This window comes from Mus musculus, chromosome 11, assembly GCF_000001635.26.
Source record: "Mus musculus strain C57BL/6J chromosome 11, GRCm38.p6 C57BL/6J".
NCBI lineage: Eukaryota > Metazoa > Chordata > Mammalia > Rodentia > Muridae > Mus > Mus musculus.
Window position 1 is genome coordinate 6,682,192 of NC_000077.6, and position 72,089 is coordinate 6,754,280.

A 72,089-nucleotide genomic window follows, 5' to 3' on the forward strand; every position below is an offset into this window, starting at 1 on the left:
ATACTTGCCATATTTTGGGGAAAAAATGTGGCTGCTTTCTGCCCTTGTTCAAAAGCCTTGCCTGAGGCTAAACTATGGAGTTTTAGATTACTATTACTGGCAGAGGAGATTTCAAGACAGCCTAGTCTTGGCTGGTGGTTTGGATGAGAATGGCCCCCATAGACTCGTGTGTTTGAGTGGTTGGTTCACAGGGAGTTGCACTATTAAGGGGTGTGGCCTGGCTGTAGTAGGTGTGGCTTTGTGTCACTAGGGGATGGGTTTTGAGTTCTCAGAAATTCAAAACCAGGCCTTGTAGCTTAAAGTTTCTCTTCTTGCTGCCTAGAACTCTTCTCCAGCACCATGTCTACATGTGTTCCATATGATAATAATGAACTAAACTTCTGAAACTGTAAGCCAGCCCCAGTGAAATTGTTTCCTTTATAAGAGTTGCTGTGGTCATGGTGTCTCTTCACAGCAATAGAACCCTCCAACTATGACACATGGTTATTAGTGATCTTATCACTATGATCTTATGGGCGATCTTATGATCTTTCTTATGAGTGATCTACAGTCTTATGAATGATCTACAGTGAAAACTTGGGGCAAAAAGAAATACGAAATGCACACCTTGAGAAGAAAAGGGACACTGGGAAATGTAATGCTGGATCCAAATTTATGCTCAAAGGGATGAGAAGGTTAAAGAAAAACCTGATGTTAAATGGAATAAAGGGAGTGGTGGCCTCAGGGTAGGAACCAGGTAATCCTGAAATCTGTGAAAGGAAAATCCTGGAGGGATTTCCCTCCACCTAAGCACCACCACGTGTCTAAAGATCATGGAGAAGGGGCTTGCTTGTGCACCAGTCTGCTTGCAGGTTTCTTGAAGTGTGTCCAGCACTCTCACAGAGACTTCTGTTCTTGCTGTGAGTGGCTGGGTTTAAGTCCTTGTTCATCGAGTTTTTGAAAAAGTCCTGTTTGGGTTATTGTGTTTACCACTTTTCCTCCTGCTCTGACACAGTTCCTGGTAGGTAGGAAGGCTGTGGTGGTTTGGATGAGAAATGTCCCCTAAAGGTTTGGGTATTTGAACACCTGGTCTCCAGTTGGTGGCACTGTTTGGGGAGATGGTGTGGTCTTGCTGGAGGCGGTGGATCCCTTGGACGTGCTTTGAGCTTATGCGGGCTTGCTTTGCCCATTAACTCCCAACGCTTTTGCTTGAGGCTGGCGATGTGATTTCTTGGCTCCCCGCTTCTGTTACCGCCTGCTGCTTGCTGCAATGGTTCTCTGCCATCCTGGATTCTTATCCCCCTGGAACTGTAGGCCCCTCAACACTCCCCCTTCCTCAAGGTTTTTTTTTTTTTTTTTGGTCACAGTGTTTTATCACAGCAACAGAAAAATAACCAGTACAGATGGCTTATTTGGATTTACAGTTTGTGAAGGAACAGTCCATCATAGTGGGAAGGCATAGTGATTGGAGCATGGGACACATGTGGTCACATTGTGTCCACAGGCAGGAAGCATCAGCAGACAGTAAGATCAGGCTAAAAAACCCCAAGGCCTGCTCTCCATGTAGCTACATCTTGTTCTGGTGTCTAAAGGTCTGACAACCTTTTAAAACAGCACCTCCTGCTGGAGACCAAGTGTTCCAACACTTAACCCATGGGGAACACTTTGCATGTGAACTATAACAGTTGTTATTCATATCTTGCTTTGTGGTTTGTTATAAAAGGCATGAGGTCAATCTAATTTCTTTCCTATAAATTTGTTTGCTTTTTGTGACTGGAGGCCATAAAGATTTTATCTTCATTCTTAATAGTGATATTTAGTTAAGTGTTTATGAATACTACTAAATAATTTATTAAAATGTCTTGCCTTTGCTTGGAGGCCATCAGGCTCCAATGATAGCTCTAAACCCAGGGTCAGAGCTGGCCTGGGTTAATCTTGGAGCATCACAGAAGACAACAAGCAGACCTGAACCCGAGAGAGATGTTTGTGGGGAGGGTAGCAGACGGAGGGTGTGGTTGGGAGGTGGAGGGAGCAGTCAGCGTACAAGGTGCACACACATAAAAATTTTTAAAAATGCAATTTAAAAAGAGATATGTCTTGAATCTGGGTTGTTTTGGGTTGATCTTATTTCTCACAAACGTTCATATCTTCTCTGATTTATAGACTTTGTTTTAGAGTATGGTTTTGGACACTGGTTAGCTTCTTCAGGGACTTCTGCAGTACGGGTATTATTCCTCCTTTGTTTGGCTTCTATCTCTTCTTCTTCCTGTCTGGTCGCTTTCATTTCTTTCATCATGTTATTCTATTTTTTTTAAGTCCTTCTGGCTCCCTCACTGCCTTTCTCTGAAAGCCTTTATTAAAATTTCATTTGAGCTTATTCTGCTCTGGCTGCTTTCTGATTTATTTTTCAGCTATAAGGTAATTTTGTGTTTTCCTTCCATTTCTTTTCTGAGTCCCATGAATTCTTTCCCTGTTTGGTCCAGCTTTGCTCTTGATATTTAAATCTCAGGCCCGGTGGTTTTATTTATTTTTTCTCTTTTAAGATGGCTTTCTAGAAGACTTGGTTTATGTATCTGCAGCGCAGCAATGTATTTGTCAGAAAGGTTTTAAACTATGTCTACCCATATAGAAAAGACTCTTGTCATTTAAGGAATGATGTTTGTGGAAAGAAACTATACAATTGCCATTGTGGACATTTTGCTACTAGACTGCCCCAGGGGGTGGTTGGGGTTTCTGTTGTTCCTGTGTTTCACTAATAAGACTCCCCAGGGATGGCTTCCTGTTTTCTTGCATTGTAAGGCAAAAAGGTATCAGTCTTTTCACCTTGCACGGCTGGCCTCCTTTGGTCTCATAGTCACAGGATAGGTTCTCAGTGAGCAGCTGGTGGGATTGAGGGAAGGAATAGCTTTCCTTTTATAAAGGGCACTTTCAAATAACTGCTTACTAGAGATTACTCCCGTGTGTATTTCAGAAAAACAAAACAAAACAAAACAAAACAACCCCACAAAACAACAAACCCACAAAACCCCAGAGGGGATTCATGTGCAAGATCTGTTTTTTGAAGAGAGGATTTCACTATGTCACCCCTACTGCAGTAAAACCTCACAGGCCTTCTGCCTCAGCCTCTGAAATTCTGTACACTTATCACCCAGATCAGACTTTTAAAAAACTATATTGAATTGTTTTTGGGGTGTAGACGTACAGCTATTCTGATTCATTTTGTTTTCAAAGAAGGGAGTGTGAGTTTCTTCACTTGATTTGTACAACATTTCTCCCTCGTGCTTTTTTGTTTTTTGCCTCAGTTTTCTGTGGGTTTATTTTTCCTGATTTGTTTTTGTAATACTGGAATATTCTGTAGGATTTTAAATTAACGATGAAGCTTCCTGTCAACCTATCATCCTACAGAGCTTGGATCAGGACGCATGTGGTTTGGACGTGGGCGGTGCTGTGGTCCAGATTTTCTGGTTTCCTTTGTCATGCGGGGTCTCACATCTCCGCTTCTCACTTTCCCTTCCATCGCTCAATATAATTTCTTTTTTAAAAAATAATAAAAACAACTACCAGTGCTGGAGTCACTGTCACTGAGCCCAGACCATGCTGCTACCCTCTTGTCGCCCCCAAGACCAGCGGACCCAAAAGATTCAAAGTCCAAGATGGCAACCCCCAAGGACCAGCTGATTGTGAATCCTCTTAAAAGAACAGATGCCCCAGAGCAAGATTAGAGTTGTTGGGGTTGGTGCTGTTGGCATAGCTTGTGCCATCAGTGTCTTAAAGAAGGACTTGACAGATGACTTGCCTTGCTGATGTCATGGAAGACAAGTTAAAGGGAGTGATGATGGATCTCCAACATGGCAGCCTTATCCTTAGAATGCTAAAAGTTGTCTCCAGCAAAGACTGTAGTGTGACTGCAAACTCCAAGCTGGTCATTATCACAGCGGGGACCTGTCAACAAGAGGGAGAGAGCCTGTCAGCAAGAGGGAGAGAACCAACTCAATTTGGTCCTTTGACATGTAAACATCTTCAAGTTCATCTTTTCTGACATTTCGTAGTACAGTCCATGCTGCAAATTGCTTACTGTCTCAAATCCAGTGGATATCTGACCTACATGGCTTGGAAAGTCAGTGGCTTTCCCAAAAGCCAACTTATTGGAAGTGGTTGCTATCTGGATTCAGCTCAGTTCCATTATCTGATGGGAGGAAGGCTGGGGGTTCACCCACTGAGGTGTCACGGGTGGGTCCTGGGGGAACATGGTGACTCCAATGTGCCTGTGTGGCATGGTGTGAACGTTGCTGGCATCTCCCTGAGTCTCTGAACCGGGAACTGGGCACTGAGGTAGACAAGGAGCAGTGGAAATTCATAAGCAGGTGGTTGACAGTGCGTATGAGGTGATCGAGCTGAGAGGTTACACATCCTGGGCTATTGGCCTCTCCATGGCAGACTTGGCTGAGAGCATAATGAAGAACCTTAGGAGCACGCATTTCCACCATGACTAAGGGTCTCTATGGGATCAGTGATGATCTCTTCCTCAGTGTTCCTTGTATCCTGGGACAAAATGGAACCTCAGATGTTGGAAAGGTGGCTCTGAGTCCTCAAGAGAAGGCCCGCCCTCTGGGGAATCCAGAAGGAGCTGCAGTTCTAAAGTCTTCCTGGTGTCCTAGAACTTCACTGTCCAGGCTGCAGCAGGGTTTCTATGGAGACCACACACTGTCTCCTTCCTATCTGAGCTGTGCCAGTGCAGTTGTGTTGAGGTGGTCTGGGAGAAAGCCTCAGGTCCCACAGCTCTACCCTGCTGCTGCTAAGTGGTACTTGTGTAGTAGTAAGTACTTGTGTAGTAGTAACTTGGTTAGCGCGACAGTCCCGCTGTTTCCGAGACACACTGCCAACTGTGTGCAGGCTTCGGTTATCCTGTGAGCCTGCTGCATTGCTGAGCTGCACACCCACACCAAACAGGCCTAGGCCAACAAGTTCCCAGCTAGTCATAACCTGGCTCCAGTGTGTAAGTCCATTGTGCATATCTTGTGCATAGCTGCTCTACAGGATACTTTGTGTACTATATGTGTCAGTGGAGTACATTGCACTATTATGTGAAATGTAAGATCTGCCTGTGGATGGAACCACCCAAGTGTCATGCCAAGGAAAACACCAAATAAACCTTGAACAACGAAAAATAAAACCCAATTACCTTCACTTACTTATTCTTGTATGGGTGGAGGTGCATCACAGTACTGGGGAGGTTATGGGTGTCGCTTTTCTCCGTCCACCACAAGAGCTCCAGGGACCTAGCTCAGGTCATGAGACTCGGTACTAGCTGCCTTTTCTTGCTGGGCCATCTCTCCAGTCTACTTACTCATCACTTAATTTTCTGTGTTTTTTTTTTTTTTTTCAAGACAGGGTTTCTCTGTGTACCTCTGACTGTTCGGCACTCACTATGTAGAGCAGGCTAACCTCAAACTCAGAGATCTGCCTGCCTCTGCCTTCCGAGTGCAGGGATTAGTGGTATGTACCACTATGCTTAGCTTAATCTTCAAAGACTTTCTTTCTTATTGCAGTTTCCTTCCTCAGAGGCCACGTGTTTACAGTATACTCCCTTGTGTCCTGGTTGCATCGATTCTTAGTCCCAGCCAGTGGGGCCACACAATGAAATTCTGCTTCAAAACCAAAAACAAGACCAAAAACAGCCCCCCAAATCCTCTGACTGATTGTTGTTATAAGTTTCCTCTGGGGTCAAAACCTTTAGGAAAGAAAACAACTCAAAATAGCTCCAGGAAGTGTCTGAAACTAAGTAGAATCAGGAGGCCCCTCCCTGCTAGAGTAAGCTATAAAAGCTCAAGAGTTCCCCTTGAAAGATCAGAGCCACGCTTCAAGGAAGATGCTCAGATCAGACCAACTGCCTTGAAGAAGCAGAAACCGGCTGAGCTGCCTGCAGGCTGTGCAGTGTGCTCCAGGGCTGTCACCAGTGCTGGGGTGGGCCTTGGTGCTGTAGCTGTCATCTCTGCTCTCATAACTAACCCCCCACTCAAACACATGTAAGTAACCGCAACAGAACTCATTAGTTCACCCACTTGGGCTTTGGTGGTCTGCCATGGGTTCCCTATCGGGGGCGAGTAGATGTGTGCGTGCATCTCCCTAGGAAAACCTTTGTTAAGTGATGCTAATTGAAAAAGGAACAGAACTAAAAAGCAATTGATGTCAAGAAAATACGGAACTCATCTCCATAACCAGGAAACAAATCACCCAAGCAAGAACTGGGCAAAGAAGCTGGGCACAAGGGCACAAGTTTAATCTCAGCACCTGAGAGACTGAGGCAGGAAGGTCATGTGTTTGAGCCCAGCATAGGTTACCTAAGATGCTAAAACAGAGAGAGAGAGAGAGAGAGAGAGAGAGAGAGAGAGAGAGAGAGAATAAAGAACTGAATATTTCATAAACAGCATACAAATGGCCAACAGGTATATGAAAAAATTCTCAGCATCACTAATGAAGAGGGAAAAAAATTCAAACCAACAGGAGGTATAACCTCACGCCTGTTACAATGCTAGTATCAAAAAGACAAGAGGGGTTGGAGAGATGGCTCAAAGGTTAGGAGCACTGGCTACTCTTCCTGAGAGGACTTGGGTTCGATTCCCAGCATCCATGTCGTGGCTCACAACCATCTGTAACTTCAGTCTCAGGCTGTCTGACGCCCTCCTCTGCCTGGCAGGATCTTGTGGAAAAGGTCCTGGCATAAAGGAGAGTGGACAGACTTTGGTTTTTGCTTTCAGGCCAGGTTGGCTGCTTCCATTACCTGAGGTGAGGCAGAAAGTTACAGTGGTGGGAAGGTGTGACTGATCTCTGGTTGTAAAGAACCTGAGGGCTGAAGGCATACTGCCCCCAAGGATGCACCTCTCCCATCTTACCTCCTCCGTCTGTGCTCCAACCCCCAACGTTTCTAGTGTCTCCCCAAAAGCACTCCTGAGAACCAAGCCTTTATTACTCCAGCCCGTGGGGAATACTTTATATTCAAACCATTATTAGCACAATGGATTAATTCCTTGAAAGCCATTTACCAAATGGATACAAGAAGCAGCAATGGATCAGAATAGTTATATAGCTATTTGCATGCCTGAGTGCAAGGGTCTGAGCTCGTGCAGTGGGTCTGTCTTTACCTCTTCAGCAGGGCTATGTGCAGAGTCTCACACATGTAAATGACCATTATTTTGCTAAATAAGGCTAAAGGAGAGAGTTCATGTATGTGTGAAAAATAAAATGCGAAGAGCTGCTCACAATGAAGAGAGAGAGAGAGAGAGAGAGAGAGAGAGAGAGAAAGAGAGAGAGAGAGAGAGAGAGAGAAGCAGGCTACAGCTCCCTTGAGGTAGAAGGCAGCAGTCTTCACCATGTTCTAGGGCCAGAGGCCTCTGTGAGCCAGCCTGTTGGCTGCAGACCCTGTCCACTCAGCAGGCCATAACTTGGCTGTTGCACATTTTGTCTACATCCATGGCCCAGAGACCCATCTGAAAGTCCATTCTTCCTGACTGGGGTGTGGGAAATGGCTTGTGACTTTGTCAGGAGGAAAAGGCCACAGCGCTCAGGGGCTGCTTCTTCAGGGTCACCTGGTCCTTATCCTTCATTCTCTAAACCGACCCCTAAGCTTTCTGAGAAGGTGGTTGACAAGGTGACCGTTCTTTTCCGAGTTTAAAGAACTGGACATTGTTGGAGCTGGAAGGTTCTGACTCATTGACTCAGTCACCCCACAAGCCATGGATGGGGAGGTCGAACTAGGTCCTGGGAAGTCAGAGATCAGCCACGCCTTTAAATCTTACATAGTTTAGAAAAAGCAGCCAGTTCCTGGGATGGGAAAGCGTGGTCTGAACTAGCTGCTGGTGAAAGCCATTTTCTGACATTTTGTTGCTCAAGGACACTGACTCATGGTGATCAGTGCTGGGGTCATAGAAGGAGAGTGGTGGAGGAAGATCTGTATCCCCACAGGACTGTGCTGGGCTCTTGCTTGCATCTTGCAATGAACTGGGTGATATCCCTGTCTGGGTCAGGGTTTTACTGCTGTGAGCAGACACCATGACCAAGGCAACTCTTACAAGGACAACATTTAACTGGGGCTGGCTTACAGGTTCAGAGGCTCAGTCCATTATCATCAAAGCAGGAACATGGCAGCGTCCAGGCAGGCATGGTGCAGGAGGAGCTGAGAGTTCTACATCTTCATCTGAAGGCTGCTAGAATACTGATCTTCAGATAGCTAGGATGAGGGTCTTAAAGCCCAGGCCCACAGTGACACACCTACTCCAATAGGGCCACACCTTCTAATAGTGCCACTCCTGAGCCAAGCATATTCAAGCCATAACAGACCCCAAGGCCAGCATCCACCCTACAGCTTGCTAATGGGTGGTTGGTTGGGTGCTCCCTGCTTAGATGCCCTGAGCTTCTGGCACTTTTTTTTTTTAGCTCTTCTTTTGACCCCCCCCACCCCCCCGGAGGGTCCAAAGCCCCAGCTCTTTTCTTCCTTAGGCCTTTTTATGTTATCATCATCATCATCAACATCACCACCATCATCATCAGCATTATTATTATCATCATAATCATTATTGCGTGTGTACAAGATATACCCGTTTGGGCTGGTGAGATGGCTCAGTGGGTAAGAGCACCCGACTGCTCTTGCGAAGGTCCAGAGTTCAAATCCCAGCAACCACATGGTGGCTCACAACCATCCGTAAGAAAATCTGACTCCCTCTTCTGGTGTGTCTGAGGACAGCTACAGTGTACTTACATATAATAATAAATAAATCTTAAAAAAAAAGATATACCCGTTTATCATGGCATGCATATGGAGGTCAGGGACAATTTGTAGGGATTGATTCTCTCATCCTCCATGTATGTGGGTTCTAAGCACTGAACTCAGGGCATCAGGCTTGCCTTAAGGCCCTGTACCCTCGGAACCACTTTGCAGCCCCTCAAGCTTTCTTTACTCAGACTATTGCTCTCTCCAGCAGCCCCTCTGGGAAATCACCTACCATAGTGACACTTTCTTTGAAGTCAGCAGGCACCCCTATCATGAGCTGCCTGCAAGGGACAGAGCTGGGGTCGGGGGTTGTTTTTTTTCTGTACTTTGAGGACCTGGCACATGCCTGGAATGAGGACACTCAAAGTCAGGAAAGTGACTTTCAGAGGCCAGCGTAGATGGCTACCCCATCTCATCTCTTCTTTTTAAAGCACACTATTCTTAGAGTATAAGGCAATATATAGACACAAAAAACCAAGGACACGGTATTTCTTCCTAACAGAGCAGAAGTTTGACCCTTTCCATCACCAAATCTGTCCTCTGGAGATGAGCAAGCAGCAATCAGCTTCTTGTGATGGGTGTCAGCAGGAAATAGCCTTTCAGATGTGAGCGGTCAGGGTCAGACTGAGAGGGGAATCAGACAGTTGCAAATAAAAGCAGTCAGTTGTCTGCAGGCCATAGGGAGGGAGTGAAACACACACACACACACACACACACACACACACACACACACACACACACACACACACATGAACCACCAAGTCAGAAGAGCTCTGGGCGTGGCAGGGGACACATGCTGTCCTGTGGCTACGCCTGGCTTGGTGCTTGGTGTTTTGGTACCATTGGTTGATGAGAACTCTCATTCCAAGCATCTCATGGCTTTTGAGTATAATCCTGCCTTTCTGCTGTGTGGCAGTCTATGTGTGGAGCTTGGATCACTGCATGCATTTGTTGTTTTCACAGAAGCCAAGCCATGGGCCTCTTCCACGGTGTCTGGGACACATGTAGGATGGGGGATGGGTCATAGGGGGTGGGCAGAAAGAAGAGGGGGAGAGAGAGAGAGAGAGAGAGAGAGAGAGAGAGAGAGAGAGAGAGAATGAGAGAGGTGATTATGTACTCTCCCCCTCCCCAGAAGACCCCGAGTTTCAGAGCAGTCTGGGCTACATAGCAAGATCTTCCACTCTATACTCCAATATTTAGCTTGATCAAGAAAGAAGATTAGAAAATTAAGGGACATGCTACGTGCAAAGGATGTAGTGAAATTCAAGCCCTGGATATGTTTTTTAAAAATTGGGCAACAGATTCTGTGTTTCTGAAAGTTGTCAGGAAAGCTGGCTTTCAGGACACAGGAGGTGGATTGCCTGCAGAACTTAAGTCTTGGATGAGCAGGGTCTCATGGATCTGTATACGTCACAGGTATCAAACACGGAGGTCAGAGTACTGAGAAGAAGGGACATAGCAGCAATGACTGATTAGATATGCCCTCAGAAACACTTTCCCAGTGAGAGGCGGAGACGTCAATGTTAGGTTTTCTCAGTTTCTCTGAACATGAAGGCATAAAAAGCTGGTTTATATGCAGAAGGCGGTTGCTTAGCACCAGTTTGTGTGCTCTGGGCACTGAGCTCTTGCTACATGAGACTCTTCTTCAGGCTGCTGAGAGCTGCAGGGGTTTAGGACAGACTGAAGCAGGCACAGAAAGAAAGGAAAGCCTTGGGAGGGTCTGGAAGGAGACTCTACCAAAGAGAAGTTAAGACCCACTAATTAAGTCCAAGGAGAGCAATGAGCTGCTCAAACGGTAAAGACCTGGGTGAGCAGGGAGCCTCAGGACCTGCCAAGGGAATCCCAGATAATCCCAGTCCCGCCCAGCCCAGGCCGGGCAAGCCTCCATCCCTTCCTGGTCACCCTCCATCCCTTCCTGTTGATGTGGTCTGCTTCACCCTGGATTTCAGCTAGGAGATTAATGAGACCACACTCAGCTACAGTCTTGCAGATTCTAGTAGACACCTTGCTGGAACTATGCCTGAGTCTGTGAGAGGTTCCCAGGGTGAACCTGACTCAGAGATGGGATAGCTCTCTATTTCTCAGTCTTGGGTGGGCACTTGCCTCTCAGAGTTGACAGTCTGAGTCTGCAGCCTTCCTCCGTGTCTGGATCCAAGGAAAATGAGTGACAGGTGCAAGAATGAACTTAGGGACCTCAGACATAAAAGGCTGAGGGATGTCCCCCCCACATCCAGCAGAGACACCTAAGATGCTTTCCCACGTAGCTCTCTCATGTCTTCTGAATTCATTCTTCATTTCACACAGTGCAATTTTACCCATGCCTTAAAGTAGATGTCTTTGCTTTTCCCCCTCTCCCTCCAGACCAGCCACATTCTCTGGCTTAAAGGAATCTTGTAGTCTCAAGGAACAATTACTGTGTCAAGGTCCTCTCATGACTCAGACCTTGTATTTTAAATTTGCATTTTTGTTTTCAAAATCTTTCAAGACTGAAGGGCTTCTCCTTTCTTGCCCAGGACCCATTTTTTTTTTTTTGCCTTAAATAGGTATTTTATATATATATATATATATATATATATATATATATATATATATATAAATTAATAGGGGGTGGGGGGAAGGCAGGGTGGAAGGGGAGGGGAATTACTCCCAGGAGCCATCTTTTTCCTTCCATTTTGGGTTCCATAGCTTGAACTCAGGTCACCAGGCAAGTGCTTTTATTCAATGAGCTATCTTGGTGGCCCAACTATTTATTTATTTTATTTTTTTTTTTAAAGATTTATTTATTATATGTAAGTACACTGTAGCTGTCTTCAGACACTCCAGAAGAGGGCATCAGATTTCGTTATGGATGGTTGTGAGCCACCATGTGGTTGCTGGGATTTGAACTCGGGACCTTCAGAAGAGCAGTCGGCGCTCTTAACCACTGAGCCATCTCGCCAGCCCCCCAACTATTTATTTTTAAAGTATATTTTAGAATTTTCTTTGTGTTTTTTTTCTGAGGCTTATATATGCACCTTAACATGAAAGTACTTCAGATTTATGTTGACTGAATTCCAATAAGATACAGAACTGTAGCCCTGTGTTGCTCCCTTCCTGGTCTCTATATGTGTGCGCTGATCATTATACGTATTGCAGACACACATGGTACAAACCCTACGTGCTGCCGTCCTATGTGGATGAACTGGCTCCGCATCTCCACTCCCACGTCTCCAGTCCCATCTCTCTTCGTAAGGCTCCAGCCTCTCCACTTCTCTTTCTCACCCACCTGTCACCACAGACACACACATTGTGACGGCTCCCACAGCAGGCTGGCCCTGTGGCTGGTGGGCCCCTGGGTGGCATCCTCCATCCACACCGCACGGCGTGGCAGCAAGTGGGTGCCTATGGCTGGCCTGTGCTGTGTGCTGGAGGGCAGGGCTGGGGGTGGCACAGTGGTCTGCGGGTCTCTGTGTCTTCCTCCTCCTGAGCTGTTCTTCCTGGACTTGATTTGATTTAAGTTCTGGTCATCGAGGCAGGCCTCCAGTTCATCAGGCTAGGCTGAACAAAGGGCCGTCCTTCTCTGCACCCTCTCCCACAACTGATTGATATGAGAGCAACACCAACCACAGGATTTCTTTTTGCCCATTGCCCAAGGGTGAAGGACGGGGAGGGGTGGGGTGGGAGTGGGTGGGTGCGTGCAAGGCGGCATTGGGTGGCTTGCTGGAGCAGTGCTAGAGAGCTGGCCCTGGTGGTTCAGATAAGGGAGAACTGTTGGGCTAGCCATGAGCAGCTCAGCTACTACCCAGGTCCAGATCCAAGGCTCTGAGTTGATACCCCAAAATCTCTATCATCTACAAATGGTTGGGACTCGCGAAAGGACCAGTCTTGTTGTCCTAAAGCTGCAGAATCGCCATGACACAGGACAGTCCTGATGAGGATCCAGTATTGGTGGTGTCAAAGAACCCAGAGATCTCAAACCAGACCAATGACTCTTGTGAAGATGTGTGGACAGAGGGGTGCTCTGTGGGACACACTGTGCCACACTGTAGCTTCCAAGGTGAGTTGCATTCTATGCTGTTTTGTTCTTTATTTGTTTGGGTGTGTTTTATTTGTGTGTGGGGGATAGAGGTTGAAAAGGTGGATACAGGGGACGGAGATGATGAGCGGGGCTGGGTGCGTGATGTGAAACTCACAGAGAATCAAAGAGTTAAAAAGTCACTTTATTTGACTTCATGACTTTCAAAGAAGTTAGGAGGCAGGGTGGGAACACAGAGTTTTTTTTTTTTTTCTCTGACTGTCATTGTTATTTGTGGTTTGTTCCTGACGTTGACTGAGCCTCCCCCGCTCTCATTTCCTCATGCTTCAGTTCCACCCGCTCTGCGTTGTTAGTGTCAGATATTTTACCTCAGTCTTCCTTCATCATGATGTGAGTTGCGGTGGTCAGCCTCGGCTTTAAACAGTGCACGCATGGGAAGTTCCAGGAGAACAAGTCATAGGTTCCCAAATGGGCACCGCTCCAAGCAGTGTGACGAAGTTCTGTGCTGCCCTGTCACGTCCTGCGTAGGATGTGAGTCACCCCTCACCCACCATGTCCACACTGTACTCCTCTGGCTCCCGTAGGAGTCCCCAAGGTTTTCAGAGCCACTGTCATAGTGAGAGTAGTGACACGGACAGTGTAGACACACCAAAGTGAAACTATGGAGTACTTACCTAAGTGCCACCCTTCATCACCCCAGGAGGAAAAGAAGTACAGGCTAATGAGAAGGGGTTGAGAGAGGGGGGGGGGTGGGGGGAGGGGAAGGGGAAGGGGGAGGGAGAGGGAGGGATATGATATACACACACGTTTCATAGTATAGTCTTATAGTGGTTCTTAGTTTATTATTAGCTAGTGTTATTCTGTTACTGTGCTTAATTTATACATTTTACTTACGTTATCCTAGGACTATGTGTAGGGAAGAAGCCGTGACACACATGCTGGCACTGTTTCCAGTTTCTTGTACCCTCCATGGATCAGAGGAGGAAGTCAATTGTACATCCATTCTCTACAGGGATAACAGTGTGATTTCACAGATGCTATCTTTTGCATCTTTTCATTAGCCAAAAAAAAAAAAAAAAAAAAAAGAAGGCACTTAATTGCACCGTACTTGCTATTTCCCAGGCGAGTAGCTTTCGTGGAGTGCTTTGATTCTTTCTGAGTGTTTAAATTACTTCCCAGTCAAGAACATCTATGAGTCTCTGCAGAAGACCTGATAGCAGCTTCTACCATCCATGTTGGGCAGCTCGCAGCTGCCTGTAACTCCAGCTCCAGGGGATGAAATCCACCACCTGGCATCTGCAGGCACTTGCATGAACTTGCGTAAACCCTGCCCCTTGTATACATCATTAAAAAAATAGCATGAATATTTAAGCTACTCCTGGTGCTAATTCTTTTCAGTTTAAAGAATATTCTTTGCCCAGGTTGACCTTCAACTCCCTCTCTTTAAGATGTATGTATTTTGCTTTATGTGCACGGGTGTTTTGCCTGCGTATACGCATGGGCACCACATGCGTGGGCGCCCATTGGATTCCTTGGAATTACAGATGGTTGTGAGCCACCACCGGTGCCGGAACTGAACTAGTTTCTCAGCAGGAACAGTAAGTACTCTTGGTTGCTGAGCCGTCTCTTCAGCTCCGGGCATTGGGCTCTTGTTTTTCCACCTTGGGCTCATGAGCACTTGACCTGACTCACAGATGTGCACCTCTGCCTCAGCTTCATTTTAAAAAATAGCTTTGCTCCACGAGAGAGTCTTAGTCAGCAGTCTCTCCCTGGGCTTTGAACATATCATTCCGCTGCCTTCTGACCTCGACTGCGTCTGAAGCAAACGAAGCACTGTTGATCTTGTTGGAGGTTTCTTTGTCTGTGAGCGTCATTTTAAAGCCTGTTTTCTCACTTTCACTTGTCATTGTCTCTCTTCTTTCACCAGTTTGCTTATGCAAATGGTCTCAGCTTTGTTTTGGTTGGAGTCTTGGTTTTGTTTGTTTGTTTGTTTGTTTATTTACTTATTTATTTATTTGACACAGTGTCTCAATGAGCAGCTGTACCTGGTCTGGAACTTGCTACACAGACCAGGGTAGTTTTGAACTCACAGAGATTCACCTGCCTCTGCCTCTTCAGTGCAGTCAAAGATGTGCACTAGCATACTTGACTGAAGTCTTAGTTTTTAAAAAATGTGTATAGATTAATACGTTCATTAAACTCAGAAAGCTTAGCTATTAGTTCTTCAAATAACTTTTTGTTTTATAACCTTTCAATTATATTTATTATAGTGTTATTGCAGGATTATACACACAGAATCAATTTTCTAATTTGGAAATGGAAAGTAAACAATATAAAGAACATCTGTATGAGAAATTGGCATATATAAAGATACCAAATTTCTATATTCTTGTGGTCTTAACATGGGGCTGGGAGCTTGACCATGCTCCAGTGAGTATATGGGCAATGAGAACTTGGCATCGGGGCTGGTGAGATGGCTCAGTGGGTAAGAGCACCCGACTGCTCTTCCGAAGGTTCGAAGTTCAAATCCCAGCAACCACATGGTGGCTTACAATCACCCATAATGAGATCTGACTCCCTCTTCTGGTGTGTCTGAAGACAGCTACAGTGTACTTACATATAATAAATAAATAAATAAATCTAAAAAAAAAAAGAACTTGGCATCTATCTCTATATCCATCTCTCTCTCTATATATATCTTATTGTTCTTTTTTTTTGGGAGGGGGATGCCACAGGGTAGAGGGTAGGCCAAACCTGGGAGGACTGGGAAGTAAGTATAACTGGTGTGCCTTATAGGAACTCCCAGTCAATAAAAATACTATGTTGGAAAAAGATTATACATGGGGGAAGTTTCTGTTCCTCTTGTTTTAGGCACAACATCCAAGCACAATTCAGGCCACGATAAAGAAAGGCGTTGCCGGCTTTTGTCCTTGGAGCACACAGTGCTTGCGCTGCAGGGTGTGGGAAGGCAAGCAGCCAACGGGTAAGCCTTACCATAAGGTTCTGCTTATGTGAGAAGTAAGTTTTAACTGTACAGAGCGATCAAGAATTCAGATCTTGCTAATACTGCAGGAATCTACTTTGTGTGAACAATCCTCATGTGCTTTATCACAACAGATGCCGGAGGCGGTTACTAGAGGCGGGCAGGCTCCTGTAAAAGATGGCCAAAGGCGTTTGTAGATTTTGGGAATACTATGAGCAACTTCTGGTGTCAGTTCTTTTCAGCTTAAAAACCATTCTTTGACTGGGCTAGCCTCGAACTCTCTCTTTTAAGATTTACTTCTATTACTTTATGTATATGAAAGTATACATATTCTGCATACATTCTGAGGCAGCTCTCAAAACAAGATTTTGGGAAGAGCATACTTCTGCCTTAGCTAACGCCAATCTGTTTTCTTCTCAAGTCACCTTTTACAATCCTGAGCTATGACACAAACACAGGAAAGGTTTACCGAACATAAACACTGTTAGTGACACATCACTGAGTGAATAGACCTGCCAAACTCTCACTGAGTCAGGAGAACATTGCCAACACCGGAGTGAGTCACACCCTCAAGGTTCCCTGAGCGCTGCTCAGCTTTGCCTTAGGATGGTCCATTAGAAGCAACTGAAACAATGAGTCCCTGCTGGGGACGCTGAGGCACAGAAGACGGGAAAGCAAGGGAGAGCTGAAGAGCACAGCCACAGACGAGGGGTGCTCCGTCTGATGGACGTCCACGGAACAAAAGCGAACCCGAGTCTGTCCTCCCTTGAAGCACAAGGGGCAGGCTTTTGTGTGCCCACCAGGCACCAGTCAGGGTCTTGTTTGAGAACAGGAGCATAGCTTCCCAAGCAAGATGCTCCCATTTGGCAAAGGACTGGGGCAAAAACTGTGACGCACACAGGTGGCCGGCCACCTTATGCAGAAAGCCGGTTAGTTTTGTTTGGTTGTTTCTTCCACCTCCTCTTCTTCCTCTTTCTCTTCTTCTTCCCTTTCCTCTTCCTCCTTCCTCTCCCCCTCCTTCCTCCTTCCTCTTGTTTCCTCCTCCTCTTCCTTCTCCTCCTTTCTTCTTCTGTCGACTGTCAAGCCAGGGTCACCTGGGCAGAGGGATCTTTAATTGAGAAAGTACCCCCTGCAGGCAAGTGTGCAGGAGAGTCTAGCTCGTTGTGGGCAGCGCCACCCTTGTACAGGTGGCCCTGGTTTTTATAAGAAAGCAGGCAGAGCAAGCCACAGACACAAGCCAGTAAGCAGCATCCTCCATGGGCTCAGCTTCAGTTCCTGCCTCCAGGTTCCTGCCTTGAGTTTCTGCCTTGTCTTGCTCTGGTGATGGGTGGTAGCCTGGAAGCTGAATAAACTCCTCCCCACTCCCAGATGCTTTGCACTGTGGTGTTTATCACAACAGTAGAAAGCAGGAGGAGCAGAGGGATGCCCATGTGCTAAAGAGGCTCGGAGGTGTACGCCAGCAGCAGCTACCATTCAGCTTGTTTCCCGAAGACACCCACTGCGCTGGACTACTGACACCTTTGGCTGTGCTTACCAACTCTGAAACTAAATTGAACCAGGCACATATTTTCTTAGATGTAAACTTCAAGCTTTTGCATTTCATCCACCATTGATGGGCTTTGGTTGTTCTCCTATGTGGGGTTTTATAAATAGTACCTACCCCACGGAGTCACTTTCCTGGATTACATGACCAGGATGCGTTGCTCAAATGTAAAGCTTTCCAATGTGTGAGTGTGTGCGTGTATGTGTGCATCTGTGTGTGTGATGTGTATCTGTGTGTGATGTATATGATGTGTGTGTGTGATGTGTGTATGTCTGTGTGTGTGATGTGTGTATGTCTGTGTTTGTGTGTGATGTGTGTGTAATGTGTGTGATGTGTGTGATGTGTCTGTGTTTGTATGTGATGTGTGTGTCTGTGTGTGTGTGATGTGTGTGTGATATGTGTGATGTGTGTGTGATATGTGTGATGTGTGTGTCTGTGTTTGTGTGTGATGTGTGTGTGCATCTGTGTGTGTGTGATGTGTGTCTGTGTGTGATGTGTGTATGTCTGTGTTTGTGTGTGATGTATGTGTCTGTGTGATATGTGTGTCTGTATTTGTTTGTGATGTGTGTGTGTCTGTGTGTGTGTGATATGTGTGTCTGTGTTTGTGTGTGTGATGTGTGTGTGTCTGTGTGTGATATGTGTGTGACATGTGCATGTGTGTGCATCTGTGTGTGTGATGTATGTGTGTGTGATGTGTGTGTGATGTGTTTGTGTGATGTGTGCATCCATGTGTGTGACATGTGTGTGTGTGTGCTTGTTCGTGTGTGTGTGTGTGTGTGTGTTTACTTATTTTTTTGGGCAGATTTGTATTCAGTCTTATCTGTCTTTCATCCAGTCTAGAGTGGGGTGACAGGCTCTGGGCAGATCTGAACTGGCTTTTGCCAGGCCTATGCAATATGCTTCTTGCTTCCAGGTCTAATGTTCATATCCGTGTGATTTTTCTCTTCCAGAAAACTTGCAGTCTGGTTGCTCCATGTTGGGGTATAGGCAAACAGAGTGGTAGGGGTGCTCACAGGGATCCCCATGATCCTGGGTTCAACCCCTAACATGTTTTTTAGAGACTAGGAAGCCAAGAAGATGCTGGCCCTGACTAGGTCCTTCTTGGAGAATGAATTATTTGTTCACAGAGAACAATGAGATGATTTTTTTGGCCTGGAAGTTACTAAAAAACATGAGGTATCTTTATGTTAAAATCCAGATCTTTGTCATCAGATGGAAAGAATCAAGGAGATAAAGTCTGAGAATAGTAACCTCAGTGCCCAGTGGGCAGCTGTGCACACTTCCTCTGTCTAGAGAGCATCCAAGAAGCCGATTCTCCCATCTCAGCAGAACACACCTGCTCCCTCGAAATGAGTTTCTGCAGTATTCTAATTTCATGATTGCTGTGGTTTATTTTAATTCTAAAATACATTTTTAAAATGAAAATTTAATCACATCACTTCTTCCTTTCCTATCTTCCTTCCTATTCCTTCCACATCTCCTTCCCACTTCTGAAAATGATGCTCTCTTTTCTTTGTTTATTATTGTTACACACACACACACACACACACACCACACACACACATGCAAACACATTCACAAACACAAGTGCTCACACATGCACACACATGTACACACATGTACACACACATACTCTCTCTCTCTCTCTCTCTCTCTCTCTCACACACACACACACACACACACACACACACACACACGCACATGCACACACTGTTGAGGTCTGTTTTAGGTGCTCACAAAGGGGAAGACATGGAGATAGAAGGTTAGATGGTGGCAGAAGTTGTACTCATGGACCCTGACCTCACATCGTGGTGGAGCAGAAAGTAAAGCTCTTCAACTAATTTTTGGGCAAGTTGACCTCTTTCTTCCCCTCTGACTCCCCATGTTTGTGTTTATAGATGTGCACAATTCGTGCCACACTTCCTGAGGCAGTTGGTTTGTTTTTCTTCTGTTCTTTAGATTGTGTGTAAACTGTATTGACCTGTTTTTAACTTCCCTGATCTTTATCTTCATCAGCTCACAGCACTGAACTGTCACTCACACTGTTGAGCTGTCATTCATACTGTTGAGCTGTCACTCACACTGTTGAGCTGTCATTCACACTGTTGAGCTGTCACTCATACTGTTGAGCTGTCACTCACACTGCTGAGCTGTCATTCACACTGTTGAGCTGTCACTCACATTGCTGAGCTGTAACACTGCTGAGCTGTCACTTACACTGTTGAGCTGTCACTTACACTGTTGAGCTGTCACTCACACTGCTGAGCTGTCATTCACACTGTTGAGCTGTCATTTATACTGTTGAGCTGTCATTCACACTGTTGAGGTGTTACTCACACTGTTGAGCTGTCACTTATACTGTTGAGCTGTCACTCACACTGTTGAGCTGTCATTCATACTGTTGAGCTGTCACTTATACTGTTGAGCTGTCACTCACACTGTTGAGCTGTCATTCATACTGTTGAGCTGTCACTCACACTGTTGAGCTGTCATTCATACTGTTGAGCTGTCACTCACTGATTTCATTTTGGTTACTCTAGAGTTCCATTTTGTTTTGCTCTCAGACTTATGTATACTCTCTGTCTCTTTGTTGGTAGTCCATGCTCATTCTATTAATTATGAAATCCTCTCTTAGTTCTTGAGAAGTAGATCCCTTTGAATTCATGTGTTTGTGTGTATGCATGTTGCATGCATGTGTATGTATTTGTGTGTGCAGCAGGGTGGCAGCCAGAAGTTGTCAGGTGTCTTCCTTGGTCATCTAGCTGTCTTTTTTGTTGTTGTTTTTTGAAACAAGTTTTCTGATAGAGCCTGGAGCTTACTGCTTCAGCTAGATGGGATGGCCAGTGAGCCCCAGGGATCCTCCTGCTTCCTCCACATCCCCAGCCTGTGGGTTACAAGCATGCAGTCCAGTGGGTTCTCACGTGAATGCTAAGGATTGAACTCAACCTCTCATGCTTGCAGGGCTGGCTCAAGCTCTACCAACTGAGTCGTCTCCTCAGCCTGCCGATCTGATTTATAGTAGCCACTTGAAGTTTTGCCAAGTCCAACATTTGGGGCCTCCCAAAGGCAAAGCAGGTTTGCTTGTCTCTCCCCTCCCCCAGTGTGTGCTTTTCTGTTTCCTTACATGTTTAGTGTTTGTTTTGTGAAAAAACTGGAAATTTTAGATAAGGTTCTAACACTAAATAGTGATCTGCATTGTTTGATAGATCCCTGTTTGAGTTCATTGTGCAGTGACTTAGCTTATGAGTTCAAAGTCGCATCGGTACCCTGTGAAAAGTGAGGTCTCTGGTTTTACTGCTCATAAGGCACAGCCTAGGGTACCCCTGACCTCTCTCCTCTAGGCTGATGATGGTTTTATGAGGGCTCTCTCTGACCATTTCCCTGATGTCAAAGTTACTTGGCAAAACTTCAAGTGGCTAAAAACCAAAACAAAACAAAAAAAGAAACAAAAAAACCAAAAAACCCCCGAAGTCACCCACACTTGGTACTTGTTTAGTCTTTTTGTTTGGATCTTTTAAAAAGAACACAATTCATGCCACACAGCCTAAGCACTTGTTTCAAATTCAACTTCTTCCTTCTACTTGCAAACGGAGTCTTTCTAATTAAAAAGCTGCAGAAGACCCAAGTCCGTTGTTTGTTTTCTTCCTGAAGTCAGCAGGATGGCTACATCCTCAGGGCTTTTCTATGTTGAGTCTGACATGAAGGAAAAGAAAGGCAGTCTTCGCATCCTAAACCATGGAGGTTGAAAGACATCTGCATCTCCCTGGGGAAAGTCATGGGATGGAAGGACCAGGGCGCCTCACTGAGCAGGCCACAGGAGAACTCTTGACAAGTCCTGAGTTCAAAATGTTGAGCTGAACCTAAAGGTCAGGAAAATATTCATCTTGTGTGATCGGGTTCCTCACGGTCCAGCACAAGTACTCGCTTTTCTTGGGAGGCGCCCGAGGCATGCCTCACTCGCCATCTTCACTCCTTCTCCTCACCCAGAGTATTCTTGCTTGACTGTTTTCATGAGTGAGGATCCTTGAGTTGCCCACAGTTCCCTGCTCTGCAGTGAACCCTGTGATGAGCACCCTCCAGAGACCTTTCCTGGTGGTCTCAGAGGGCGTCTCTTGGATTCATTCCTAGGATCAGGATTCCTGGATTGCGTACTGGCCGTTTGTATCCTTAATTAGATGGATGCTAACCTGCTGCTTTCAGAGATTGAGAGGGAGGTTCCAGCTTAGCCACAGCTTGGTGGTACACAGCTTTCTATATTTGTGTTGATCCTATTGGGTATAAGTGACATTTCACTTTAAAATTTACGCTTTAGCAGTAATGGCTGTCAGTGTGTCTTCAGAGCTGCTACCAGGCTGGCTTTTTCTGTCTGTGGTAGTCTGTTTATAAACCTCCATCTGTTGGCATTTCTTGTTCTCCCTGGATGTGACCTGCAGAGCTTTGGGATTGGTCTGATGGGTTGGGGGTGGGGAATGGAGAAACAGCCCCCCCCCCCCCCCCCCCGCAAAGGCTGGGATCCTGTGCACCATGCACTCTGATGGAGACACACCAGCAAGCAGTGCAAAAACTCAGCGCATCTATTATATGCAGCATAGTGAGGAGGTGGGCTAGCTGATCTCTGTAGGGGAGAAGTCTCAGGCTGCAGTCACTTCCTGGAGGAGGAAGTCCCTGAGCCTGACCTAGGGAAGGCCTCGCCATTCCCATAGATCCTCGACATAGCTGTGCCTTCGTCAACTATACACATTCACTCGGGACTTTGTCCTCTTCCCATCCCTACTCAGCACAGGAATTCCTAATATGGTCCAGGTGTTCTGGATTCTATTTTCTTGTCCATTTCATGTGGTGGTTTAAAGGCAGACTCTACCCTGGAGATCAGGTGTTCAAGCACTGGGCCTGCAGATGGTGCTGCTGTTTGCGGAGTTGGTAGGATCTGGAGCCTTACTTGGAGGAAGTACATCACTGGTGGTGGGATTTGAGAGTTTTTAGTCGTACCCTACTTCCGGTTTGCTTTCTCTGCTTCCCACGTGCCACTGAGATGTGATTTTCAGCTTCCTGCTTCTGTTGCCATACCTTTCCCGCAGTGTCGGACATCCGGCCCTTGGGAACTGTGGCAAAAACTCTTCCAAACGCTTTTGGTCATGATGGTTTGTTACTGCAACATAGAAGCTGTCACAAAGAAGACTCATGCACACAAATGGCCTCCCAATGGGAACCACAGAAGAAAGTATCTGCTTTGTGTGGGCAAGCATGTCTACGACAGTCCGGGCCTCTGGAATGTCTTCTGTCCTATTTTTGTGGATTCTTTGAAAAAGTTCACAGACAATCAAAGACCCTTCAGGAATAAATCAGGGACTTAAATCCACTTAAGGATCTTGGGAATTACATTTAAGTTGACCTTGAGAGCCACATCCTTGCTGCTGACACCACAGCTGTTAGAGAAGTGGCTCTGGGCCTCCCCTGTCGGCAGCAACATGACATCTACAAGAAGCGATGAAAGCCAAACAAAGCCGTTAGGTATAATTCACCCTAGCTCAAAATGTAACTATACTCTCATAACCCTAAACATCAAACAGCTCTTAAAATGATAGTGGTTCATAGACCACAGGAACATAGAACAGGAAGTTTGAGACGTTCAAAGTGGATGAGATTAATAGACGATAAACACACACTTTGTGTATTATACTGCACACTGTGCTACATTAAAGGGGTGGCAATTTTTAAAATATCAAACAAAAAATCAAATAAGTTATGAGCCGTGATGTATAATACTGAACTGATTAGTTTTTGTAATCTTTGTACAATCATTTGTGTTTTAGGAATCTTAGTAACATCCTTTGAATCATGTCTAAGATCTTCAAGCTTTTCTCTTTTAATTCAAGACTGCATGAAATTGCATCTCCTGACTTCTTATTTGGTAGCTTAGCAACAGCCTCTAAATTTGCAGTTGGCTGGAGGTGGGTCCCATTCTGTTTGTTCCCATCTGAGATGGAGTTGACCCTGCTGGCAGAACTCACAAGCTTTGAAAGAGTGGCATATTTGAACCTGGAGCTTTAGAACGCCCCTCCTCACCTTCCTTCCCTAGGGTTTGTGTGTAAGTACCCTCTAGGCCCTGTTAATCAATAAAACCAGGAAAACCTTTTAAATGAAGAGCTGTATCACTCCTGAGGGAGGTAGATTGTATTTCTTAATAGACATGTCCCCTGACTGGCTGGCAGCTAAGCGCCACACTGAAAGGTGATAATTTCCACTCACGGTTGAAAAGGAAGTGATTTCTGAGTTGTGGCATGGATCTGCAAAGACACCAGGATGCATGTGTTTCTACAAACACCCCTTGCATGGAACTCACGGGGAGGGGGGGGTCAGTCCCCAGCTGAGTGAGCTGTGACCTGGGAGGGCTGTGGATGCCTCATGAACTGACGTGGGTCATTGATCATTAGGTCCACCTCCAGCACATGGCATTTCTTCTGCAAACCCAGCAGCCAGCTGCTCCTAGCCCAGAGACATGCCCTCCTTCTGGGTCTGGACCTGTTGGAGCAAGGGCTGACTGGCACTCATCCCATGTCATGGACTCTCTTAAGAGTCTCAGTTCCTTAGAATCCCTGGTGATCAGGCAGCTGACATTCTGTTGAACTCGTATGTGAGTAGGAAAGATGACAAGACAGTCAGATATTTCTGATAAGAAGACACAGTGGTGATACAAGCCTTTAATCCCAGCACCTGGGAGGCAGAGTCAGGCAGATCTCTGAGGTCGAGGCCAGCCTGGTCTACAGAGTGAGTTCCAGAAGGGCCAACGATACACAGAGAGGCCCTGTCTTGAAAAATGAGAGAGAGAGAGAGAGAGAGAGAGAGAGAGAGAGAGAGAGAGAGAGAGAGAGTCAATCCTTGGTAAAATTCCCAGGGTATGGGGCACCGTGACAGCCTTTTTTGTCACTCTGAAGGAAACGAACATTTCCTAAGGAAGGTGGTGTGACTTGGGTTGGCAGCAACGCTCCCACTTGCCACCCAAACCCTCACGTTCTTTTTTCCATGCGTTCCCTAAGCTCTGGTCTGGACGCTACAAGCTGGCATTTCTACACAAAGAGCGCCAGCCCTCCAAGCCCGAGTCTTGCCAGTCATGTATCCTTCTCCTTCCCTTACGGAAAACTCGGTCCTAAACCCACGCGCCCTCCCGTGGCCCTGCACTCAGGACCCCCTTCACCCAGCGCCACTGGACAGGACGTGTGTTTAGGTTTCCCTAGAACTCTTGGAGTCCTGCTTGCCGTCTTGCTTTCTCTCAGCACCACCCTTTCATCGAAGGTGTTTGGCTCTATCTTCAAAAACATTCCCAGAATCCAACCGTAGTCAGGCACCTCCGCGCGGGCGTAGAGTTCAGGCTGCTCGCCCCTCTTCTGAGCTTTCCTGTTTTGCCAGGTTGCCTTTCAGTGGCCGCCCAACTCATTCTGAATGGATGCCCTGCTAGCTAGCGCCTGTATTCCAGCCACACAGGCCTGCCCCTGGTGTTTGAACACCCCACGCCTTTGCCACTTCCTCTTACTGTAGAACAAACCTGGGTTACTGTTCTGATAGTACGCGTGGGAGGGGCCTTTCTCATGTATCTCTTGTCACAACATCCATCCCATCGAGAGACTCTGTCTGCTAATTCTGTCCAGTTTTTTATTAGAACATTTAACGATATTGAGAAATACTGGTTTTAAGGCATTTATTATAGAAAGGAAGAGAGAGGGAGAAAGTAGGGAGTAGAGGCTGGCCATGGCCACGTGGTGGAGGGGAGGGAGTGTGGAGAGAGGGGGAGCAAGGGAGCGAGAGGCAATATGATTTATTTTTATTTTATATGCATTAGTGTTTTGCTTGCATATTTATCTGCGTGAGGATATCAGATCCTGTGGAAATGGAGTTACAGCTGTGAGCGGCCATGTGGGTGCTGGGAATTGAACCTGGGGGTTCTGGAAGAGCAGCCAATGAATGCTCTTAACTGCTGAGCCATTTCTCCAGCCCCAATATTGATATTTTAATGTACATTGGAAAGTAATTTCTGGGAGTGTAGAGACTTTTTTTTTTCTAAATATAATCCCAGCATCCAGCACAGGTCCTGCCTCCTGCCCAGCATCCCTCGAAGGGCCTGCTTCCTGTCCCAGTATCTAGCAAAGGGCCCATCTCCTGGCAGGTGCTCATTAATTAGTATCACAATGGATTTCCTCAGTGCTGTAGCAGAGCCTCAAACACTGGCTGGGAGCTGGTGTCCTGCTGGCCCTGAATATTGAATATTGGTGTTTGATTTACTTAGAAGACAAAATACCCAGATAGCAAAAAGTTCTTGTGAGAGTGGACTCTGCTTATGTTGCCCCAGCAAGCCCATTTCCTTGGATGATTCTGCTGTTGCCCCACCTGGAGGGTTGGTGCGAGTGTTTCCTAGTCAGCCTGTGAGCTGCTCAGGAGGGATTCCGGGCCTTGCTGTAAGGAGGTCCTTCCACAGTGGCTGGGAGTCCTGGTTGTGCATAGGGCTGGGAAGGACACTGGCGTGGAGCTTGCCCACTGTATGACAGCCTATGTCCCTGGAAGCCAGGAGAGGCAGCTGCCCAGGTTAGTTACTTTTCTGTTTGCTGTGACAGCTTAAAGAAAGACAGGTTTATTTTGTTCAGAGTGGTTTTCAGAGAAGGGGGAATGATTTGCCTGCTAATTATAGAGATCAGAGGAGGAAAAAGGCCAGTACTGAAGGGGGGCCATAAGTATGTAAAGGCATTGCGGTGGTTGAGTCTGGTCCCTCTGGGCTCTGAGCTCACCGGCTTTGGGTTCTAGCAGCTGATCTCTCTGCTGCGTCTCTAGCAGCACCCTGTTGAGAGATCTAGGAGGGGATCGGTTGGGGATATGGGGGTGGGGTGTTACGCCATTCTGGAGGTTCTTCTATCTCTGGATAGATCTCGGGAGGAGCCGAGGGTTGAGGTTCAGCCCCCACCGTTTTTATTTTAGTTTTTTTTCTCTGAGTCGCAGAGAGCTAGGACTCGGAAACCCAGGTTGTTCTTCTGAACCCAACGCTTCAACCAGGATGGGGGGTCCTGCGCTAAGTTTTCCCAGATGAGAATGTAGGGTGCTTGATCTGGTTGAGACCCTGGTCTCTTCTGGAAAACAATATCTTTTATGGCAGAAATCACAATCAAATCAAGAGTGCCCTCTGGTGGCCAACCAACATCAAAAGCTGGCCATTCTGTAGAGCAGAAAGTTCTCCAAAATCTCTTTCTGACATCCACAGACAGATTGTAAGCCCTAGTCTTAATTTCAGTCTAATGCTCGAGAGTCAGTCCAAAGGGAGCGCTAGCAGTCTGTCCCATCGTCAGAGACACATACAGGGAAACAAACAATATATACACACAAAGAGATTACAAAAACCTAGACCAGGATCCAATCAGACGGCTGAGTGAGCACACTCTCACTTGGCACCCCGATGGGAGATCTCCAGGAGTTCCTGGAGCTCTGTCAGACCTCCTGGGACGTCTCCCAGGGTGGCAGCCCGGTTACTCCTCACACGTCTGTCAGTAACCCTCCCCTCCATCCCGGACAGGGAGTTCATTGCTCTCACGAGCGTGGATGACTACAAACTGAGAATACCGAATTCAAACTCATCTGGCAGACAAAGACATGGACAGACAGGATCCTACCTCCAAGCGGGGGTCTCTGAGAATTGGGGTAGGCCACAAATCCCAGTGGACGAACCCCCACATGTAAGACCCCCGAAGCTGGGCCTCCGCTCAAGTCCCAGGATGAGCTGGTCAGCACCCCAAAGACTAGAGAGAAAACCACACCTGATGCAAACTGCAAGAGGCTTTATTATCAGCTAGCTGAGGACAAACTCCTTCCACTGTGCAGGGCAGGGGCATTCAACTCCGAGCGGTAACAGTAGGGGGCTTTTAACAGCTAGCTGAGGAGTTGGGAGGAGATGGGAGGAGAGTTGGCTATAGCTCCTTTCTGGCGAGGGGTGGGGGGAGTGAGCTGCAGCTCCTCTCTAACTCCATGTCCTTATAGATCTTCCTACAATTATTGCATCTCTGGCTGTAAGGCACTGAAACAAAAAGGCTTTTTGCTGGCTATAGAGAACAAAGAGCTTCTTTCTGGCTGTATTTTTAGAGATCAGGAAAAACAAGCTTGGGGGACGTCCAGGAGCTTTACCTTCCAGGAGAAACACTCTAAGTCGGGGTCTCACAGTATCAGGAGCAGTGGTGTCAGGAACACATGGTGAAGAATCACTGTTGTCAGGAGCACAAGGCAGAAGGAGCACAGGTGGCAGAAGCACTGTGGCAGGAAAATTGGTGGCAGGTGTACTGTGGCAGGATCAATGTGGCAGGAGCACTGTGGGTGGAGCATTGGAGTCAGGAGCATTGGAGTCAGGATCACACGGTGGAAGGAGCCCTGTTGTCAGGATCATATGGTGGCAGGAGCAGGAGGTTACAGGAGCACTGGTGCAGGAGCATTGCAGCAGCAGGAGGATGGAGCAGGAGCAGGTCATAGCAGGAGCACTGTGGCAGGAGCACTGTGGGGGGAACACTGGTGTCAGGAGTATTGGAGTCAGGAGCATTGGAGTTAGGAGCACTGAGGTCAGGAACACTGGTGTCAGGATCACATGGTGGAAGGAGCAGTGGTGTCTGGATAACTGTTGTCAGGAGACCTGCTGGCAGCAGCACTGGTAGCAGGACTACATTGTTGCAGGAGCATTTGGTGGCAGGAGGACTGGTGTCAGGAGCACAGGGTGTCAGGAGCACATGGTGGAAGGAACACAGGTCTCAGGAGCACTGGTTGCAGGAGCAGGAGGTAGAAGGAGCACTTGTCGGGAGCACTGGAGTCAGGAACACTGGGGTAAGGAGCACTGTGTCAGGAACACATGGAAGAAGGAGCACTGGTGGCAGGAGCACATGGTGTCAGAGCACATGATGGCAGGAGCACATGATGGCAGGAGCACATGATGGCAGGAGCCACATGATGGAAGGAGCACATGATGGCAGGAGCACTGGTGTCAGGAGCACATGGTGTCAGAGCACATGGTGTCAGAGCACATGGGGGCAGGAGCACATGGTGGCAGGAGCACATGGTGGCAGGAGCACATGATGGCAGGAGCACATGGTGGCAGAAGCACATGATGGCAGGAGCACATGGTGGCAGGAACACTGGTGTAAGGATTACTGGTGGTAGGAGCACATGGTGGCAGGAGCACATGGTGGCAGGAACACTGTTGTCAGGATCATGTGTTGGCAGGAGTATTGGTGTCAGGAGCATTGGAGTCAGGATCACGTGGTAGGAGCAGCCCTGTTGTCGGGATCATATGGTGGCAGGAGCAGGAGGTTACAGGAGCACTGGTGCAGGAGCATTGCTGCAGCAGGAGGAGGGAGCAGGAGTGCTGTGTCTTGGTGTCAGGAGCACATGGTGTCAGGAGCACTGGTGTTATGGTCACATGGTTGAAGGAGCACTGTTGGCAGGAACACATGGTGGAAGCATCACTGTTGTCACGAGCACATGGCAGAAGGAGCACGAGTAGCAGGATCACTGCAGCAGGAATATTGGTGGCAGGTGCACTGTGGCAGAGCTCTGAAGTCAGGAGCACTGATGTCAGAAGCAGGAGGTAGCAGGAGCACTGTTGCAGGAGCACTGGTATTTAAGTAGCCCAGATGTTACTTAATACTCCTGGGAACTTTAAAACATTGCCTCTGCTACCTCCTGCTCCTTTTGTCAGTGCTCCTTCCATCATGTGCTCCTGACTACAGTGCTCCTGACTACAATACTGGAGTCAGGAGCACTGGCGTCAGGAGCACTGGTGGCAGGAGCACAAGGTGTTAGGAGCACGTTTTGGAAGGAGCACTGGTGTCAGGGCCATGGGTGGCAGGAGCAGGAGGTAGAAGGAGCACTGTGTCCAGAGCACATGGAAGAAGGAGCAGTGGTGTGAGGAGTACATGGTGGAAAGAGAACTGGTATCATAACATGGTGGAAGGAGTACTGGTGTCAGGAGCACAGGTGGTAGGAGCACTGTGGCAGGAATATTGGTGCCAGGTGTACTGTGGCAGGAGCACTGTGGCAGGAACACTGTGGCAGGAGCACTGTGGGTAGAACATTGGAATCAGGAGCATTGGAGTCAGGATCACTGGTGGCAGGAGGACTGGTGTCAGGAGCACAGGGTGTCAGGAGCACATGGTGGAAGGAACACAGGTCTCAGGAGCACTGGTTGCAGGAGCAGGAGGTAGAAGGAGCTCTTGTCGGGAGCACTGGAGTCAGGAACACTGGGGTAAGGAGCACTATGTCAGGAACACATGGAAGAAGGAGCACTGGTGTTAGGAGCACGTGGTGGCAGGAGCATTGGTGACAGGGGGACTCTGACAGAAGCATTGGAGTCAGGATCACATGGTGGAAGGAGCCCTGTTGTTGGGATCATATGGTGGCAGGAGCAGGAGGTTACAGGAGCACTGGTACAGCAGCATTGCTGCAGGAGGAGGGAGGGAGCAGGAGCACTGTGGCAGGAGCAGGTCATAGCAGGAGCACTGTGGGTGGAGCACTGTGGGTGGAGCATTGGAGTCAGGAGCATTGGTGTCAGGGACACTGTGGCAGGAGCACTGTGGTAGGAGCAGGTGTAGGAGGAGCACTGTGTTTCAGGCGCACTGTTGTCCGGAGCCTTATAACCTGAGCACTGTGGCAGGAGCACTAGTTTTAGGAGCTTGATGTCAGGAACACTAGTGTTAGGTGCACTGGTGTCAGGAGCACTTTGGCTGGAGCTAGGAACTTGGTGGCAGGAGCACTGTGGTATGAGTCCTGATGTTAAGAGCAGGAGGTGCCAGAAACTAGATGGCAGGAGCAGGAGATAGCAGAAGCACTGGTTTTAGGAGCACTGAATATAGGAGCACTGGAGTCAGGTGCACAAGGTGACAGGAGCATCTGTTTGCAGGAGCACAGTGTGCCAGGAACACTCATGTCAGGAGCTGGCCGTGGCTGATCTTATTGTCTGCAGTGAGGAAAGGGAGGCAGAGAAACAATGGTGACCTGCATGCTTTCCTTTCCCAGCCTCTGGCATGGTGCTACCCAATTCAGCATTGGTCTTCCTCTTCAATTAAACCCCTGTAGAAATACCCTCCCAGGCACAGCAAGATGCCCTTTAGATGACTCCAATTCCCATTAAGGTCACTATCAAGATTCACCACAACACAGGCTCTCTGGGAACCCAGGATGGGCATCTCAGCTCTGGCTGATGGTCCAGACCTACTGCTCTTTGTCTCCTGTCTTAGAAGGGAGGTTCCAGAAGCTCTCTGACTGCATGGGCCTCGAAGGGCTCTACAATACGCTGGCCCGTCTTTCTCTCTGTTGGTTTCTTAGTTAGGTGTTTCATTGCTGTGAAGAGACACCATGACCAAGGCAACTCTTATAAATGAAAATATGTAATTGGGGCTGGCTTACAGTTTCAGAGATTCAGTCTATTATCATCATGGTGGGAAGCCTGCCAATGCCTAGGTAGACATGGTACTGGAGAAGTAGCCCAGAGTTCTACATCTTGATCTACAGGCAGCAGGCGGAGCCTGGCTTCCACAGGCAGCTGGGAAGAGGCTCTCTTCTGCTCTGAGCAGAGGGGGCTTGAGCATAGGAGGAGACCTCAAAACCCACCCTTACAGTGACACACTTCCTCCAACAAGGCCACACCTCCTAAGAGTGTCACTTCTTATAGGCCAACCATGTTCAAACCACCATAGATGAGCTCTCGCATCAAGTTTAGCCTTTGTCCCTCCAGGGCTGGCGTGTATGCCTGAGGGGGCTGAGAGGAAAGCCAGGGCGTCTGCTGCCTTGCAAGGGAGAGCCTGGGGCCTCTCTTCTGTGTAACTTCTTTGAGCCCCACTTCCCCATCAGCCAAGTGTAGTGGAGCCTGGGCCATAGGAGTTGGGAGAGCTTCTGCCCCCTCCCCCCCAAAGCTGTCTAGCTGAACCTACTCTCTCTGGTCTGACTGAAGGGCTCTGCCTGCTCTTCTCTGTAGCTCCCTGCAGCTTCCAGGGTCAGCTGGTGTCCTCCAAAGGATTCCTTCCTTCTAGAGCATGGTTCCCTGTTTTTCTGGATCTGGTCAAGATTAGGGTTCTGGGTGAGAGGAGAGACCCATCTGACCTTTCAAGGTCACCGAGCACTCCGAGTCATCTGGGCTCCTGGGATGCTTTGTGTCCTAAGTGGCGTGGCTGCTTTCCCCCTGCTTGCTCCCCTTGCCTGCTAAGCTTGCAGCTCTCCAGCCTCTTGTGCTCGAGAGCAAGACTCATCAATGGTCGGGCTTGGCCCTGGCCCACTGCTCGTGGTCCCACTTGGCATTCACACTCCTTGCCTGCCTCTGTCATGTTGTGGCAATCTTCAAAGCTTGCCAGCAGCAGTTGCAACAGAGAGGGGGTGGGTGGGTACATGGATGAGTGGTCCTAGGGTGTTAGGGGGTGTCCTTTCTTTCCAGGGACAGTGAGGCCATGCAAGGGAGAATCTATGGGGCACGGTGGCAGGGGGATGATGGGGGGGGGGAGGGTAGCGTAGGAAAGGTATCTGAGGAGGCGTGATTCTCTAGATAAAAGGTAAAATGGGAACTGAACTGGGGATAGGCCAGCAGTGGAGGCCTTGGGGGTTATGGTTGATCATCATTGCCTGGTCAGCAGGGCGGGCACAGGAATGGCTCTGGACACTGCCCTTCCCACTAGGCACCACAGTAAACCCACCTCAGGTGTAGGGCTAAGCTGACCTCTCTGACTATGTCTTCTGAGTCTGCACTGACACAGTCCAGGCAGGTATCTCCTCTCCTCTGCTCAGAGGCTCTTTGCATGGAAGGGCAGGGCTTGGGTGTGTTGTGAGAGTGCTGTGTGCTCATGCTCATGTGTGGGTGTGGTCCTGTGAAGATGAGAGGGTATATTGCACGGGCATGCACTGTGTACTGTATGTGTGCTCGAGCCCACATGTGACTGGATGAGTATGTGTGTGAACATAAGGTGTGTGCGAGTGTGTGAGGTGTGCACACGTGTGTGCTGTCCTCCTGAGGCTTGCCTCCTGCCCAGAGCAGTAACCTCCCTGGAGATCCCTTGTCTTTGCCTGCCCTGGCCTGTGCCCTTTCTCACTAGAGCCTGACTCAGCCCTGCCTGCTCACACTGTGCCCTCAAATTTCACTCTGGTGAAAGCTGGGCATCCTACAGCCGCACTCAGCTGCCGCTCTCAGCTCCACGGTCTCCTCCCTCCCTCCCTCTCCCCTTGGGTACTCACTGGAAAGGCTGAACATTGCAAACCCTTGACTTTATTATTGTTGTTGTTGTTGTTTTAGAATTGCAGATTGATCGATATCTAAAATCTGATTGATTAATTTAGCGTTTTGCCACCAAGTCAGGTGGCAGAATCAGTCACAGGCTTCGTTTGCTTACATGCTGTCTTTGTGGAGGCCTCAGGAGCTGACACTGTGTGGTCTCAGGCTGTTTTGGTTCTTGGCATCCCTGAAAGCTGGCTCCCCATTATGCTGTTCTAATTTCTGGTTTCTGATTCCTCTATGCCATTACACCAGCAAGAGATGCACCAGCAATGGCCCTTGGGGTTTAACAGTGTTGGATTCTTTGCTTTTTAATTTCTCCTGACTTTTCCTCTCCATAACCCCTGAGGGCAGTCCAGTTCATCTTGTGAGGATCCTTCTTGGAAAGGAACACAGACTTGCATTTCGCATTAAAAAAAACAACTGGAAAACTTCCCATGGGTCCTGGCATAGTGCCCTCCACCCCCACCCCACGTCTGGGGAAGATCTTGTACCCTCTGCAAAGACTTTCATGTTGAAGGTTAGACCTAGGAAGAGGGGAGATGCTGAAGTCAAACATTTGATTTTTGATTCTAGATCTTGTTCAAGGGCTTGTATCTCAAAAACTAGAAAAAGCTACGTTAGAGTTAGTTCAGCTCAACATGTTCCAGGGCCAGTGAGGGTGGAAAGCCTTACAGTCTTTCTGCGATGGTGGTAGTGCTGCAGATCATGAGATGCTCAATCAGAACCAACCAGATCCGTTACCATAGCAAAGGTGTGTACTGCACTGTGCACATAGCTGTGCACCCGGTTTGGACTCACTTCACAGTATGCACTCACTTTAGGAAGGTTTCTAAGACTTGCTCACAATTACCAAGTTCCTGACCCAGCCTAGGTGCCCAACAACATAAACAGGCTCAGTAAATGCATCCTTCCTCAGCTTTTTGAGTGCTGGGATTACAAATGGGAGCCACCGAGTCTGGCTTAGACTTGAAAAAGAGGGAGATCTTGCTGTATGTGACAATCTGAATCAACCTGGGGGATTTTATGCTAAGTGAAATAAGCTATGCACAGGGAGAGACATGCTGCATCATGGCAGTCGTGTGTGGAAGCTAAATAAATTGAGCTCGTAGCAGCAGAACAGAATGGGCAGTACCAAAGGCAGTACCTACCAAAGGGAGGCTAAGAGGAGAAAGGCTCAGCGGAAGGTTGTAAGGTTTTAGTGACACAGCTCTGGAAATCTAATGGATAGAATATGGCTATAGTTAGCAATCAGTGTTATAAATAAAAAATATAATGGCATACTTAAAAGAAGTTCCAAAATCAGCATAGGGCATTCCATTCATCTTTGCCTCACAGATGATATTTTATACATTACCACAGTATATTATCAAAACTAACATTAGTGGTGCTTGGGGTGAAGAGATGGCTCAGCAGTTAAGAGCTATTTCTGTATTTCCAAAAGATTCAGTTTGGGTACCAGAACGCATGCTGTAAGGATCACAGCCCTAGGGCACCTGAAACAAAGTTCTGACCTTTATACCTTCACACACATGACACATAAATACATACATGCTCTCTCTCTCTCTCTCTCTCTCTCACACACACACACACACACACACACACACGCTTGGAGAATAGATAGAGGTGACTAGTGGGAGGATAAAAGGGGTAGGAGCTAAAAGAATGAGAGGAAATGAGTGTGCTTTAAGTTCACGACATGAGAGAAAATGATCATGAACCCAACACTATGTACAATGGACACAAGCCAGAAAGTCTATGGAGACCAATGACCACCAAGGCCACTCACTGTCACTTTCACTGTGTTTATCAGCGATAAGTCACTGATGACATGTCAAGTCTGAGCTACTGGTCCGCCCAGAGCAACTCTATTTTCTATGGTAAGGATATCTCTACCTATTGTCACTATACTGCCTGGCTTGTGGCCGTGGGAAAGTGATAGCAGGAGCAGGTGGGCAGGGAGTGACACCTCAGAGCTAACCCCAGCACAGGAACAGTTGAGAACCACGCACAGTCTGCAGCTTGGCCGGCACGCCACAGGGAGGCTGCTTTGTATTAGAGGTCAGGCCTGACCCACATCCTCTCTGACCCATTAGGAACCCAAAGGATGACTGAATGGAGGCTTACTCCCATCCCTCAGTGAGAAATGCTGACCAGTGTCAGCCTACTCACTCTGTGGGCGCCTCTCCAGTAGACCAGTAAAGACAAGATTTGAAGACAAGCCAATCTCTCCACTCAGATGCGCTGTCCTCACGTGAGCAGAAGCCTTCTCCGAGAGCCCTTCATGGAGACTGTTCAGTCGGGGCCAATGAATTTATCATATATTTAAGTTATAATCTTGACAACATGGTCGTGAGTTTCTGCACCCACTGATCCCTCAAGGGCAGTGTCCTCTCTATGGCTCTGGTTCTAACCTACATTCTGGTGAGTTCAGGTTGACCTCAAAGCTCTATTTCCCATCATGCCACACATTCTGTGGGACAGAGAAAGCGGGTGGAGTTCTAAGGGTGAAGCAGCGAGAGAGAAGAATCCGACATTTTCATAATGTGCCAATGACACTTGAATCTTTCAAATGACTTTGGAGTCTTTATGCGCCTCCAGACAGAGTGAGAAAGCAAACCACAGGGTCCTTCAAATGCACTGGCTGAGTCCCGTGTGGATGAAAGCAGATTCATCTGTAATTTTCATTGCCACCATTAAGATTCATGAACACCCACACATTCCCCACAGCGGACAGCTAGCATGAGACATTTCCCTTATTTCTGCATTAACTTAAAGATGATCAGTATTCAGTAAAATGAAATTTTCTTCCCCTGTTAAGGTTACTAAGTGGCCTTTTTAATGTCAACGAAACATTTATATATTGGAGTGGTTTTTTTTTTTTTTTTTTGGTGGTTATTCCACTTATTAGGTCTCCATCTCATTTCAGTCAAATGAATGGAGGGAGGAGTGTCTGGCACTTGTCTGGAAAGACAAGGTTTGAGGTAGCTTTCCCAGTGACACCTTAGCATCTGTAGAGAAGATGGATACAGAGTCAGCTCAGGAGGGCTGCACTGCCATCCTTCCAGTCTCCTTCATATCAACTGACACTGTAAGATCAGTTGTTTAGACTGAACAATGTTGCTAAAAGCTGAGGTGTCCATGTTCTTACCTGAGTCTTGAATTCGCTACTTTGATGTCAGAAGATAGTGGGCTCATCACTGTTCTTAACCGAGTCTGCACCAGGAGGGAAATAAAGAGAGATTAAAAACCCTGTCTTCCTCATGGCCAATTCTGGCCCCTTGAGCCTCATCTTAGAGGGAGGCAGCCTATTAGTACATGAATAAAGGTGATTGCTTTAATTAATTGTTTGCTTTAGTTAATTTGGCCATGATGATTTGGGTCAGTGGTCTTTTTCCATGCATCGTTGGGATTCACAGTGTCTTGCTGGTTAGATCAACCACACTATAGGGCGGGCTCCATGTTGAGGAGTATTCCTAATACAAAAGGAGCTGATGCAAAACGAGTGTTTATGTTTCACTTGGTTTTGCTTTGGCTTTTTCTTTTTTCTTTTTGGGATTTTTATTGTTCTTTTGCTTCTTTATTTTGCTTTTATGTCTTTGTGAGTTTTTTGTTTCTTGCTTTCTCTTTCTCTCTCTGTTTCTTTGTTTCTCTTTCTCTTTCTCCCTCTCCCTCCTCCCCCCCTCTCTTTCTCTCAGTAGTCATGACAAACATTTTTAATTGGTACCCAAGGACATTTCTATATAAATAAGGTTTTCCTTGAGTAAAGGTTTTGGTAGTTTGCTACATAAGAACTTTGTTAATTCTTGAACTGCAATTGTTGTACTTCCCACCAGAGCCTTCAGGCTCAGGCAGCCTCCTAAAGCACTTGCATTCTGATACATTTGATAACAAATGCCAGAGAGACAGAGGCAGGAGGTTGGTTCTCTGCAAGTCTCAGGTCAACCAGGGTTACATAGCCAGACCTTGTCTCAAGAGATAAAGCTAGCTCTGTATTCCTGCTTCTTACACACAGCTACAGGAACAACCCGTCTCCATCTGCAGCTCTGGTCTGATTAGATTTGGAGGAACTGGGCTATGATATGGGGGAAAGCAGGTTCAACAACTCTCTGAGGCCCACAGATTTTCCTATGAATTTCCCACGGACACTGCTTGAAGGGAAGGGATGCGCTTGCTGCTGCTTGTGCTTGGGGCTGGTATTACAGTGGACAAACCAGCGCCCATGCCTCTTCACTAGGTAGCAGTCTCACAACACTTCTTTTTTTCCCTCCTTTTTAAAAAAAAATTGGATATTTTCTTTATTTACATTTCAATTGTTTTCCCCTTTCCAGGTCTCCCCTTTGGGAACCCCCCTCCCTTGCCTCTATGAGGGTGTCCCCCCTCACTCTTAGCTTCCTGCCCTGATAATCCCCTATACTGGGGCATCAAACACCCTCAGGCCCTCGGACCGCTCCTCCCACTGATGTCCAACAAGGCCATCCTTTGCCACATATGCGACCGGAGCCACGGGTCCCTCCATGCACTCTCTGTCTACAGCACTTTTGATGACACTCTTGGTCTTGAAGCCCGGCCAGGGCTACAGGTGTGGAAGAGGGCAGCCACTGAAAAGAGAGCGAACCTCTGTGTGGGGTTTGGCACTGTGTCCCCAGCAGGAATGAGGAGAAGGCCTGGGGCTTCGCCAAGAGGCGTCAGGTGCAGAAGTGGGTCCATGACCGAAGACACCACACTCTGTACAAGCAGGGCATCCATGCTGAGCCCAGACCTGGGGAGGGGTGCCACTGGAGGAGAACCCCTCCCCATTTAACCCCAGGCAACCATTACCCAAAGCTTCCTTCTTTTCCTTTTTTTAAGAGAGGGAGAGAAAGAGAACATAAAGTTGGTGGATAGGGAGGTAGAGAGGAACTGGGAAGAACTGGAGAGGATGAGAAAAAATTTTCAATAAAAAAGAATCCTAGCTTTACCTTGTTAGATCCAGAGGGGTCCATCTCCCAGATGTCAATGCTGGTGACAAACCTAACACCAGGCAAACAGAAGGATTGCGATTAGACAAACGAAAGCCTAAGTCCAGCATTCCCCAGGAATCCATAAGGTGCGTTTTGGTTTACCAGAATCTCCCTCAGTCTGGCCCTGTGGGATGGTGAAAGGCAGCCTGTTTTCTGGTTGAGCTAAGCTTAAACCCCAGAGACACAGCAGGTGTTCCTGTGAGGACCGGAAGGCGTTTGCCATGCCCCCAGACACGAGGCTCCTAACACGAGGCCTCAGCTCTCCATGATTCTGTGCCCATCAGTGATGTAGGGCAACTCCCCAAGTCCCTAGTATTCTGTTTGGATTCCACCCCCACAGTTACCTGGCAACAGCCAGGTATACTCCTCCCCATTAGTTACCTGGCAACAGCCAGGTAGGCCTGGCCCACTGTAAAAGGGGCTGTTTGCCCCCTTTCTCCTTCTCTTACTTTTGACTCTCTCTCTCTTGCCCTCTTGCTCCCACTCTCTCCGAATTTCCCCCCACCCCCACCCATGTGGCCATGACTGGCCTCTCTTTCTCTACTCTCTCCCTCTCTCTGCCTTTCTCTGCCTCTCCTTCCCAGACACTCCTCCCTACAAAAGGTATTTAGCCTCAGGCCCACCCTGAGAAAGTGGGGTAAGGTTTCATTCATCACAGCTCTCCACCATGACAATAAACGCTTTAAAATCATGAACTGTCTCTTCTCATTGTGATCCGCCTGCTGGAACAATGGAGCAGGCCTTCCTCTAAATAGCCATGTGTCTAATCTCCTGCAGGAGACCTCCCTGTGTTCTCAGCCACGGTCTCCACCAAGCCAAGCCACCCACCGAACAAGCCAAGAATTCTCATCCCCTAGGGAACCAGCCGGAGCTCTTCTCCTGTCCTTTCCCCCTTGGCCCTAGGCTAGACCAGCCCTGTGGGCCCCCACTTCATTCTCACCTCTTCTGTGGCATCCAGCAGTGTCTGAGGTGTCCAAGAGCCTGAGAATCTGTTGTCCTTGGCCTCCATGCAGCCCAGGGACCCATGAGCTGAACCCCAGCAGTTCCCGGGGACCTCCGACTGTGATTCCCCCACCCTTGGAGCAGGGTCCTGCAGCTTCTCACAGCCTGACACTCGCCTTGGTGGCGGCATTGGGTGCATGCAGTCAAACTTCCTGAGTCCTGCCTCATCCAGTGGCCAGAGCTCTGGGCCAGACTCAGGATACCATTTTAACCCACATGGCCCTAAAGGTCAATTATTCGGGCAAGTGCTGCTAGTTCTTGGTCAAGCCAAACAGCCTATATCAACTGAAAGACTCCATCCTGCTGACTGTCATAAATAAGATCTACTTTCCCACCATTTTGCTTCTCTCTGCTCTCACCTCCCACCAGAGATAGCCTTGGCAGTTTGGTCCCCAGTAATCTTTCTTTCTACACATGGAGTAGTTCACTTCAGTGGCTTCACTGTGCCCTTGTATGTACCCTTGAGTGGAGGTCTCTGGAAGTATTCTGTATTCTGCTATTGGAGCATCATGGCACTGTGTCTCTAGCCCACACTCTGTTGCTGCAAACTGAGACAGTATAACATTGAGGATGGTCAAGGCTTGGGGATCAGGCTGACGAGGGGACTCTGGCTCCTGAGAGACCTGGGGATAAGATATGCTTTGGTCCTAGGGGCTTACTGTAGGAGCGAGGACTTTGTCGAGCCTCCAGTTTGGGTGGTTTTTCCCATTGTGCTGCTAGAAGTAGGTTGAGAGCTGGAAGGTACAGAACAGGATGACGAGAGGCCTCTAAGTGTGGCCAGCTATGCCAGGGGCAGATGGTGGAAGTCAGAGTCCTGATTCTAAAGACCACCATTGGAAGAAACCATTTTTAAAATCTTGATTTTTTTTTAGCTTAGTCAAACATATTGGCTTCCAAGAAAACTCAGATCCTTGGCATCCTTCTTGCACTGATCATTGTAATGTTCACAGACCAAACTGTGCCTCATGGTGAATGCCAGGTATCTGTGAAGTGTAGCTGGACCTGAAAATAGGACTTACTCAGGGGCTCCTAAGGGGCTGCGTAGGCAGCCAGTGTGAGGCCACTTGTCCTGAGGTGAGAGTTTCCCATAGCTGAGATGGTCTGTATTCAAGGTTGGGGTGGTCTGGAACACTGGAAACTCTGCCTGTCATGACCATGAATGGCCTGTTGTTTCCCTTTCTTAAAGGGAAGCAAGCATCGTTTCAAGTGGGCAAGGCCAGATTCTTCTTTCTCAGGAGCTCATTGTCAGCTGGGATGGCTCAGGCCAGGCATCTTACAAGGTCTCTGCCACCTGTCTCTCACTCACAGACCCCTGTGAGCATCGGTAGTTATGGGGTAACCTTAGACTGTCCAGTCAAAGACAGGATTTATTGGATTAATGTCTGCTGTTCCTGCTTTCTGCTAATTTCCTCTGATTAAATCTATCGATTGATTAAACAAACAAACAAACAAACAAACAAACAACGCCATCACTAAACAACTAAGAGTTGTGATGAACTCAGGTTTTGGAACCTTTCTTCTCTAGTCCTCTAACAGCTGGAAAGGATGAACAAAACTTCTACAATTAAGAGAAGAGAGAGGCATGGATTCACACCGTGGCAGCTGGAAAATGATTCTTAGCGTCTCACAACTCCCTGGAGGCCATAATGGAGGGAAAAAGTTAGCAAAGTCTTTACAGTTCTCCTGTATTTTCTCCAGTCTGGGAAGACCTGGATACAAAATGGGCACAGTTGGAAGGGACTTTCAAGAAAATTTCAAATGTGAGCAAGCTCTTGTCTACTGATGAGGAGTTTCTAGATCCCAGTAGAGTTGAGCTAGTTACTGGAATGACATTTTCTGGGACTCCAAGCTGAGGTAAGGGAAATGTCTAAGCCGGTGGCTGCTATGCAGCCGCTCACCCCTCAAGCCAGGAAGTGACATTCAGTACCCTTGAGGAGAAGACAGAACCTGACAAGCCAATAATTCCTAGCAGAACAAGACAAGGGGAGACCTTAGCACACACAGCATCAAGTGAGACCATCGTTATTAGTACTTTTACATAACTCACAACAGGCAAGAATATCTATCCATCCATCCATCCATCCATCCATCCATCCATCCATCCATCCATCCGTCTATTGTACATTCTATGCAAATGTTCTACCACAGTGCTATATCACCAGGGATTTTATTTTATTCTGAGGTTTGAGACAAAATTTCACTGTGCAACCCAGACTGGCCTGATACTTGCTACGTAGACCATGTTGGCCTCAAACTCATGATGTTTCTGCCTCGGCCTCCCAACTGCAGTGACTATAGGTGTGTCTCACGTCACTCAGCTTCATTTTGTGTAATTAATAAATGTAAGAGGGATCAAATCCAGGGCCTTGGGCATGGTAGGCAAGTGTTAGGCACTGCATTTGATTTTATGTCTTAAAAAAAAACACCAATAACCTTCTTAGGGGTTGGGGATGTATCTCGTTGTCAGAACAGCAGTCTAGCATGCATGAAACCCTGGGTTTAGTGCCTGGCACCTCATGAACTTGGTGTAATGATGGGTGTCTGTAACCTCTGTATTCAGGTAAAAGCAGGGGAATCAGAAGTTCAAGGCCACCCTTGGCTCCATGGCAAACTCCAGGCCAGGCTGGGCTACATGAAACCTATGTTGAACAAACAAACAGACAGACAGACAGACAGACAGACAAACTCAAAGAAATATTTTTAGATTTTTCCTCCCCATCACAACTCCCATCCAGACCAACCCCTTTCAGTCTTTCATTAGAAAAACAAACAGACTTCTGAGGGATTATTATAATATAATATAATTATAATATAATATAATATAATATAATATATTTCATTAAGATAAAACAAAAACTAACACATCAGGACAAGACAAACAGAAGGAAAATAACCCAAGAAAAGACACAAGACACAAGAAACAAATGGATATAGAGACCCACTCTGTGGCATACTCAAGAACCCCATAAAAACATTGAACGGAAAGCCATAATACATGCCCAAAGAACCTGTAGGGTAAAAAGAGAGAAAACATACAAGTAAAATAAAATAAAAATAAGGTAAAAAAATGCCCTGATAGGACATTATGAGAGAAGGAGCCTCCAAAGATGCTGCTAAGTTTATTTTCTGCTGGCATCCACGGCTGGGAGTGTAGCCTACGCTTAAGACTAGGTTGTTTCCCCAGGGAGACTCCCTTGGAGGAAACTGAGTTTGCAAAGTAGTCACCAATTGGAGATTGATTTTGGGCTAGGACAAGGGGGCATGTGTCCACTTCTCCTTTCAGCTCTGGGATCCTATCTGGCATAGACCTAGGCCCTGTACACACTGCCTCAGTCTCCATGAGTTCATGTGTGTGGCAATCCTGTTAACTTATGGGGCCTTGTTTTCTTGGTGTCTTCCATTCCCTCTGGCTCTTACAGTTTATCAGCTTCCACTTCCACAGGGTGTCCTGATCCCTGAGGGGAGGGATTTGTTGGAGGCACCCCATATAGGGGTGAGTGTTCCAAGGTCTCCCACTCTGTGTGTTGTCTGCCTGTGGGCCTCTGCATCTGTTCTCATCTGCAGCAGGAGGAAGCTTCTCTGATGATGGCTGAGCAAGGCCATCTATCTATGAGTATAGCAGAAGAATGTTATTAGGGGTCATTTTATTGCTAAGTTATTTTTAGTTGAACAGTAGTATTTGGTTCTGCCCTAGGTCCCTGGGCTATCAAGTCTCAGGTTCTTAGTCACCTAAGAAGTTCTGGGTATGGGCTCCAAGTCATGATAAAAAGGTATCATGCATTTTTAATAGGCCCTCAGACCTTAATAGGTCCCCAGACTTCAGCACAATTGACGCCATGATGGAAACATCATTTAGTTGCATGGACAGCATCACCTCTCAAAATGAGAATAAAGTCCCAGCCCTTTGAAGTCTGGAAAAGTTTCTAAATGAACTAACCTCGCTTTTGCCTTCTGTAGTTCAGCTTTCAGGTAACAGTTCTTTCTGCCTCAAGCATATTCAATCCAGGATGTATTTTTGTGTTTAAAAGCCCACCCTGAAAAAGGGTTCGTACTGTGCTTCGGTTCTGAACACCAAGTGTAGTCACCAGCTGGCTAAGAAAGACTTCCTGGGGACTGGAGAGATGGCTCAGTGGTTAAAAACAGTGACTGCTCTTCCAGAGGTCCTCATATAAATAATAAATAAAACTTAAAAACAAAAAGAAAGAAAGACTTCTTAATGGTTTGTGTCCGAGTGATCTCTGGTAGGTACCTCATGACATTCTAGGAGGCCACAGCAAGCTTTTCAGAGATCAGATCTTGAGATACGAGGGACCTCAGAGCCCCTCAGAACAGGGAAGAGTGTGTTGGTTCAGGGACTCCTAAGGGTTGCACAACCAGATGTTCTAGGGCCCCGGCCAGGAAGGAACCAGATACCTCAATCCCCAAAGGAAACACAGTTGAAAGTTGTCAGGTCTGCCACCTCCTGAGGTAAGTCTGGTTAAGGCTGGATCCCTCAAGGTAAAAACCAACTTGTTTCTGTGCTTTGAAGAAAGAAGATAGCTTGCGCCTTTAAGAAAAATTGTTACAGGAGGATAGCTTCCTCTCTGGGTCACAGTGACCCAGACATGGGGGATCTTTCAAAGGGGTCCAGTAAGCTCTGTTGCATGGCCTGGCATGATTCAAGGGGCCTCTGTGCCTGGGGACCCAGTACCTGACCTTTTGGAGGCCAGACTAGCCTCAAGAGTTGTTAGCTATTTCATACATGTTCCCTCTTGGGACTGGGCACATATGCTATTTTGTTAAATGTTACTGAGGGTTGAGTGTCTGGAAGGCATGTGGAGGATATATCAGTACATCACAACGCCCCACTTTCTAGTTCCTTTAGGTCACATTGACTCTGGCTGGATCCAACTCCTGCCCGGATGTTTTTTAGTTTAACAGAGTCTCCTTTTAAAAACAACTTTACCCTATTTCTGGGTAGACCAGTTCAGACAGAGTGATTGCCTGTGACAGACTGATGCACACTTCTTTCTTGTCATCTACTGTTCAGTGCTCAGCTCTTGGGATGCCTCACACTGTTCTAGAGGCTCCCTTCTGTATGGGGCAGAGCACAGGGCAAGGGGACTTGGAGCTCAAGTTTATCCCTTGGAGTCAAGTGATGAGCAGTCAACAAACAGGGTCAGAGAGAGAGAGAGAGAGAGAGAGAGAGAGTGGGGACTGAGGGGCAGGAGATGCAAGAATGGAGACAAGACTGTCTGATCAAGTCTCCAGTCTCAAGTCTCATTTATTGTAAGGCAACTATGGGTATATAAGTACAAGCTGGGGAGTGCAGCAGGAGACACTTAGCCACAAGTCTGGGATGTATAGGAGAAAAACAAGATGTTATCAGAGTGTGTTCAGCTGTGGTGGGCTTCTTGAAAAAAACAACATGTTAGGAAGACAAGTCTCTCGTCAGGTGGAAGAGTACCACTGTAAGTAAGTAGCCTGAGATGGCTGCAGAGATGGTAGCTGCTTTCTGCTAAGAGTTGGCTCCCAACATCGACCCTGCGGTTTTGTGGCATTCTTCTTTCAGCAAAGGATTGCTGTGTCAGACAATTGCTGTGTTGACTTGAGGCCCCAAGATGCCTTCCTAGCATCCTTCTGAGATAGAAACTTGGAAGTTGCTTGTGTTTGTTAGGTTTTGTCAACTTGATACAAAATAGAGACCTCTGGGATGATGGCACTTCAATTGAGGAAATACCCTCATCACATTGGCCTGTGGCCATGACTGTAGAGGAAGACCAAGCACAGTAGCTGAGCATAAGCCTGGGAGCACACCAGTGAGCAGTGTTCCTCTGAGGCTTCTGCTTCAGTTCCTGCCTCGAGCTCCTGCTCTTGCTTCCCTCAGCCACAGACTCTTAGTCAGAGCCATATAACCTCTCAAGGTTATTTTTGATCATAGTGCGTTGCCACAGCAACAGAACCCCCAACTAAGAAATCGGTATACAATAGTCATGGGATATTGCTTTGACAGATATGACCGTGTTTTGGGGAGGACTGTGGAAAGATGTTGGAGCGTTGGGCTGGAAAAGCCATTGAGTGTTCGGAGCTCAGTGGGCTGTGGTGGGAAGCTGGAAGATAGTGCTGAGTGTAGTGCAGATGATGGAGGCACGGCTTACCCAGTCTCGGGGTTTCTTGGACTATTGGAGACAATCAATATTTTGAAGTAAGAATCTGTGATTCTGGCCAGCTGGGGCTAAAGAATTAGCTGTGGTTAATAAGAGACCAGTATCACCAAGGCAAAATCTGCTGGGAAGTGTTCCCTCAGAGTCAGCACACAGAAGCTGTAGTCCGTTCGAGGTCAAGGCTATGATCGTGCTGGCTGCCAAACTTGGTAACGTAAGAGTCACCCAGGTGGTCCTGGTTTTGAAGGCATGAAGGAGTCATGGAGAACAGCTGAGGCTTGGCACTGTGAGAGGATATTGGCAAAGGTCCAACCTCATTTACAGTGGAAGCCCCATGATTGTGGGGTCAAGAAGAGAAGTTGGGGCTTAGTGCCACATGACAGAGTCAGAGTCCTTGAACAGAGTTAAGGAGAGGCTACCGGTGAAGGCACAGCCCCACTGCAGAAGAGAACTTAATATTTTGGAGGTGTCAGGACTATGGGACAATCACCTTGAACAGCAGTAGGTGTAGGTTGGGGCTGGCCTGAGCTGAGAGACAAGCTGAGTGTGCTGTGGATGGCAGAGCTGGAGAAGTAAAGTTTCACAGGCCCTGTGGATCCCAGATCACATGTCCAGATGTCTGACATTGGGCTTTATACCATTGGATCTTGGCTTTGTGTTAATTTGAGTGTATCTATTTCCTGGTTCTTCCCTTGGGATGAGAATTTATGTAACTTGGCTTTTGATTTAAAATGGCCTGTAATTGAGAGATTCTGGGTGTTTTAGAGAATCTTCAAATGTTGAAAAGAAGTTTTGGTTGTTTTAGAGAATGTTTAAGTGATGAAAAGTTTAAAGGCTGTGAGACTTTTAAAGTTATCCTATGTTCATAATGTGATATTAATAGACATCCTGGGGATGAACAGCAAAGGAAAGGTTATGGTTTAATAAGTGATATATTTGTGTGTCAAGTTGACAAAGGATCAATTGTGCTGGTTGTTTTTTGTTAACTTGATACACACCTGGGAAGAAGGAATCTTAACTGAGGAAATGCCTCTATCAGATTGGCCCATAGGCAGGTTTGTAGAGAATTTTCTTAGTTAATGATTGATGTGGAGGGTTCAGCTCACTGAGTGTCTTAGTTAGGGTTTTACTGCTGTAAACAGACACCATGACCAAGGCAACTCTTTTTTTTTTTTTTTTGGTTTTAGAGACAGGGATTCTTTGTATAGCCCTGGCTGTCCTGGAACTCAGAAATCCGCCTGCCTCTGCCTCCCGAGTGCGCCACCACGCTGGGCTCAAGGCAACCAGCTCTTATGAGGACAACATTTAATTGGGGCTAGCTTACAGGTTCAGAGGTTCAGTCCATTATCATTAAGGCAGGAGCATGGCAGCATCCGGGCAAGCATGGTGTAGTAAAAACTGAGAGTTCTATATCTTGTTTCCAAAGCAAACAAGAGAATACTGGCTTCCAGGAAGCTAGGATGAGGGTCTGAAAACCCACACCCACAGACATACATTTCTTCTAACAAGGTCACACCTACTCCAGCAAGGCCACACCTCCTAATAGTGCCACTTCCCGGGCCACACATATTCAAACCACCACATTGAGGGTATTGCCACCCATGACTGGTAGTCCTAGATGGTATAAGGAAGCAGGCTGAGTAAGCCATGGACAATAAGCTGGTAAACAGCATGCCTCCATGGCCTTTGCTGCAGTTCCTGCCTCAAGACTCCTGGCTGGAGTTCCTGCCCTGATTTCCCTTCATGGTGATCAGCACACATGAGCTGAAACAAGCCTGTTTTTCCCCACTTGCTTTTGGTCGTGATGTTTATCAGAGCATTAGGAACCCTAACTAAGATAGACATAGTGTTTATCACAGCAAAAAGAAAGAACTGGGGACCACTTTTGCTAAAAGGCATTGATTTCTCACTTGGATCTACAAGACAACAGAAACCACGTGAAAGGCTGGCGCCTGCCTTCATTCTGTGTCTGTCTCGTTTTATTTGGCTGAAGGCACAGAGATAATTAATTGTCCTTAACCTTTCCTCTCGAGTCACCTTGGATTTATGGAATGGCACAGTCTCACAGGATGGGCTCCCCTCAAGTTCACCTATCCACGAGGGCCAAGAGACACCTTTGATTTGAAGTAATCCCCTCCAGACCCAGTTTATTCCTTCACCCATGTCTTCAGGCCATTGTTTAGGAGCGGTGGTGAGACAGAATGGACCAGTGATGTGCAGGTCTGCCAGGGATGGACTAGTGAGGTCAGGTCTGCTGGGGATGGACCAGTGAGGTGCAGGTCCGCTCCTTGATCAGGACAGCTTCATGTTTGTACCTTTCACTCCTGCCTGAACTATTTCTTTGCATAAACCTAAAGCTAAAGCCAGTGCCTTGAAGATGGAGTTGGAGTCACTGGACCTCTTCCCTCTTCCCAGTGCAGATGTGTTGAACAAGTCTCTTCCTCTGTTTTTCACCATTCTGCATCTCTTTAATTGGTGCCTTGGGGGAGGTGATTGAGTCTGCTGTGTTGGGACTGTCTGAGGGTTTTGCCCAAAAACTCAGGTTACTCTTTTTTTTTTTTTTTTGGCCAGGTTCTTGTTACGTTATCATTGTCATTCAAACTGTTTCTCTGAAGAATTTTTTAAAATGCATTTATTGTACAAAAAAGACAATTCCACAAATAGAACCTGGATTTGTAGCAGACCCTCTGTGTTTTTGATATATAACCATTCTTAGGTCTCTCTCCTCCAGTCAGTCCTCCAGCCATAGGGTGTCTTACGGCTTTATTACTGCAATAAACACCATGACCAAAAGCAACTCAGAGAGAGAAAAGGTTTATTTCATCTTATAGCTTATAGTTCATCACCCAGGGAAAGTTAAGGCAGGACCAGATGGTAGGGGCATTTTCTCAATTGAGGTTCCCATTTCAAGATGGCTCTAGCTTGTGTCAAGTTGACATACAACTAGCCAGGACATAGGCACTGTGTGCTATGCAGAAAGGAAATGTACCAATGCTGACTCTGCCCTGTTTCTTGTGAATATAAACCGGACAATATTTTGTTTGTATATACTATGCAGCTCCATCTTCTCCAAATTAATGCTTCCTGCACACCTGTGTGTGTGTGTGTATGTGTGTGTGTGTGTGTGTGTGTGTAGGTCAGACAACCTTTGTTGTCATCTTCAGGAATGCAATTTGTCTCCTTTGGGTCAGGGTCCCTCACTGATCTGGAATTCACCAACTAGGCTGGGCTGGCTGACTGGTAAGCCCCAGGCATCCTCCTGCCTCACTTCTCGAGTGTTGGAGTTACAAGTGAGAGCCGGTGTTTTGTGTGGGTTCAGGGGATCAAACTCAAGTCCTGTTTGTGAGGCAAGTCCATTACTAACTGAGTCATCTCCCCAGTGCTCTCAGTCATTTGTACTCTCCTTGTCCTTTACTTAGCAGTTGTAGCCAAAACACTTCTGGAAGAAGCTTTCCTTCCACAAACAAATGGCATGGCGCCAACAGCTCTCCTGTCCACGCCGTTTAGATTTTTTTCTGTTTTTATGGTGTGGATCTTAAAATGCTGCAAAGTAACATAAAATTTCATGTCTCCCCATGAACTACTTCATTAAATATAATCCTAGATAGAAGAGTAAGTCTGCTTTAGTGCCATCCAACTGTTCTTGGGTGCACATATGTATGTGTGTGTGTCATATTCATGCGGATATTTATACATGTATGCGCAGGTGCGCGACCACCCATGTGCATGCTTATCGAAGACAGGGGGCACATTATATTACTCTCTGTCTTATTCTTTTGAGACATGGTCTCCAACTCAACCTGGAGATAGGCTGGCTAGTGGCCAGCAAACCCTGGAAATCTTCCCTCTCCACCCACCCTCCAGAGCACTGGGGTTACAGGCGTTTTCCTGGCTACACTTGGCTTTTTACGATGACAACGATGATGTTGGGATCTGAGCTCAGGTCCCCATGCCTGTGCAATAGGCACTTTTACCCACTGAGATGCCTCTTTAGCCCTTTGTTAGGCAATATTATTTCAAAATCAATACAAAATTAGGATCTGGGGTTGCAGATCAGTGGGAGAGCAGTGGTCTAGAACATGCAAGACTGAAGATTCTATCCTTAGCCGCAAAAATTAAAAAAAAAATTGCAATTAAGTCATAGAAGTTCTGCAGGGTCTGGAGAGATAGCTGAGCAGTTAAGAGCATTGGCTGGCCTTCCAGAGGATCAGGATTTGAGTCCCTGCAGCTACCGTGAAACTTGCAATCCTCAGTATGCCCTCTGCAGACACAGGCGTGCACATGGCACATAGTTATACATATAAGTGAAATACCCATATACATACAAATAAAATGATTACATTTAAAAATGTAAAAATTCTTCTAACATGTAAGGCATGGCAGTCTTGGCTATGGGTAGGTTGGGTTGCTCTTACTGGGCAGTAAATCCTGGAGCCCACAGCTGACCTGGTTCTATGTGCCCAGGAGCTGTGCCAGTATTTGGTAGTTTCTTAGTAGACTTAGCATTATCTCATCTCTTGTTACACTCCTTTCTTTCCTTTCCAGAAAAACATCTCAGTTTCCTAATAGCCTATATATTTTTAAAATTCTTTAAAACATGTAGGCCATCACATCTAAGTGCTTTTGGGAGTCCGAAATGGCTTCCTCTTTTTGACTCAAAGAGTTAGAGAGCTATTTCCCAGTGCCACTTCACTGAAGCCAATTTTCTTTATCTCATTATTTCAGATGTGGTTTTCCAGAAGTATGCAAATATTAAATGAGAACGTCCTCTAAGCAATTAAGGGAAACAACATGGGGGCGGGGAAGCAAGCTGCATACATGAAGGGCTCAGCGTGATTTCCCAAAGGAACAACAGCACTGGCCAATTCCACACAAGTCCAGACTCCAGGCTTGTTGGCTCTTGCCTTTCAGCTTCTTATCTTCCTTTCTTGGATCTATACTTAAATAAAGCAGGTAATCCTACACACTGCAATACAAATGTGACGAATTTAGGGTGTAGAATTGAATTCCAAAACCGCAGTGAGCTAGACTGATGTTGAAGTGGGGTGTGGGTGGAAGGGTGTGGAGGAAGGGGCAGCCTCATCCAGGCCCCTGCAGGCTTTCTCTGTACCTAGGAGGGGAGCTCGGAAAAGATGGCAGCCCAGAGGAGCTGGAGCTGAATGGACCATGGAGAAGAACAGGCACATTTGAGGCACTACAGGAAAACAGGGCCCCAGCAAAAGTGCTGATGGGGTTGGAGAGGTGAGATCCAGAATGCAGAGGGTTAAAGAGACTCGGGTGGAGAGCTGAGTACAGACCAGGACCAAGGAGAGGGCGAGACCAGGAAAGCAGGGTCCATGAGGAAGCTCAGGCAGGAATGTGAGGCTGTGTAGGTAAGGCCTCAGGAGAGTCCTAGGAGGAACCATACCCAGCCAACAAGGTTGGAATGTGCAGGAAAGGGAGTTTGCAGAGCTGGATGGAGCAACGGTAACAGGTTGCGCTCATAGAGTCAAAGGGCAAATATAGGGGGCACAGCTGAGGACCCTCAAAGCCGAAGATGAACAGGGAGAAGAGATAGTATGAGCTAGTGAGGGTGCAGATGGGAGGCCCCGCTAGGTGGTGACTGGAGCTGAGAGAGATGAAGGGACCAGATGCCATGCAAGAGTGTCTCAGATGAAGGATAGACTATACAAGGCAGAGATTAACTGGGGGAACAAGGAGAAGAGAGTTTCTAGTTTAAAGCAGACCATGTTGTCATGGTGTGAGGAGCACATATCATGTGAGCTGGATTGACACACACAGACAGTACATTCAGGAGGTGCTTTCTGAGAGGCGAGTGGAGACCACACTGTGTGGGATAATGTTAAGGGGTAACGTGACAGAACTTAGCATCAGTTCAGAGACAGGCCTCTTTGGGTATATGGTAAGGATATCTTAGTTAGGTTAGTTGATGTGAGAAGGCCCATCTTAACTGTGGACAGAACTATGACCTAAATGGGATCTTGGAATGTATAGATGTAGCCAAGGGGGCTGAGCCAAAAGCACAGTAGTATTCAACCCTCCTGTTCCTTGAGTGTGGACGCAGTGTGACCAACTACTTTAAAGTCCTGGTTCGTGATGGACAGTGTCTTCTACTGTGAGGCAGAATAACCCCTTTCTCCCCCACATTGCCTTTGAGTATTTTATCATTATAACAGAGAAATAACCATGACAGAAATTGGTGTTGGGAAGTGGGGCTGTTGCTGCAATGAACCCAGCCATGTGGCCCTTAGGCTCTTGGTACTGTTTTGTGACTGGAATGTGAAAGAGTTTGGTGTTTTGGGATACACATGTTCCAGCACGCTGGGAGATGCTTAGTGGCCTGTTCTGGTGGGAGCTTAGAAGGCAAGAATGCTGACAGAAATGTAAGCAGTGGAGGGTTGGAGAATTAGCTTTCAGAGGGGAGCATGGACTCCATTAGGAACTAGGCTGGGGCCATTTGTGTGAGGTTTTGGCCAAGAATTGGGCTTTATCCTGCCTGTATCCTAAGAATCTGAATGAAGTTACATTTAAGGTAATAGACAAATTTATTTGTTACAGGAAAATTCGAAAGGACAGGGGAATGTGCAGCTGGTGCTGGGACTAATTGCTAAAGAGATCAGCACCAAGGAAGAGAAATCTGTTCTACACTGGAACAACAGGAACACCATTTGAGAGCAAAACTCCTCCCCCTGGAGGCCTCATTTGTGAAGATCTGAATACATTTAAAGGGAGGAAGCCCAAGCTGAGAGGACTCCCTGTTCCTGGAAAGCTGCTGTCTAAGAGAGTGGTTTTGTTGTTTGAGTCAGGGTCTCTCTATGCAGCCCTGGCTGTCCTGAAACTCATTTCTGTAGACCAGGCTGGCCTCCAATTCACAGAGATCTTCCTGCCTTTGTCTCCTGAGTGCTGGGATTAAAGGCGTGTTCACCATGTCCGGGGTGGGAGAGTAGTGTTGAAGAAATGAAAGATGCCAGATTAAGCGGATTTAGGAGAGGAGCTGATGCCAGACAATGTTTGGCAGGGTAAGACTCTCCAGCTCGAGACCCCTAGACACCATCTTGTGAAGCTGTGACGATGTGACATTTTTTGAAGGGTAGATTCCAGATATTGGAGACACTGCAACGTTGGCCAAGGAGAGCTGTGTGCATAGAGTGTAGCTGGTCCTAGAAGCTGTGTGAGCTGAAGGCAGCAGAACTGGAGGGTCGGGACTACCCAAACCTTTTGGATCCCAGCCGATTGCATTATGAACTGCAGATGTTGGGCACAAAGCTGCAGAATCTCGTGTTGGCCCCGCAGGAGTTTGGCTTTGCTTTGTTGTTACCGTTTTCTTCCTATGGCACACACCTTCCATTTTGGAATGGGAATGTTTGCTCTATGTCATTATATGTTGGAAATATGTAACTTGTTTGTGACTTTATAGTAGCTTAGAGTTGAGAGAATTTGGACTTTTAAAATGTTGGAATTTGCCGGGATATGATGGCACATGCCTTTAATCCCAGCACTCGGAAGGGAAAGACAGGCCAATCTCTGTGGGTTCCAGGCCAGACTGGTCTACAAAGTAAGTCCAGGACAGCCAGGGCTTGTTACACAGAGGAAACCCTGTCTCAAACAAACAAACAAACAAACAAGAACAAAACAAAAAAAACAACCAACCAAACAAAAAACTCACAAAAACCCAAACCAAAAACCAACCAACCAACCACCAACCAACCATCACTACCACAACAACACAAAACCAAAACCATAAAAAGAAAAAAAAAAAGTTGGAATTGTCAGCAGCAGAGCAGATGGCAGTCTTTCACCTATTTTAGCTTAATGCCTGGTTTGGTAGCCAAAACTGTTTTTATACCTAAGACGCATAAAAATCAAATCAAACCCAGGCAGGCAGCTCGGGATGGGGAAGACAGAGACCTGTGTTCCTCCATTCCATGTGGTGTGGGTGGGGAAAGATGACCACAGACCTGCTCTCCTCCTCACGGCACAGGCTGGCTATAGACATACAGAGGCCAGTCTACTGCCTGCAGATCACCATGCTACCCCATGACCAGCCCTCTGGCCTACAGCACAGGTGGGCCACAGCCACCTGTTTGTCAGATGTCACCCAGGGACCTGCCAGCCATGTGGGGAGCCTGCAGTGGGAGCCACCACAGTGTGCCAGTATGTGGTGGACAGATGGGAGGAAATAAGAAGTGGAGCATAAGAGCCTGGCCCTGTCACTCATCTGTTGTGAGGTGGTGTGAGGTGGCAGGGGTGCAGGCATGATGCTCTCCCTTCCACCCCCTTGCTACCTGAGGGAGTTAGGAGAGCTAGACCATAGAGCATGAGAGCGGAAGAGCTAGCCCTGTCCCCTCACTGGCTATAGCACTCGAGAGCAGGCCCTTCACCCTGACTGGGCACCACAGTGGAGTTGGCTCTGGAGGCATAGGTGAGGGAGAGCTGACCCTGATTCTTGCTGATGGCAGCACTGGGTGACCTAGCCAGAGCAGTGCTGGAGCTCGCCCTGGTGGTGTGGATACGGGAGAGCCAATGCACTGACCAGCTCAGCTACCACCCATCCAGGTCCAGATTCAGGGCTCTGTGATGGCTCATCCCAGAATTTGTATCCTCTGCAAATGGTTGGGACTCATGAAAGAGCCTGTCCTGGTGTTTCAAAGCTGCAGGATCTTATGACACAGGGCAACAGCAGGACAACTGGGAGGAGTCCAGGTGAGGACTGGTGATGTCACAGAAGCCAGAGATCTTGAACCAGACTAATGACTCATTGCAATGAACATTTGCAAATGAAGATGTGTAGACTGGGATATACTGTGGGGCACACTGTGACACACTACAGCTTCCATGAGGAGATGTTGTCTATGCTTTTTGTTGTTGTTATTGTCTGTTTAGGTGTTTTTTTTTTTTTTCTTTTTTTTGTTTGGGTTGGGGTAGGTTTCAAGGGTGAAGGGCAGATATGAGGGGACAGGGGGACGAGCAGGACTGGGATACATGATGTGAAACTCACATCAATAAAAAGTTTAAAAAGTTGGAACTGTTAAAGACTACAAAGATTCTTTTCCCTTTTCCTTATTCTTCTCTCCTATATTGCACCCTGACTGCAGTTTCTTCTTCCCCCCTCTTCTCCATCACCTCCCCTTTCCTCAGACACTCAATACCTTCATTTCTCTTCAGAAAAGAGCAGGCTTTTCAGGGACATCATCCAAATACAGCACCACAAGCTACAAGAAGACCAGGCACATATTCTCACATCAAGGCTGGACGAAGCAACGCAGTGAAGGAAAAGGGCCCCAAAGGCAGGCAAAAGACTCAGAGACAGCCCCCCTTCCCACTGTTAGGAATCCCACAAGAACACTGAGCTACACAGCCATAACATTTATGTAGAGGACTTAGGTCAGTGTTCCTGTGGTGTCCTTGATCCTTCTGGTTCTCGACTATGGAGACTTTTAACGTTGGACAGTGTAGGGAGCCATTCCAGACTTCCTGGTCAGCAGGATGGAAGTCTGCTCCAGGTAGTAAACAAGCCCATGATTGGTGGATGGCCCGCCCTTAATCCTTGATTGGCTGAGCAAGCCTGCCTGGTGAGGTGATGTGACCTGTGGTGATTGGTGGGGGCGTGGTTGTGGTTGGAGTGGAGAAAAACACTTGTAACTAGAGAGGCTGGGGGATTTGAAGTAAGTAGCTGCCTGAGTAAAAACTGCATTAAGAAGAACCGGTGGTTGTGTCTTTCTTGCTGGTTGAGTGGGATGCGACAGGACAGAATGCATTTTATATAACAACATGGTCATGAACCTATGAGGGCAAGGAGTGGAAGGTTATGGCTTAAAAGTGATGCCTTTGGTTGCCACATTGAGAAGGGTGTCATAGATTTCTATCACTGTGGTAAAACATGATTAAGATCAATTGTAGAGGAAAGGGTTCATTTGGCTTATATACCCCAATCTCAGTCAATCATTGTGTGAAGCCAGGACAGGACCTTAAGGCAGGAATCTGGAGGCAAGGGCTGGAGCAGAGGCCATGGAGGAACACTGCTTTCTGGTTTACTCCTCATGGCTTGCTCAGCTTGCTTTCTTATACACCCAGGATCATCTGCTTAGATCACACATCAATCATCAACCAGGAAAAGTCCACAGACTTGCCTACTGGATAACCTGATGGATGTATTTTATCAGTTAAGCTTCTCTCTTCCTAGATTACTGTAGCCTGTGTCAAGTTGACAAACCAAACCAAGGCAAACCAAACCAAACCAAACCAAACCAAGCCAAGCCAAGCCAAGCCAAGCCAAGCCAAGCCAAGCCAAGCCAAGCCAAGCCAAGCCAAACGAAGCCAAGCCGAGCCGAGCCGAGCTGAGCCGAGCTGAACCGAACCAAACCAAACCAAACCAAACCAAACCAAACCAAACCAAACCAAACAGTAACCAGCACAAAGGGCTAGAGTTGTATAATGGAGAAAGAGTTGTGTAATGGAGAAAGGGGCACTCATTGCTTCTCTTGATTGTAGTTGCAGTGTGACCAACTGACTTGAATTTTTCCTGCCTTGGCTTCTCCACCATGATGGACTATATCTCAAAGCATGAGCTAAAGTAAGTCCCATATCCCCCTTTAGCCATATTACCTTTGCTAGAGTATCTTATCACAGCAAACAGGAGGAGAAGCAAATCCGTGTGAACGTGCTTGATGCTTAGGGAGCTGGGAAGAGGTGCATGTCCCAGGGAAGATGAGCACCAAGCCTGTAAGGCCGAGGAGCAGGAAAGGTAGGGTGTCTGGGACGATGTTTATGTGGAAGTGAGTGGAAGGACCAGCCATGATGAATAATTTGAGTGGCCTCAGCAGAGGATGAATGTATATAGAATGCTGCTGTAGACACACACACACACACACACACACACACACACACACACACACACCTCCTTGTATCCCCACGTTTGTGAATGTACCCAGAAGTGGAGTTACTGGTTCACATGCTACACATGTATCTATATATCTACTTTTAATCTATATCTATGCCATCTATATTTATCCCCCTTACATCTTGATCTCTAGTTATGTGTTTTGTGGGACAACCACCCTGTTTTCCACGGTAGGAGCGGCCTTTGATACTCTCACTGGCAGCGTACGAGGGCTAAACTTTCTCTGGATCCTCATAAAGCCTTGCTTCTGATGATGAGCAGGGGCCATCCTAACGGACACAAATGGGTCTCGCCGAGGCTCTGCTTTGTGTTTTCCTAATAATTAAGGATGTGTATGTGGTGTCTTCCCATGTGCTCGTGGCGGGAAAATGATACATTTTTGCAGGAACTTTCTAGGAAGGCTTTTTAGACTAGTTGACATTTAAAGTGACATTACAAAAAAAGACCAGCGGCTACTTACCAGAATCAGAAGCTGTGGCTGTAGCCACCGGAAGGGTAACAAGAAAAAACTGCAGGCACCTGGACACATGGCTCTGACAAGTTTCACAGAGCTAATTATCCAGTAGGCAGAAACTACCCCGCCCCAACCCATAGGAAGCAGCTAATTTGAATATCCTATTAATATTCAGGAAATTGAATTTGTAATTAAACATAAAAGCTCTCCCTTGGAAATCTCCAGAGCCAGATGGTTTCAGTGGAGAATGCTATTAAGTATTTAAAGAATTAACACCACTTTTAGATGTAAAGAGTTAACACCATTTTTAGTCTCTTCTAGACAATCTAGGGGTAGCACCCTGTACCCCAGCTTAAAATATATAATATGATAAAAGGAAACTAAAGACCCATTTCCTTTGCTGCGCACGTAAAGCTCCTTAATAACACATTGGCAAATGGAACTCTGTGATGTATAGGAAGAATTATATATCAGCAGCCAGTAGGATTATTGGAGGGATTTGAGGCTAATCTGGTAGGATTATTGGAGGGATTTGAGGCTAATCTGGTATTTGAAAATTAATCCACATAATCCAGCATATTAGCAGGCTAAATAAGAAAACAGCAGCTGTTAATACCAACGGATGCATAAGTTGTGTGCTGGTTTGAATGAGAATGGTCCCCAGAGGCTCACATTTCAACACATGCTCTCCAATTGGTGGAAGTGTCTGGGGGAGGATTGGGCAGGACAGCTTTGTTGGAAGAGGTGTGTCACAGGGTATGGGGTTTGAGGTTTCAAAAGACTCACACTATTCCCAGTTTCTCTCTCTGCCTCCTACTTGCAGATCAAGATGTGATGTCTCAGCTGTTTCTGCTGCCATGCCTCTGCCCTGCCATGATGGACTCAGGCCCTGTAAAAACATAAGTCTAAATAAACACTGTCTTTTACACATAAGTTCTCATGGTGTTTTGTCACAGCAATAGTAAAATAATGAAGACAGTCTGTTTGAGAAACTTTCATGGCAAAAGCCCATTGAAATCAGGAATAGAGGTCAGGATCCTTGGTTTGTTAAGTAGCATCTACTTACTAAAGCAGACACACACACACACACACACACACACTCACACACATACACACATACACACATGCACATACACACACATACACACACACACACACACACACACACACACACACACACACACACGTCCTCAGGACATGTTAGGCAGTGATCCACAGTGTGGTGTTAGCAGCCAGGGGGCACATACATAGACCAGTGAAGAAGAAGAAAAGCTAGAAACAGCTTCCATTACTACGCCCAAGCAAGTTTTTGAGAAACAGTGTTTTCACTGAACTTTGGCGTCCACAGCAAAACTGAGCAGACAGTGAAACACCACCTACCCCTAGTTGCACGGTTCTCAACCTGTGGGTCGTGACCCCTCTGGGGCTCACATAGAAGATATCCTGTATATCAGATGTTAAAAGTATAAAACAATAGCAACATTAACATTATGAAGTAGCAATGATATAATTTCATGGCTTGGGGGGCGGGTCACCACAACATGAGGAACTGTATAAAAGGGTTGTAGCATTAGGAAGGTTGAGAACCACTGCTCTAGAGCTTTGGGGTTGTAAGTGAATGCCCTGAGCATCCAAGGCCTCTGGCTGACATGTCAGGGCATATTTAGTCAGTTTTTATCGTAAAGCTTGCTGGTGCCCTGGGCTGTCAAGTGTTTACTCCCATCGCCTTCTGCATTGTGTGTCCCTTCTTGGTCTGAGGACAATGGGGTAGAAAGAAATGATGGTGGACTGGAGTCCCCACAAGACAAAAAAATGTACTTGAGATAAAAGTAGATATGATTTTTCATAACTTCGAATTCTCATTCTCTGTAATACTTGCTCACCTGCTCATTTACATGTCTGTTTTTGTATCCTCAGTGCGGTAAACACGTGTACTTCTCGAGAGTTTATAAAAACAGACAGATGAGTAGGGCTAAGGAATGGTGGAGCCAAAGTTCAACATCCTACGGTGGAAATGAAGCAGTCAGGCAGCTGGGTCCCTGAGTGGGGTGCAGGGGTTTCTGGGATGGATCCCACTCCTCACAGGAGAAGAAGAGCGTCACTGAGTCACAGTCTCAGCAGCTGTGGAGGGACACGCTTCAGACGGCCTTGCCCCAGACTGCCATACTCAAAGGAGATAACACAGCGACACAGAGCGCCCGATGAGTGTTGGGTGGTGCTCTGACACGTTCGCTCTGGGTTGATAAGTTTTCAGTTTTCTCTTACCTCTTAGCTGTCGTCTGTTTTCTCTCTGTGAACAATGTCATAAAACTAGTAACTGTTTAAATCAGGATTCTAAATGGCAGGAAAGAGTCAACAGCTGGTAGATGTTCACCCCAGAAATGTGCAAACCCCTTGACGTCCTTTAGGTATTTTCCCAAAACACACAGCAGTCTTTGTGAGCACCCCAGGAATCCATCCTCACAGAGATTTTTCAAGCTGCCAGTCATAATGACTGACCGGAACTGGTATGGGCAGTGAGCACTTGCTTGCCAGCCATCTCCTGAGGTGTGTTTCCATTTTAGAGCTCTAAAAGGAGCGTCAGCATGTCCCACCCGCCCGCCCGCCAGCTAATGGAGCATCTTGGTCAGGGTGTTTCCTCCCTCAGGCTGCTGTGACTTCCATCCTGCCTTGTTCATCAGACATGGCCACTGATAAGGGACACTGCTTGGTCAGTTCCTTGTTTATAAGCATTTGTCCCTGTGTCACTGAAGACAACATGAGATGGTGGCATCTTGGTGGTGTTACCAGGGGGTCCATATGAGTCAGGCTCACAGACAAAAGACTCTTTTTACCTTGACTGCTACAAGGAAAACTAGAACCGCTTAAAACAGTGTGGATCAAAGTCATAGCTCTTTTTTTTCCGTCTTTAGACAGCATTTCTCTATGTAGCCCTGGCCTCAAAACTCCCAGAGTTTAAGCTTCTGGCAGTGTAAACATACTCCTACAAACAAATGCCTACCCACAGTTCTGTAAAAACAAAAACAAACAAACAAACAAACAAACAACCCCACCAAAAAACCCCCAAAATCCTTAGAAAACTTATAAACCATATATCTCGCCTGCCTCTGCCTCTTGAGTGCTGAGATTAAAGTCAACTGCCACCACAGCCCAGCTAATAGATATATCTTTTAATTTTTTAAGGTCTATTGATTTTTTGAGACAGTCTGGCCTTGATTTCATAAAGGTTCTACTTCCTCCAGAGTGCTGAGATTAAAGGCATACCCCACCAGACTTGGGCTATTCAGTCATTTATTTATCATTTTATGTGTATGGATGTTTTGCCTACATGTATGTCTGAATATATATATATCACAGGCACGCAGTGCCTGCATCTAGACCTCAGTAATCAGAGTTACTAACAGTTGTGAGCTGCCATATGGTGTTAGGAATTGAACCTGGGTCCTCTTAACTGCTGAGCCATCTCTTTAGCTCTCAAAGATACAATTTCTAAAGCTTTACCCCTAATGTTTTAGAAACTCTCTCAAACGTTCACTACCAGCTGGCATTTAAACACATGGACCTGTAGGGAGCATTTAATAATCAAACCACAAGATTTATAAACATTTTCAAAGACCTATATCTAAAGTGCTAAAGGAATTTGCAGTGGTCACTGGTAACTGCAGAGACCTGTAACTACTCAAAGTATAGGTAATAATTGAGTGTTGAATGCTCACACATAAACAGGACACCTGTAACATCCACTCCAGGGTTCTAGCACATCATGGAACACAGAGCTAGAGAGAACATACGAGTCAGGGAAGGTAGAGTGGCATAGGCTGCTGACCTACAGAAGTGACACAGTGGTTTCACTGTCGATTTCACAGCAGCTGTGATTACCAGCATAAGAGCTACATAAGGCTGGGCCTGCCATAGGTAGGAGAGTGGCTCACAGGGTCTCACCTCTCCCTGAGGGTTTGTGTAGGGATGATGGTTGATGGGAGACAGTTCCTTCAATGGTACAGCCTCTGGCAGGGTAAATATACTCCTATAAACAAATGCCCATCTATACTTATGCAAAAAACCTTAAAAATTAAAAACCATACTTTATTTTATATATAAGAGTACTATTTATATACTCAATAGCACTATAATAAAATGATTTTATATAGTTTTAAACAGAAGAATAAATGGGAAGATTTTGGATTATAAAATCTCTTTCTCCAAAACAAATTTAAAAATTCATCTTATTTTAAGTGTGCCAGTACAATACATGTACTTACTGACGAGGTAGGTCTAGTTCCTCTTGCACTTATGGCCAATGGAATTAAAAAGCAAGCTTGAATGTCATGTTTACTGTCTCAAAGGGACCACACATGCTGGATTCTCTTGGAATGCAAAATGGTTCTTGTTACTCGAATACCCAGAAAGCTGACTTTCACCAGGAAAAAAAGAAAAAAAAAAAAAAACCTATGACAGGTTGAAATTAGGGGAAAAAGCTCTGTATACTTTTTTAATGACTTATGTCCTTTTGCCTACACTCTGTCCTTCCTTATTGAACACTTATTGAAATACATACACATACACCCAAATGCACATGTGCACATATGCACACATGCATGCACACATGCAAAAATGGAGCAAGTCTGGAAGTGGAAAGGGACTAGTGAGAACTGGAGGATAAAAGAGGGTTTCAGGAGGCAAGTAAGATTGAAACACACACACACACACACACTCATATGGAAGTGCCACAGTGAAATCCATTATTATGTATAATTAATATGCTACTAAACATTAAGATAAAAGATTAAAGGAAAATATGACAGTTATGTCTCATTGGATAATGGATAACAATAGAGAAGAATGATAAACTACACTAAGTAAAAAGTAGGAAATTGTAAAGTACAGCAGAAGGAATAGGAAGTTTTAAGAAGAGAGAATTGTTGCATTTGGAGACACGCTGGTAGAGACTGTTTGGTTTGCAAAGCAAAGAAGAAAGAAGGAAGGACAAGGAACAGTCTCGGATCTGTGTGATGCTGTCAAGTACTACATATGAAGAATGTGGACTCTAAAAGCAGGAGAAAAAAAGAGAAGAAAATGTTTGAAGGAATAATAGCTGAAAATGTCCTTATTCTGTTGAAAAATGTTTACCCAAAGTTCAGCAGGGCTGGTAAGATGACTCAGTGCTTAAGTGGCTGGCCATTGAGACTGGCCTCCTAGGCTTGGTCCCCAGGACCAATGATGACTTTCAAATGATGGAAAGAGAGAACTGACTTCCAAAGGTCGTTCTCACTTCCACATACATGCTGTGGCACATGAGCACATACATGCACATTAATAAATAAATCCACGTGAAAAAAGTTAAACAGTTTGTGTGGGCTCACATGTAGACTTGGCAGAGTCCAATTGAGGAAAGCCAAAGTGAAAGAGAGAATATTGAAAGAGAGGAATAAAAAAGGAGAGTGACAATGGGAGCAGGAGATGTCTCTGGTTCTGTCACTTTGGAACCCTTTCCTCTACTGGGCTGCCTTGTCTACCCTTAATAGAAAGGTGTCTAGTCTTATTGAAACTTGCTATGCCATGACTAGTTGATATCCATCCAGATATCCATTTCTGAAGAGAAATGGAGGAGGAGTGGATGGGAAGGAGGGGAAGTCAGGGAGAGGGACTGGGAGGTGATGAGGGAGGAGAAATTGTGATCAGAATGTAAAATAAATAAAATTAAAATCAAATCAAATCAAAACAAACAAACAAAAAACCCCCACCAAAGTGTTAACAGGTTGTAAACTCAGAATTTTACAACTAACCAAACTATCTGCTTTAGTTTCTATTTCTGTTGCTGTGATAAAATATTTTGCCAAGGTTCCTCAGAAAACTGGACATAGTATTACCTGAGGACCCGGCTATACCACTCCTGGACACATACCCAAAAGATTCTCCAACATCTAAAGGACACATGCTCCACTATGTTCATAGCATCCTTATTTATGATAGCCAGAAGCTGGAAAGAACCCAGATGTCCCTCTACAGAGGAATGGATACAGAAAATGTGGTACATTTATACAATGGATTACTATTCAGCTATTAAAAACAACGACTTCATGAAATTCTTAGGCAAATAGATGGAACTAGAAAATATCATCCTGAGTGAGGTAACCCAGTCACAAAAGAACACACATGGTATGCATTCACTGATAGGTGGATATTAGCCCAAAAGCTCAGAATACCCAAGATACAATTCACAGACCACATGGAACTCAAGAAGAAGGAAGACCAAAGTATGGATACTTCAGTCCTTCTTAGAAGGAAGAACAAAATACTCATGGGAGGAGATACAGAGATGAAGTGTGGAGCAGAGATGGAAGGAAAGGCCACCCAGAGACTGCTCCACCTGTGGATCCATCCCATATACAGTCACCAAACTCAGACACTATTGTGGATGCCAACAAGTGCTTACGGACAGGAGCCTGATATAGCTGTCTCATGAGAGGCTCTGCCAGAGACTGACAAATACAGAAGTGGATGCTCACAGCCATTCATTGGATGGAGCACAGGGTCCCCAATGAAAGAGCTAGAGAAAGCACCCAAGGAGCTGAAGGGGTTTGCAACCCCATAGGAAGAACAACAGTATCAACTAACCAGAATCCCCAGGGCTCCCAGGGACTAAACCAACAATGTTGTGTCCGGCCAGCAGACCACAACCTGGGTTCTAGCCTGGAAAGGCATTTTGGAAACCTGGAAGAGAAGAGGGGCTAGGTGGCGAGAGAAAAGAATGTAGCCAAGACAGTTACTCTGATCAAGGCTCAAATTTTATTGTTGCGACACTAGTTATGAAGGAAGGGGGAGGGGACCCGATTCCCGCCGAATAATCTCTGGTCCAGTAGAAAGGTGCACGTGTGTGGCTCCGCAGGTTCCAGCAGTGGGCGTGGCAGAACGAATGAGCAGGAAGCTCCACCCCTGAGCAAGCAGGTTTCCAGCTAGGGGAGGGGAGACTACATCTCCTCCCTTTTATTAACAAAATTAAAAAAAAGAAAAAGCTGGCCTGAGGGGGGAAAATTATCTATGCTCAATAGTTCTGCCTGGAATCTAGGGCTAAAGAAAAAACTTGCTTTCATGGGATTCCTTAACTTTTCTTATGGTAAACTGTATAAGGCTAAGACTGTCCTTTCTTATCTTAGTGAACAACTAACTGAAAAGCCTGGAGCTGTAGGCTCTGACTTTATAATGCTAATTAGTACTTGGTAGGTAACTTTCTAGTTGAATTTTAAGTAGGGCGTTGGAACTCTGGCTAAGTTTGACTGAACAAATGTGAAATACACTATAATAACACTAAGTTGATATTTCTCCGCTTTTTTGGATGATAGGTGGGAAACAGGGAGAAGGAGTTCGACCGGCTCTTGTAGTACAAGGCCAATTGGCTTTTTTATTTGGGTGGGAGGCAGTGAAGAGCTTGCCCTTTCAATAGTACGTCTCCAATCTCTCTCCCCCCTATTGATTAAGTTAAATAAGGCAACGCTTAACTGAGGTGATCAAATGATTTTCTCATCCGTAGATGAGTGGGCTTTTAACCTTGGCTTGGGTGGACATGGACCCGATTCCTCCCGTGGGTATTGATAAGACCCACACATGTGGCTCTGGGTATCTTTTGGGGAGGCGAGGCAGAGCCGGAAAATATTTTTGATTTTTAACCAAAATATGATACCAACCTCTTTTAAACCGGGTTTATCTCACAGGAAACTCAGAAATGGTCAAGCCGGACCTTCCCTTGCAGTACCTCTGCACCAAGCAATGCCCATACTGAATTTGTACAATCACAAACCAGTATGCACAGTTCTGAGTGCTGTGCAGCTCCTAAAGGAGAATTATCAACCTCAGAATTAGCAAAGCCTAAGCAAGAATTATGTCGTTAGTAACACCACGATTTGTGGCTAAAATAGGAGCTGGAAGTCGTTTCTCCTCATCCCTGTTTTTTCCACAGCCTAAGGACACCTTGCAGTAACAGCAAGGGTGAAAAGCCAGAGGTCAGCTAAGGGACTAAGCCTGTCTATCAAAATAAAAACCAATCTTTATTAATATAGAAATATCTACTCTTCTAGCCCTCTAGGTAAACCTAATTTTTTACTCAGACTGAAAGCCATGTGCTGGAAATGTCCTTGGAAAGGAGATAACAGCAGCCACCTGTGTGCTCTAGGGGCGCGGGGATGCACATCCGCTGGTCTGCCTCGAGAATGTTGATTTACCTGCTTGAAAGACAAAATCTCGGACAGTGAGGAAGTAGGAAAGCAGAACTTCTTTTGGGGAACTCTAGGTACTTTATTTAAATGCAAATTGTAAAGCTGAGGCTAGTCTCCTGCCTCCTGTCGGGAGCTGGCTCAGAGTAGCTTTTTTCGGAGCCTGAGTCCTCAAGCCGACTTTTAAGCAAAAGAGGAATTTTAGTCCTCAAGGTGATACTTTAGAAGATTTAGAATCTGTGTTCATCTAACAAATTAATTTATCTGGCAGCCACTGCGCTCTATCTTCATCTCGTGAAAAAACACAAACTGAGTCCCTACCCCAAATTAGAACTGGATCTGGACCCTTCTATTCGTTAGTCAGGGGGTCCTTCTATTTTACCAATGTATTAAGTGACCAATTGCTCTTTAATAGCTTTTTCCACTAGCTGTAAGGCCAGCAATCCTTCTGAGGTTAGGGATCTAGGGGAAGTGGGGGATGTGCTCTGAATTAACTTGCTAGGTAATTTAGAATATAGGAATCTCTAACATTGGACTGAATATTAGGACCAGTCTAAGATTGAGTTAGAATGGCTGGTCACACTGAAGAAAGGAGAAAAATCATTACTAAGTCTGAATATACAGTCTCTGATGTACTATTGCCATAAAGTTAAAAGGCTAGAAGCTAGTCTAAACTGGAAAAATGACAAGTAAGGATGGATCTAAAACATGAATTTAATTTAGTTTTTTAGTCAATTCAATCAGGACATGAGTCAACTTACCTACCAGCTCGTCACACGAATTTACTAATATGCTTCTGCAGCGTTCTGTGGAGAAAACCTGTTTTTCCCTTTTCTAATAAGGTAGTTGTTTTAGGATTAATCTATAAGCCAATAAGTAGATCCCTTTAAGATACTATAAAGCATTTATTAAACTCTTTGACATTAAAATATTAGATTTTGAAAATAAAGGTAAGACTTTAATAGTGTGCATGGGAATGCACTAAATAGTATGCACGGGGATACAATTTCTCTCTTTTTTGTCTTTTAAGAAGTTAAAGTTTTAAAATTTTATAATACCTAAACTTTTGAATTAATAACTAATTGACAAAATATTTTAAATACATGGCTGTAAAGGGGCAGTGACTAATTGCACTTTTAATCAATTTTCTTAAGGAGCAGTTGTAACTAGAAGGCTTGCAAAGTTATTAAGAGTCACATGTGCATAATTTATTTATTAACTAGAAATATGCATAAGCAATTGTAAATTTGAGAATTAATAGTATCTGAGGGATGAACAATTTAAGCAATTGCGAGCTCAGAGATATGGCATTGACTATTAATATACAAATTAAGGTTTGATTGTTCAGCATTTTAAAACACCATCTACAGCACACAACTAGATCATCTGTGCTCGAACAGGGAAAACTGTGTCTTAAGACTCCGCCCCACAGAAGCTAGTTGGGCCCACGTGGGCTAACGATCGGCTGGGAGGATGAGAAAAATGACTTTACAATAATGTTTTCTTTTTGGCCAAAGAATTGTTTTGGGCACAACCAATTTTTAATTACCAATTAATAATAATTATAAAAGCTTTAATTTTTGTAGAAACTTTTGTAGTAAACTAAAACCCTAAGTAATAAAAGGATATTGTCTCTGAATCTTTTGGGTGAGAGCAAGGATTTAAGGTAAACTTCAAGAAGCATTAGTTAATAAAATACTTTTCACTTAAGAAACAATATACACTGAAAGATTAAAACTCTTGGCTTCTTGTATAGAAGCAGAAACAATAAAATTTTTCTTACATAATGTAAAGTTACATTAGCCATACCTAGAGGCAAAATTTTCTAGTGATTACAGTTCACTAGAAGCAAAACTCTTTGAATTTAAGCATTATTTTAAACATCTGAATAGATCTGCAACACTGTTAAAAAGAAATTCTCTTGAACACAGGGAAAAACTTTCTCAGGCACTGTTTGCAAAACAAAAGAAAGGCCACAAGCTGCTCTGGGGCTGCCCAGAGCCCTGCATTGACTCAAACGTAAAATACCTTTTAATCTGAGCATCTTGGCCCTCCTGTAATAAGGACCGATTCTAGAGAAACAATATAACTGTCTATGCCTCTAAATTATGATACTCTTTCTTAAGATGACTTACAGTTAAAACGTTCTTCACAACTTTAGTGTTGTGAAAAAATTGCCCGTACTGCAGTTTCCTGCCAGGCAGCAACTATAACCAAACTGTTTGTCTAATCTATTTACAAAGACAAACATAACTAGATAACTCTGTCACAGTTTTGTATGAAGTGAGCTGTATGAGCGCTCTCATAAGATGATTACTCTTGTAATTATCTTAATTACAGTATACAGGTGAATTAAAGATCTTAAATTTGAAATCAAACTGCAAACTGCAGTCAATGGAACAATAGCAGTTTTAACCATAATTTTTAAGTTTTTTGTGCAAGGTTAGGATAATACCTGTAACCTTGGGAAAGCAAAACCCAAGTTTAAAACAATTTATTATCTTTAAAATCAATATTAGAAGCATTACTATCATATTACGAAGTTTGGATGTCAATTAATACCTATGAATACCTATTAAAGCAAGCTTTAATGCTTTAATAAAGAGACATTGCTTTAAATCTTATTTTAAATTTTACTATTTAGGATACGAACCACATTAATTATTACCTAAACTAGAAATATCTTTAGAGACCCAGCCTCTTGGGCTGCCTTATGCCATGTGTCAGAAGGACTCTAAACTTGAGTTATCAAATTTAACACTAACCATCTGTAGCAATGTAACAATTATTAATCTTAACCAACAACTTATGAGCTGATTGTGAAAACACTCAGAGCACATTACCAATAAAAAAGAACCAAATGAAGCAGTTACATTTAGACCAATCAGAGAATAATAATTTTTGTAGTTACAACCATAAAAATAAAAAACACTTTACCATTGTCAAACACATTAATCATGAACTGAAAGACCCCCGACGTGGGTAGTCAATCAATCTGAGGAGACCCTCTCAAGGACCAGCGAGACCACGATTCGGATGCAAACAGCAAGAGGCTTTATTGAGAACACGGGTACCCGGGCGACGCAGTCTATCGGAGGACTGGCGCGCCGAGTGTGGAGTTTTTACCCTTTTTATAGGGCTGGGGCTGGGGAGCAAAAAGCGCGGTTACAGAAGCGAGAAGCGAGCTGGTTGGTTAGTTCGAATAAGGCTTGGGGTATTTCTCGGTCATTTGGGGAAACTGAGGTGGGACTTTTTAGTTCTAAACAATGTCTATTTTCAAGAAATGGGTATGGGAGGGGTACGAGGAAAGGGTCTAATGAAGGTTCAACAATGGGCACACACCTGGTCAGAACATTGGCAGACACACAGGTTTAAGGAGTGGCCAGAGCACTGTGCACCTCTATTTTTCTAAATCAGTGAAGCTAGTTCTGCTAACACTGACGTCTGAGAGCCATCTGTTCTTGGCCCTGAGCCGGGGCCCAGGTGCTTGACCACCGATATTTGGCCCCTGTCCCAGTATTATTCAGCCTTAATCTTTAACTGTTAATCTTTAACTGAACTTTCTTGTAACTTTTGAGAACTCAGCTCTGGTACTTTTTCATGCCTTGCAAAATGGCGTTACTGCAGCTAGCTTGCTAAGCCTGATGGTGGGGTCTTTCATTCCCCCCTCTTTCTGGAAACTGAATAAAATCTTTTATTCACGTGATTCCACTTCTTCTGGATCTATTGATTTGAGTTGGTGATACTGTTGGGTCAAAACCAGGGCCTGCACTACCGAAATTCTGTCTTTTACAAACTGGACCAAGCGGTTGAGAATACAGGGTCCGAAGAGTAGGATTAATAAAAGTATTATCAAGGGGCCCATAATGGTGGATATTAAGGTCGTGAACCATGGGGACCTGTTAAACAGTCCCTCAAACCACCCTTGTCCTGATTCGAACAATTTTTGTCTCTGGTTCAACCTTTCTCTTAGCTTTGCCATGCTATCTCTTACTACGCCAGTGTGGTCCGCGTAGAAACAGCATTCTTCTTTTAGGGCAGCACATAATCCTCCTTCTTTTAGGAACAGTAGATCTAATCCCCTCCGGTTCTGTAGGACCACCTCAGACAACGAGGTCAGAGACTTTTCTAGGGCACTGACTGACTTTTCTAAAGCCCCAAGGTCTGTATGTATGGCTGCCTGGAGCTGCTCGAATTGTTTGGTGGCCACTAGGGCTGTAGTCCCGGTTCCTACTCCTGCAGCTATGCCGCCCATAGTAAGTCCTCCCAACAGCAGGGCCAGAGTTAATGACACCGGCTCTCTTTTATATTTGGTTTTTCTCTCAAACTGGCCATAAACATAACCAGGGGAGTGGTAGGTCACCTTTGGCCAGAGCTCAACCAGGACACAGTAATCGGTGGTGAGGTCGAGTACAGTGGTAGATAGGCAGGGAGTGAGCCCGGTGTTGCAAGCCCAAATGGTCCCGGCGGGAGCAGCCAGATAGTAGGACCCGTCGCTCGTCTTCTGGGTGGTATTACACAGGGCCTGATGGGTTTTGGGAACTGCTCCTACGCAGAGTCCCTGTCCGGTCACTTCGGACAGGGTCAGCTTGTGTTGGGAGGCCACGGAGCAGTTAGCTGGGGCAGAGGTATGGTTGGAATAAGTACCTAGGACGGCAACCCCTTCGTAGTAGGGGGGTCCCGCTACCAGACACAACCAGCACTCTTGGGTTTTGTCGGGACTGGTGAGGTTGAGAGCTTGGTAGGCTCCATCTACCAGGTTTAGCAGCCTGTCTCCCGTCCCAGGTTGTTGAGAAGGTGGGGCAGTCTCAGGGACTATAGAGGCTGCGCCTGGAGGAGGAGGCTGAGGAGGCCTGGGGAGCATGATCTGCACGGGTCGGGAGGGGGGTAACTGGTCAGTGATCACGGGATTAGGCCCAATGGGGACGCGGGGCCCTATATTGAGGACCTGGCGGGTCAAAGAGAACCGGGTCACCGGGTCGGTCCCTGTGGATCGGTACAGTCTTAGTCCCCATACTTTGGGGCCATCCCAGCTGGCCTTTTTGCCCGCGTCAGTGAATTCCAGGACTAGGGGATTGCATCGACCCCCCGGTGTGGCGCCCTTGATGTCACTGGAGACCGCTGAGGAATCATAACAGGGGCCCTGATTCTGAGGGGTGTTTCCTCGCTTAAGGGAAATTAGGTCCCATGATGATGATGGCTTCCAGTATGCCTGTCCAGTGGTCTCACAGCCCCATTTGCCACAGTAGCCCTCTCTCGGCCCTCCACACCCTGTTGGTACAGTATGCCCGGGGCAAACATAGAAGTCAAATGTTCTTGCCCTTTTTCTTCCCCCGGGAGTGCGACACCCGAGTCCAGTCTCATCCCAGTCGTCCCCTATTAAATCGCACAAGTCAAAGTACAGTTTAGGAAAGGCATCGGTCATTGTCCCCAGGAGGGAGGTAGCATTAGCTGTTTGTCCTGTCATTAAGTTGGTAACTCTCCAAGTAACATTGAAGACCTGATGAGGGCTGTCATGTTGTACTGATACTCCTGCCCTTATTAAGATCCCCAGGATTATTAGGGGGCCCCACGGGTTAATCTTATCTTTAAGGGGTTTTGAGAACGCTGGACCTTCCATGTCGGTCCTGATGCTGTTCCGGCCGGAGGGGTTGTCGCCGCTTTTACGTGAGCGGCGTGGATCCACGCAGCGATGCCGTCTACTTTGAGAGCGGTGGGGGTGGTCAGCAGGACGGTGTAGGGTCCTTTCCAGCGAGGTTCCAAGTTCTTAGTCTGGTGCCGGCGTACCCACACGGTGTCGCCGACACGGAAGGGGTGTGGTATCACTGGCTGGTCCAGCTGGTCCTGATAGGCAGCGGCCAGTGGCTTCCAGACCTCTCGTTGTACTGCTTGGAGGGCCTGTAAGTGAGCTTGGAGAGAGGGGCTATTAGTAAACTTTGACATTTCAGGATCATGGAAATTAACAAGGGGCGGGGGCGCCCCATACAGGATTTCATACGGAGTGAGTCCATGGGGGCCCGGAGTGTTGCGGGCTCGGTAGAGGGCTAAGGGAAGTAGGAGTACCCAGTCTCTAGTGCCAGTTGCAAGCGTTAATTTGGTCAAAGTCTCCTTGATTGTCCTATTCATTCTTTCTACCTGACCTGAACTCTGGGGTCTGTAGTTTCCAATCAATCCCCAGTAGCTTGGCCACCGACTGACTTACCTGGGAGACGAAGGCAGGCCCATTATCAGTCCCCAACACTTGGGGCATTCCAAACCTTGGAAATATTTCTTCCAGAAGTTTCTTGGTCACTATTTTGGCAGTCTCATGTTTGGTTGGGAAGGCTTCAACCCAGCCAGAGAACGTGTCCACGAATACCAGGAGATACTTGTACCCATACAGTCCGGGCTTCACTTCAGTAAAGTCAATTTCCCAATGGGTGCCTGGTCGATGTCCTCTTACTCGTGTTCCGGCCCTGATCTTAGTCTTACTGGCATTTACTTGGACACAGGCTTGGCATGATTCCGCCACCTCGTGGAGGATCTTATCTTTATTTAGCATGTAATAGGGGCTTTCTTTCCTGTCTAGAAGTGCCCTCATCTTCTGATAGCTAAGGTGGGTGAGCTGGTGAAGGAAGTCTAATAATTTAAAGGTGAACTGGTCAGGCATCACAGGTTTACCTTGCAGGACCCAATATTTTTTCTCTCTATCATATGTGGCTCCCAACTCTTGTAGGTTCTTTATATCTGTCTCAGTATAATGGAAGAAGTCTGGAGTGTACGGGGTTGAGGTCTCTATGAGAAGTGAGGAGGCCTTTGTGTCAGTCCCCATGGCTGCTTCCCGGGCTGCCTGGTCCGCCATTCGGTTGCCTTTAGCTTCAGCACTATTGCCTTTCTGATGTCCTGGGCAGTGAATTATACTGAGTCTTTTGGGCAGAAAGAGAGCTTTCAGTAAGGCCAAGATTTCGCCCTTGTTCTTGATCTCCTTGCCTTCTGAGGTGAGCAACCCACGTCTCCTATATATTTCTCCATGGACATGGGCGGTAGCAAAGGCATAGCGGCTATCAGTATAAACATTTAGCTTCTTACCTTCTGCCATCTTTAGGGCCTGGGTGAGTGCTATTAGTTCAGCTCGCTGGGCGGATGTCCCGGCTGGCAACGCCTTGGCCCAGATTACCTCGGTCTCGGTGGTCACCGCTGCTCCAGCCCTACGTTGTCCCTCTTGCAGGAAGCTGCTTCCATCTGTATACCAGGTGTGGTCGGCGTCTGGGAGGGGCTGGTCCGTGAGGTCTGGTCTGGTTCCGTGTGTCTCGGCCAAGATCTCGAGGCAGTCATGATGAGGCTCTTTCCCCGGTAGGGGGAGCAACGTAGCCGGGTTTAGGGCTACCACCGGTCCGAACTGGACCCGGTCCGTATCTAGGAGCATCGCCTGATAGTGGGTCATGCGGGCGTTGGATAGCCAGCGGTCAGGGGGTTGCTTGACTAGTGCCTCTACTGCATGGGGGGCCAGGATGACTAGCGGCTGTCCCATGGTTAGCTTGCCTGCATCTTTTGTCAGAACGGCAATGGCTGCTACCATCCGTAGGCAAGGGGGCCACCCAGCTGCCACTGGGTCTAGCTTTTTGGACAGGTAGGCCACCGGCCGACGCCAAGGTCCCAGTTTTTGCGTTAGGACGCCTTTGGCGTAGCCCTGCTTCTCGTCAACAAAGAGTTCAAAAGGCTTAGTCAAATCTGGCAATCCCAGGGCTGGGGCAGTTAGAAGAGCCTGTTTGATTTCTTGATAGGCCTTTTGCTGGTCTGGGCCCCAATTAAACAGAGTCCCCGTTTTGGTGAGAGGGTACAA

At 46.4% G+C, this 72,089-nt stretch overlaps 2 long non-coding RNA genes and 1 pseudogene across 2 annotated transcripts; 2 read left to right on the forward strand and 1 right to left on the reverse strand.

Annotated features, from left to right (window-relative positions):
• Positions 3,543-5,120, forward strand: Gm11980 (predicted gene 11980; annotated as a pseudogene).
• Gm39575 lies at positions 12,718-13,786 on the forward strand. The gene is made up of 3 exons (XR_872237.1): positions 12,718-12,782; positions 13,092-13,292; positions 13,666-13,786. It is a non-coding gene; the product is annotated as a predicted gene, 39575 (long non-coding RNA).
• A 20,023-nt stretch (positions 13,787-33,809) lies between these two features.
• Positions 33,810-37,846, reverse strand: Gm11981 (predicted gene 11981). Its single transcript, NR_046025.1, has 5 exons — positions 37,661-37,846; positions 37,517-37,568; positions 35,707-35,771; positions 34,728-34,846; positions 33,810-34,051 (listed from the first exon to the last, which is right to left on the reverse strand). It is a non-coding gene; the product is annotated as a predicted gene 11981 (long non-coding RNA).
• Between the last annotated feature and the right edge of the window lie 34,243 nt (positions 37,847-72,089).